Genomic DNA, 72,089 nt, shown 5'->3' with positions numbered 1-72,089 from the left:
TTGAGCAGGGTTTCTATGTAAATGGCGAAAAGAATCGTCAAGCTGGGACAACCTTGTCTGACTCCAACATTACGTTGGATTTTGTTTGAGTTATTACCGTTTATGTGGATAATGGTGCTTGGGTTATGGTGTAGTTTTTTAACAGTCTTAATCTCACTGTCATTTAGGCCATATTTGTCGAGGAATTTCCAGAGGATGGTTCTGTTGACAGTGTCGAAGGCTTTGCTGACATCAATGGACAGGATGGAGAGTTGTGCTTTACGAGCGTTATAGCCAACACCCAAAGTGCCAGTACAAAAAACAGAACCATCCAGAATAATATCACCTTCCTTAAACTCATAGAAGAAATCTATATGATTTTTAAAGAGAGATATTCAATTTTTTTAGCTATTATAATGCTATATATTTTGTAGTCAGCATTCAACAGTGTGATGGGTCTGAAGTCATTGACATTCCTGTCCTGACCCTCCTTTTTACCAATCAATATCATTTTATCTATTGTGAAGAAGGTATCAAAATTGTCAGTGCCATATAGGTTGAGGAGGATGTCAGTTATGAATTCCTCAAAAAATTTATAAAATTCAGCACTTAATATGTCCCATCCAGGAGCTTTTCTAACATGGAGGGCCTGTATTGCATCTTGTATTTCTTTTTTTGTAGTGTTTTTGTTAATTATATTGTCATTTTTATCTTTACTCAGTTTAGGTTTTTTGTGACTGTGTCCCAATAGGACATATCATAACCAGGGTCATTGAAGAGGTTATTGTAGAAGTTTTGGAACTTAAGCATAATTTCTTCTTTTATTATTTCTTTCTTATTGCCAATTATTTTATCAATATCTATGCTGACTTTTGATTTAAGTTTTTTACCAAAACTGGCTTTATCAGCCTCTTGTAATTGATATAATTTTCTTTATTTTTACTTTGTATTTCTTTGCTAATCTCATTTTCAATGTTTCTTATTTGATCAGTATTGTTATTTATTATATTTTTAGTTAAGTCTCTTTATAGTTGTTTGAGTTTGTTAAATCTCTCTTTTTTTTATTTTGTTCCAGCTATCTATTACAAGGTCCTTACACTGTTATTTTGATCCAGTTGTCCCAGTTTATATTTTCTTTTCCTTTCTCTAATATTTCTTTGACCTGACTAACAAACTGGTCATCATCTAAGATTTCTTTCATGATTTTTATTTTATTTTTGTTAATTTTGATATTTATCTCTAACATTTTGTGGTCAGTGATCCTGTTATTTTCTTTTCTTATTTTGTAACTATTAATATTTATGATATTTCCTAGATTTTTAGTTATAGATGCGATCCAGTCGCTCCTCTATACTCCTACCCTCCCAAGTATAACCAGGATGGTGAAGATATATGGTATGGTACGTATCAATTAGATCATAATCTACAATCAAGTTATTGAAAATTTTACTTGAGTTGTCTGGCATTAGAGGACCATTTTTATCTATATTTTCAAGTACATTATTGAAATCCCCCATGATGATCAGTTCACTATTACCCATAATGAAGATATTTAAGTTATTGAGAAACTCTTTTCTCTCAGAAACAGATAGGGGGGCATAAATGTTAACAACAAAGCCTCTCCTGTAGAGATGCCCACTGGTAAACTCTGTTTGCATAATGACACAAAACATAATTTCCAAAATCTCATATAATATCATTAGTTAACAGATCATTAAACACACTGTCTAAAAGGGATTGAAATTTTTCCTCATTTCTTTCTTCCAAAAGCATCCTGATACATTTATACACTTGTATCTTAGTTTCTTGTGTACCTTTTACTTTCTGAAGTTGTTTTCTCCAGTTCCTGTCTACATGCCATATACAAAGTAAATAATTTTGTGGTTCTAGCATTACATGAATCCATGCATTATAAAATGCATGGATTCATGTAATTCTGACATAAATACTTTTGACTCAATAGAACCAACTTTATCACAGATTACCGTGAAAAAGTGGGTGAGAATTGCTGTACCTACTCTGTTAGACAATAGATAAGCAGCAGGAAACCCTCTTCCATGTGCATCTACAACTAGAAGTGTAGTTAATAGGAAATCATAGTTAGTAGTTCCATGTGTGGAATCTAAGACAAACTATATTATTACCAAATTGCTGTAATGATGATGCTTGAAAAGGTGTCATTAACATGAGCATAAAATCATCCTTTTCAAGTAAACCACTACTGCAATCCTTTCCCTTGTAAAATATTATGGGGAATTTTTCTTTCATTTTTGACATGTTATTTACCCAGATCTCTACACTTATAGCATCATTATCGTGCAATCTCAAAGAATAATAAAAAATATTGAAAAACAGTTTCACATGTAAGTCCTGATAATTAAGCAGATGTATGCACTGCAAAGATCCCTGCACATTATCTCTAACATCATCTAGTATCTTATCAAAATGCACTCCCATAGCCAATTTACTTGTTATTTGAGTCTTTTCATCCTTACTGAGATGAATATGTGCAAGGTCAGAATCATGTGTGTGTGGAGCAAACAATGTACAGTACACATAAATTCTTTATAATTATAAACTGTGAAAAACTTCTATTGTAGAAGGACAGCACGATGTCATTTTGCAGGATCCCTGACTTTTAAGTTGTCGTCTTCTCTCATCTTTTATCAAGCTTGGAGTTCTTGATCGATGACATATGTAATAAGTTTTATTTCCCTGTGAAGTTCTAAAGCCCGTCTGTTATCTATATATGCATTTAAATTCCTTCTCTTTTGCTAATTTCCAACTCTGGAATTCTGAAATTGTATAAAAATGAATTGCAATTCTTTATAAAATAACAATTCATTAATCTCAAATATAATCCTAACAAGTGTACTAAGGAATTCTGATATATAAATACCTTCCAAGTTTTTTAATTTTGCTTCTTCTTTATACATTTTCATCTTGTAGGATATGCACATGGTGAGTGATTCAACAAGAGAATATAACACACATAAATGTTCTCGTCACTCGTGTTTATTTACTTTACAGGATTCTTTTACAATTCCAACACTCCTCGTTCTTTCACTATTAACCTTTTTACATATAATTCCTGCAGATACTTGGGTAGAATCGTTAAGAAACCTCGCGACACAGGAATATTCACCGCGTTACAAAAATAAGGAACTAAGACTAAATACTTAAAATTACTTATACAAATAAAAAAACGAGAGAAGAAAAGATAGACAATAGGAAAGTTGGATATATAATGACAGAAAAGAATGGGTACCCACAGTGTCGACGATCTTGAAATGATGGTGGCGAATGCTAGATTATTAACTTTCTGCATTGTTGATTGTGGACGTCTCTCCGATCCTCTCAATTAGCTTCTCGAGGTTCCTATATTGGGATATATTTCAGATTCCTCTCGAATGCTAGCTTAGGCTTATCGTCTCCTTTGTCCTCCAGTCGATGCCAGAACAACCTGGAGGTCTTCACAACACGTCCTATCTCTTCAACGTCCCAGTCAAAAAGTGACCTCTTGTCCTACACTTAGCCCTCAGGCTACCACCTTTTCTTTGTCTTTTAATTAAGTCACCACCATTTGAACAGGGAAGGGTTAGGGAAGACAGAAGTTTCTAGGAAAAGATAGACAAAAGAACTAACAAAGAGGAAGAAAATGGAATAAATACTAAGAGTAATATATACTACAGTATACAAAATAAGGCACATGGCCACAATCTCATGGGACAGACTTAAATGGTCACGTAAATCGTTGTAACTTATGAATTTATTGTCACATAAACCACAATTAATATTACAGGGTGTTAATACATCGACATTTATACTACATTTTCTTTTTAACATTTAATGGAGCACTCCCCCGACCTGTAGCATTAAATTCTACGGGCTTGAGGTACTCCTATTTTAATTAATCCTGCTTCGGATATGCTTTGCAGGACATTTATGCAATGAACAGGGTTCCTACTCAAATTTTTGTTCTGAATTCCCTGACTTTCCCCGACCAACTTTGTCCAAATTCCCTGACCCTCACATTTCTTACGGTGTGGAATATTGACATAATAAAACAGCATTTTATTTACTGCGAACATCGAGTATATCTATCCCTCTTTTTGCCTAGTTGTATGTTTCAAAGACTGCCACATTAAAAAAATACAGTATGCATACATCCTGTAGAAAAATGTATGATAGAATCCACAACTTCAATGTAATGAAAAAATAAGCAATTTACAAATTGAAACATGAGCTTTTTATTTTATCATCATTTATCAATATTATTTGTATGTGAATCTAGTAAATACAAGATAGCATAAAATCAACAAACAGTATTCTTTGATATACAAATAGTACTGTACTGTACTTAAAATGAACTCTTGACTTAGAAACACATAATTTTAAAATCTTTCAACAAAAAGAGTAACTTTTTTAAACAGCAACATAATTTTAACAAAAAGTTAAATTTAAAAATTTTCAAATAAAGCATTTGTTCCCTCATAAAAAAAAAATCGATCATGTAAAAAAAGAAATAGTTTTCTTTTGTCAACCACATTATTTCAAAATGGCATAAAAATAGATTGTATATAAAGAGGGATAGGTGTAAGTTTTTACTATAGCTCTTCTCTAACAAATCCACTAAATCTAGCAAAACATTAGCTGAATTGGCAACTCATTAAAAGAAAAAAAAATGTTTCGTTGCCGCCATTTTGATTTTGGTTTGTGTAAAGGCCAGAATTTTAATAACTATTTTTAATAATTTTTATTTATTATTTAATTTCGCATTAAATTTTGTCTTTGCATAAAATTTTCTTAAGAATGCAGACAAAATTTATCTATTTTAACCCTTAATTACAAATCTTATAATTATTGCAAATCATATCACAAACCATCTTTCTCACTTTTATAGCAAATTTTAATAAATGAACTAATGTTTTCAGCAATCTTAAATAGCCTTCCTCAGGTTTAACATAATTTCAAACATCAATTAGAACATAAGATTTGAAACTTCGCGTTTCGCTTGTGAGATATGACGACTCTTTCCCTTTGGGAAAATAAAGGAGATAAAGCTAATTCTCCCAACGTCAGGAAAGTCGAGGGACTAATAAGTTGTGGAAAGCATGGTACAGATGGACGAAGACACCTCTTTACCATTTAATCCGTTTATTGTAAAAATGCTTACAATATAGCTAAAGTTGTCTTCGTTTCTCGTCTTAAGTTCATAGTGGCAGTAGTGGAATCCTGAGCAATTTTCAGTGAACAATCCGGAAAAGAAAGTTCATTTGATTTCTGTTTGATGTCTAGCACTAACGTATATCACTCGTGTTTTTCCCGAGTTAGAAAAGTCCTCCTTTTGAAAGGCAACTGTTAATTTGTGGAAGGAAAAGGTAGCCCTCGATCGTTCCCTGGATTGGTTTCGGACCATCACCCACGCTTTATGATGGGGATCTAATGGATTCTCCGATTTACTTACGTCAATCGAATAATCCGAGTTCACAGAAGTATTCATTGTCTTTTCAAACAATGGAAAATTCAACTCCAATCCAAATGATCGATCTTGAGAGCTGCACTGTCTTGACTATTTCTCAAGTTTCTATAAAAAAATTTTTACTCATTCCTTTTTTTCATCTAATAATTTAATTTTTTTACGTTTTTCTATTTTAGTGAGACTTGTATTCCTATGACGTCATAGTATTACGAAAATTAGGATTCTTAAAATGTATAGAATTTAAATAAAATAAAATAAATACACTCAAACCTGTTTTTGTGCGGTAGATAGGGACCACATAAAAAAAGTCTCACGTGGAAAATAACTCAAAATCGTACGAAATAACTAGAAATTGCTTTTTTAACTCCTCGGGCCTTTTTCTGCAATCCCTAATGAGGGAAAAATCCTCTAAGAAGTTTACTTTTTATATTAATTATTTCCACTTAAATACGAATCTAACATTAAAAAAATTTGCCGGGAAATAATTCCCGCGAAATAAACACCCTCCCAAAAAGTGGTTTTACAGAAAAACTATATAAAAAGTTAAAAATATTCGTTAAAAAATACTTTTATTTGATAAATATAACTGCAGGAAGTGTTATTCTTTCATTTAACAAGGCGTGAAATTTCACACCTGCAGTCTACATTTAACACAATATTTCTGATTTTTATACTACTAAAATACGAGGGGACCGAAAAAAAGGTAAGAGAAAAAATTTTACTTAATAAAAAATGAAAAAACTTGCTGATGTAGAAAACATCCAATAGAGTTTTTAAAAATTTTACAGAAGTCAATTGTGTTCCAATTTGATTGAAATTTTCATATACCGCACAAAAACAGGTTTGAGTGTACAGAAATAAACATCAAACGAAATTACAATTATATGGTAATAAAATATAGAAGTTCAGTAGAATCGTAACTACAAATCTTTTTCTTTTGCAACATAACTATAAAAATTGTTTCGTTGTTGTTTCGCACAAAAGTTAATCAAATTTATTTTAATTTTTTAGTAATTTAATTAATTTTTTTAAAATTTACCAGCTTTTTAAATTTATAATTAATTATAAGCAAGTTAACATTGGTTAAACTATCGGATTACCTAATTGATTTTCAAAACGATAACTACAGTATATCTATTACAAGTATGATGACTAAATTTGCCAAAATCAGTGGATATTTGTTACCCGACATCATTTCTGTTAAACTAATTATTAAACCATGTGTCGAAGTTGCGGAAATTAACGACAGAGGGGGGGTAAAATATGCTTGCAGTACAGTTCTTTTCAAGGAAAGTTGTAACAACAAATGTAAAAAACTACTAGTCGGCGCCAACATTTTACTGTAAATGTCGGGTAGCTATTTATAATTGTTTATGCTGTACAGTAATGTTTTAAACGTGAAAAACAATTAAATCACGGATTTTTACTGATCTATTTAGCTATTTTGAACTGAACAATCTAATAAATTACGATTTCAAGTTTTAAAAGTTTGTAAACTAATTTTTAATTAATTATTTTTTATTCTAATTAACAAATTCGTCTTTTTATAATCGCTGAATTATTAAAATTAAAAATTAAACACTATTACATAATAGTAGTTTATCCTGTTATTAATCCACAACTGTAAAATTATATGGCTTCAGAACGGTGAAAAGAGCCATTTCAGATTCAAAACGGATTCTGGTATATTTTCTTATTAAGGATTGCAGCATTACTTCTTGCGCCTGCAGATGACTACGCTTAGTCAGCCATATTCAGCAAACGAAATCAACAAGGCAGTTAAGGAGACAAATTCCCTGACTTTCCATGACTTTTTCCGAAACTAATGAAAATCCCTGACTTTCCAGGTGCGTAGGAACCCTGTATGAATATTTCTTTTATGAGTATACAGATTTTTTCTTTTGATAAACTTTCTATCCCATAAATCACAAACGTTAACAACGGTTCCGCCATTGGAAATATGTAACTAGAAACTGTAATTATGGAAACTAAAACGAAGCGTAATCGCATCCACCACCAGAGGTCGCACAGTCGCAGCCAATCACGCTGTAACGACTCGTGGTTTTTTGACCTTTTAACACAACGAACTCCCCAAAATGAGTAAAAACAACAAAGAAAAATATAACGAGCCGAGAAAACAGTTCACGACATTAACGTTAAGCCTAACACGAGTTGGAAATGGTCACAAACTTTCGATGTTAACGTCGAAAGTTTGTGACAATTTCCTCGAATTCCTTTCACTCAAAATTATATTTAAAGTCCGGTGAATTATGGAACTTCTGCAGTTTAGGGGGTACGGCTATTTGAGAGATTTTCTTTTATAAAAATTAATCATTTCTAGACTAACTTGACTCAAAACACGTATAATGTCCAAAACACGTATAGGTAATTGTGCATATTAAGGGAATATGAATTTTTTAAATTATGTTATATTAAAAAGAATGTATATTTAATAGTCGTTCGGAAAACGCATAACGTTTTTCCGTCCGACCCGTATATAAAGAGCTATAAACAAAAAATCATAGGACTACTTACCGATTGTGCCCCGTTCGAGACGCCATTACTTAAGCTTGCCGTCGTCGTGGAGGTGCACACTGGACGGCGGATGCACGCGAAGCGTATCACGTGACCCAATTTCAACGTCACTCAGTCACGTGACTAGGTCTCTGACGCGTTTCCGGCAGCTTTTCTTCTCGCGGAATAATCCGTTCTCTTTGCACTAACACGTCATAGAGCAAACCACGTCTTATTATTAACACGTGATTAACTCTTGTCACTTAGAACAGCTCGCGGGCTACAGTTTGACAGCTTTGCCTAGTTACGCTTTTCTAACATCGTAACGTTCTATATCCAAATCCCAGTTAATATTTGACATCGACGATTTATTTTTCGATGTTAACTCCGTAAAAACAGAACAAATGAAATAATAAATAATCGAATTACTTTAAAATTCAGATTAAATGCTATAAAACTATAAATTTAATATCTACATTTACAAACATATATGTCTTATATAACTAATCTCTCTAATTTTAAAATCTAAAGTTATATGACAGTAATATATAAATTACTGTATGTAAGATGTGTGACAACACTACATAGAGACTTAAAATATTTTATTTTATTTCCAAACAATGTCTAGTCGTGTATTATTTAATAATGGACTTGGTTGAGAAAAACTGTTTTTAGATTAACTTAAATAAAGCAGATATATTTTATTGTGTTGACATTAGTTATAATCGACATTCTTGAATTGATACGAAGATTTAAATTTTTTCAAATCTGAACTGATGAAAAGGTTATCCACAAAAATTATCAAAAAGAAGTAATATGTTATTTATAAATTAACTTCATTTTTTTCGATTTAGAATTATCAAGGTTCAATCATTAAACTGTTTCAAAATAATTGCAGACGTTTCCTCTTGATGCAAAGGAGAAAAATCAGAAGGCGGAAAGGAGTAATAGTTATAATAGTAGTCTACTGTATATGGCTAAGGAAAGTTGCTTAACGTAACCCGATCTGTCGATATCCTTGTAGATAATAGGCAGACACAGAATCATAATGGCGCAAATTATTCAATAATATTTATACTGTTTGTTTCTTGTAATTAGGAGCGCATTCCCAAATAACTATTCCGAATGTAATCTTCGGGTCTATACAGACCTTATAATTTATTGTTTTGCTATATTTTTAAGATAATTACACAATTTCTTAGATGCACCAATAAATCTGGTCATATCGGAAGTGTTTGTGAACATTCTAGTTTAAATTTATCATCCAGCGTCATTATTTATTGTCAGTTACTTCTTTGATATTATTATTGATTCTAAATTCTCCGTTACAGCTATGTGCTGTATTATCTCTATTCTTAAACAGTATATACCACATATTTCATTTTATCTTCATTATTAATTTATTGTTTATGATGCTTAATATGACGTTAATGATATATATATATATGGATATATGTATGAAAATGGCAATAAAAGTTTTTAGATTTAAGGATGACAAATAACCAGCCAAAAGCAATATGATGGTTTTTCAGCTGTTTATTTATTTATTGACTCGCTGTTGTATTAATTTACTGTATTTACTAAATAAATTTTATTAAAACAATTTTTATAAATCTTCGAATAACTTTTATTAGTTATTTAAGGAACTTAAGAGATTCAAACTTAATACTATTCCGGTAAAAAGATATATTAATTGGCTTCAAAAAATAATTAATGCAGAAGATTTGTCATCTAAACTAATGTACTTATTATACAATAGATCTAGAAATATAAACATTCAACGGAATTGGATAACTCAATTATCGAAGATTTTTAATGCTTACGGATTTTCGATAGAACTAGTATTTGAGTATCTCAAAAATAATGACCAACGAATCAGTCAATTACTATATAAAGCCATGGAATATTCAATAAGCCAGGATAATGAAGATATAAGAAAAAGAAGAAATAACTCACACTATAATATAATCCTTAACTACCCTTATATCAACAACTATATGCTTTCAAATCTCCCATTTAATGTTAAAAAGTTTTTCATTCAGTTAAGACTTAATCAAAAAGGTCTAGTTACTATAAATAAATACATAGAATATAATCAATGTACCTGCTCCAAGTGTGGAAAAAAATTATCAAAACTACACTTAATCTACGGATGTAACGAGAAGGAAGAACAAGATTTAAATATTATCAAGGATCAAAGTCATAACCAAAAGACGGAAATTGATATGTATAGAAAACTAGATAAAGTCAATAGTAATGACATTTATGGGCTGTATAATATTGTCAATAGGTTATTAAGGCAATGTGTTAATAGTTAATTAAGCCTTATGGCTAATTAATAAATTGAAAAGGTATACAATGTTAAAGGATACCTAAAATTGTAGATTATGTTATCCTAAAAAATGTATTTTTAACCCCCCTTGTAACAGGCTAATGCCTACTACGCTAATAAACTTGATTGATTGATTGATATTAGTTATTTAATTAATAAGACTATACATTCGATTTATTATAAAAATCGAATGAATCGTTTTATTAAATAATTAATGTATATGTTGTTTTTATGTATAAGCTTTTAATTTAAAACTGATCGTTTACATTTCTTCATAACCACAATTGGATAAATATTTCTTCATTAAAAATATGGAGTTTTATTCAGCAAAAGATAAAAGAATTCTCAGTGGATAATACGACTACTTTCGAATAGCGACTGTAATTAGATAATTAGACTTGTAAAATCATTAGTTTATATATTAGCAATTATTCTGAATTATGCCACTGCAAACAATGAGCTCGAATTCGAGTCGTCCTCAGACGGGATACGTCCCGCTATGCTAACCCCCTCCGGAAAAACCGAACAGTTCAAGCGAAAGACAAAATTTCTTTGTCTTTGCCAACTGTTAGGCCTACACATTAGCGATCGCAGTGTAGCATTATTTTCGGAAGTTCCCTAAAATATATCAAAAATTGCTAAATTCCTTTTCCGCTACCTTCCCAATTAAGCGAAAAGTTGTCCCAATTAAATTATGTATTAGTTTATTAGTTTGCTTTTCGTAATTTGAGATTTGGCCCAAAAACGCGGCTGTCAAAATTATACTTTTTATTCTAGAAATTAGCTCTCTTTTTAAAGAGTAACTTTTTAGAAAAGTATTGAGGCTGCGATACCAGCAAGTAAATAGTTAATAATTAACTGTTTTTAGGACTTATTTGAACGTGTTTAGCGATGATCCATCTTTCATTCCAAGTTTATATCACGACTGAAACAGTCGGGCAAAATATAATGGGAAGTTTGAAGATAAAGAATGCATTTCTAAAAAATATAAAACAAAACTTTGTAGATCTCCAGCACAAAATTTTTACTAAGTAAACGTTTTTGTTAAATTTAAACATTAAGAATCTGAGTAGATATCTAAAAAGGTTGTTATTCACTCTTTAAATACATTTCACAGGAAACTGTTGAAGTGTCTTTTAATAAATATTAATCAAATTTAGTTAATAATTACGCTAAAAGTATACAAACACCATATTAAATTTGTAATATTCACTAAAACTATTAATCAGGGTTAATAGCAATCAAATGTCATACTATTTTATATTAATTTAACATAAAAAAAGCAAATTTTTAGTAGTGAAAGGGTCGTGGAGGAAGATAACGATATTAAATTTAGAATAAATTCTAGAATTTTCGACAATGGGAGAAGACTTAAATGTAAATATTCAAAATATTATAACAGAATTTAAACGTTTATGTGGTAATGTCTGGTCTACAGAAGAGATTTATATGCCTTTTATTTTGGACATTGATAAACAGGAGCTAAAATGCTTTTAATGCATTTAGTGATATTTTAAGTAATTATGTAAGTAGAGATGACGAAGAATTTTGTCGGATGGAAGACAATAATTTGATTAAAGTTATTTCCGACGAAAAAAACACTTGTCTGCTTAAAGAAAAAAAAGTCGATAACGCAAACACCGACTGTGAATCAGGATATTCAAATAATTATGAAAAAGCTGATAAGAATATAATTAAGTTTACAGCTAGTGATTCCTGGGATGCTAAATTTAAAAAAGAATACAGATCAGTATCTCGTAAAACTACAAAACTTGTAAATAAAATAGAGTAAACGAAAAGGATATTTTAATAAAAGCGGCGCAAATTTCAAACCACAGTAAACAATTTATTGCCATCTTATTCGCGTAACCTTATATTCAATACAGATCAGTGTGGTTTTTTCATACGAAATGATTTCACCAAGAACACTTTCGTATAAAGGAGATAAAATACTATTTGATTTGCACATTCTCCAAGTAATAAAATTACGCATTCCTACACTGTTTAATATTTAATTAATGCTAACGGACGAGTTGTAGGTAATGTATTTATTTGCTTAAAGAGGATCACGGAACCTTCGGACCTAGAATTCAAAGATCGCTGCTGTTTAATGCCCCAAACGTTACTGTTACAGCTACTATAGTAATTATTACAAACTATGTAAAAGATATATTAGCTTCAAATATAACAGAAAACTCATTATTAATGATTGACTCGTGGAGTGGGCAAACAAATATTAATATTTATAACACAGTATTTCAAACATCTATAAATCAAAATTCATGCGAAGTATTCCACCAAAGTGTACGTCCATCTTTAGATATTGGATTTCATAGACAAGTAAAACTGTTAGCTAAAGAAATTTTAAACGATATACAATTATTTTGTAATGCTTCTTCGATGAAAAAGGGCATAATAAAATCACATTCGCTTTTCATCAATTATCTGCACCAATATTTAATAATTTGATTAAATATGGATGGTTTTGCTTCTAGACTCATACGTAAAAAACGTAAAACATATTTTTAGACACTAACAGTTTAAATTGTGTTAAGATAATTGCCAAACTCTTTGATTTGTTAAATGTGCACCATGTCAACAAGTTCTTTATTTATTTATTTTGTTTTGTTGAAAAATATTACGTAAATAGTTGCCCATCTAATAATTTGTGAATGTAATTACTTTCCAGTTAAATACATCCAATAAAATGTAATTACTTATTACGTTTCGATTATTTTTTTATATTTATTCTATTATTACTTTTATATTATATTTTATTGTTAAAAGTAGTGTATATATATATATATAATCTTTCATATAACATTTATTTGAGTTTATTCCTTATTCTTCTCTGTAAATGTAATATCGTTGTCTTCCTCCACGACCCTTTCACTACTAAAAATTTGTTTTTTGTGTTAAACTAATATAAAATAGTATGACATTTGATTGCTATTAATCCTGATTAACAGTTTTAGTAAATATTACAAATTTAATATAGTTTGTATACTTTTAGCGTAATTATTAACTACATTTTATTAATATTAAAAGACACTCCAACAGTTCACTTTCGGTTGACAATTTTTTGTTGATGGCGTTACTTCCAATTTCTTTTAATGCTGAATTATTTTTGTATGCTACTTACTTGTTAGTGTTAAAAGCTACAGGTTTTTTGTAATTTAAACCCTTAGTGTCACCGTTGGTAAACCCTTAGGTATACCAACGATCGAAATCTGCTGACAAACGCATCTTTTAAAGACGATTAAGATCATATTTTGTTGTACAAACTTTTCTTTATTCTAATGAATGCACTACTGTGCCTTTTGTTTTACCTATATTTCTCATTAATTTAACATTATAACCGAATTACTTTAAAATTTAGATTAAATGCTTATAGTTATAAATGTATTATCTAAATTTACAAACATGCATGTTTTATTTCTAATTTTAAAATGCAAAGTTATTTAACAATAATATATAAGTTACTGTATGTAAAATATGCGATCAATACTAATTATTGTCATATAACTTTAGATTTTAAAATTAGAGAGATTAGTTATATAAGACATATATGTTTGTAAATGTAGATATTGAATTTATAGTTTTATAGCATTTAATCTGAATTTTAAAGTAATTCGATTATTTATTATTTCATTTGTTCTGTTTTTACGGAGTTAACATCGAAAAATAAATCGTCGATGTCAAATATTAACTGGGATTTGGATATAGAACGTTACGATGTTAGAAAAGCGTAACTAGGCAAAGCTGTCAAACTGTAGCCCGCGAGCTGTTCTAAGTGACAAGAGTTAATCACGTGTTAATAATAAGACGTGGTTTGCTCTATGACGTGTTAGTGCAAAGAGAACGGATTATTCCGCGAGAAGAAAAGCTGCCGGAAACGCGTCAGAGACCTAGTCACGTGACTGGGTGACGTTGAAATTGGGTCATGATACGTGATACGCTTCGCGTGCATCCGCCGTCCAGTGTGCACCTCCACGACGACGGCAAGCTTAAGTAATGGCGTCTCGAACGGGGCACAATCGGTAAGTAGTCCTATGATTCTTTGTTTATAGCTCTTTATATACGGGTCGGACGGAAAAACGTTATGCGTTTTCCGAACGACTATTAAATATACATTCTTTTTAATATAACATAATTAAAAAAATTCATATTCCCTTAATATGCACAATTACCCACGTATAATTTGTTGGAAATTAGCGATATAAAATATGCTACAAACAAAGTATTATCGGAATACTTACCGAGTGTACCCGTTAGAAGACGCCACTGCTTAAGCTTGTTTTCGTCGCGGAGCGGCACATGGGAAAAGCGGACGCGTACGAAGAGTTTCACGTGACTTGTGTCGGTGCTGTTCGGTCACGTGACTACTCATCTCTGACGTGTTTCCTAATAACTTCTTTGCGGAAGAATTTGTTGAACTTTGGAGACATTGTTAACAGAAATATTAAAACATCATTTCATTTTAAATATGGATTAAAATCAACATATAACAACGTATGATAATTCGATAAATAACTAATAATTCTATTCTGCTTTTAAATGGCCTAATCTCTTTCATATCTTAAGCAAAATTTATATTTATTTACAAGACATTAAACATCTTATGTTGCATCTGACTAATATTTATCATCATAATATATACTGTACTGTACATCACGATAGAATTGTCGTCGTTAGCCAGCGGTTTTACTTTTGTTGTTTCATATAGTCAATAATAATAATAAATCGTTTCTAATTACAATAAAAATACTATAGTATATTATGATCTATCACGTGATGTCTCCAAAGTTCAGCGAATTCTTCGCAAAAAGAGAAAGTTATCAGGAAACGTCAGAGATGAGTAGTCACTAGTAATGTAACGAATATTCGGTTACTACTCGGTATTCGGCCTATTCGGCCTATTTTTCACTCACTATTCGGCCGAATACCGAATACCCAAAAACAGGAGTAAGAAATAACAAAAACACAGTAAATTAATCATTTTGGTAACTTTTATTAATGTTGAACATTAAACTATAATTATTAAAGTTAATAAGAAATAGCATCTAACTGTAGTATTAAATTATTTCGTAATTAAATAATATTATAGCCTTTATCTAGCCTCTTTATCTTATGGCATTGATGGCGTGTAGGTTAGAATGTATCGGGCATTAATGTTATTGTTTAGTTAATTATGTTATATTCGTATTCGCGTATATTTTTATATTCTTTACGATATTTCAAAATGATTTACGAAACGTTTTATTGAAACTTATCGTATTTAATGAAAGAATTATTTATCTATTCCTAGAAGATGAGTAACTAATATAGTATACAGTCAAATCTGTTTTTGTGCGGTCTTTTTCTGTGCGATTTTTATTTGTGCGATTTGTTTTGTGCGGTATATGAAAATTTCAATCAAATTGGAACATAATTGACTCCTGTAAAATTTTTAAAAACTCTATTTGTTGTTTTCTATGACATCAGCAGGTTTTTTCATTTTTTATTCAGTAAAATTTTTTTCTCATACGTTTATTTCGGTCCCCTCTTATTTTAATAGCATAAAAACCATAAATATTATGTTATATTTGAACAGATGCGGTAAGTTAGCTCCCCTCCAGCTTTAGACTGCAGGTGTGAAATTTCACGCCTTGTTAAATGAAATAACACTTCCTGCAGCTATATTTATCAAATAAAATCATTATTTAACGATTATTTTTAACTTTTTAACGTTAGATTCGTATTTAAGTGAAAATAAGTATAAAAATTAAAATTCTTAGAGGATTTTTTCCCCATTAGGTGTTGCAGAAAAAGGCCCAAGGAGTTAAAAAAGCAATTCCTAGTTATTTCGTACGGTTTCGAGTTATTTTCTACGTGAGACTTTTTTTATGCGGTCCCTATTCACCGCATAAAAAAATACATTTTTAATTGTGTTGCGGAAACTATTTTTTATAGCCACTCGTGAAGTTTCGCGGGATTTTTTTAATGCATTCTCTTTTATGCGGTCCCTATCCCCCGCATAAAAACAGGTTTGACTGTAATTTATTTTATATATGTGAAGATCGGGATCTTTATATTGTAAACTTTAACACCTTTATATAATATTAATTAAAATATTTAACTATATTTTATACAAAAACGGAACGAAGTAGACCAAAAAGGGTTAGTTAATGGGAAATCAACTGATAAAACTTTCTGATAAGATCGGTTTAAACTCGATTCCCACGAGTTGAGTTCCTTATTAAGATGAGTAAAATTTCTGTGTTACGACTATGTCACTCATCACTCTATTGGTCCATGAAGATCATCTCCTCTGACGAAATCAAGGAAGGGCCTGCAAAACACCTCTCCATATAAAAAGGGTGTACAGTACAATGAGTAAGACAGCAGAAGTTGTCACTTGACTGTGTGTGTGTCCCCGTTCGGATTTATCTATTGCCGTCAAGCTCCTCCTCCTCTGTTCATCCTCGTCGGACTAGCGTACAATTGGATTGAAATCTAGGACAATTGGATTAATCTACACTTACAATATCTTCGATTCTAGATTTCAGTGTATCATCTATCAGACGTTCGCCGATACGATCAGCATATATTCAAAGGTATTTATCCTACCCGCGAATATCTGTAAGCTCCCTCTCTCTAATCTGTGTAGAATTTACGCTCGCGATCGTGAGTCATGTATCTTATCAATCTCTCTGTAAAGTAACCGTTTTGTATCTAATTGGATATATGGGAAAATAAACGGATATATTTTATATATAAATATATATATATATATATATCTCCGAGTGCGTTCCTTCGTCATCCTCTCCACTTGCTTCATTCCGGGTCTAACCCATACGTAACCGCTCGCCCGATTTTACAATTCTCTGTATCAATCTAAGAGCCGCCGCAAACTACAGGAAGCGAGAGCTAGCGTACTCTCGGTCGCGCTACTAAGCCCCGCCTTTTTTCCCATGATGCTATGGGCCATTTTTGCTAGGTAAGCTACTCGAGCACGAAGCAGCCGCAAACTACACAACGTTTGCTCGCGTAACTAGTCCACATGACGTGGAATCCAGATGTGGATTGGCTATAGAACAAAGATTTTATTATAACCTATACTTGTCAGGTTCCGTTATAATAACTGACGGAACGAAAACTATCTGTCAGTTTTCGTTCCGAACTTTGAAACAGAATGGGAAAAATATGCCTATTAGTTAAGCTTAACTAGGCTTAAGCCTATTTATAAATAACTATTTTAATATACAACGTTTATACCATTTTCTTTTCAATACTGAATGTATTAATCATGTAATTTACGTACATCGATAAAATTCTATTATTTCTTTTTCGACGTGTAGCATGTTTATGTAGTCATCCATTTTCCGCTGCTCTCTCTTGCTAGCGTAATGCTCTCGTTGTTGAATTCTGTGAACAGCGAGAGTACTCTCGTATCGGTACTCTAGCAAAGGAAAAACCACGTGAGCAAGAAGAGAGGGGCGGAGCCTTTGACGTCATCGGTTGTGCTAGGGCACGTTTGCTAGCATTTTGCTCTCGCAAAGTGCTAGTTTGCGGCGGCTCTAAGGATACAGTGGTGTCATCCTGACGCGGTATCAAAGAGATACCGGCCCTACGGTCACATATACAGGGTGGGCCAGCGAAAACGAAACGGCAGAGTGTTCGTGTTCGTCCAAGCAAAGCGCTCGGACAGGTCGATTTTACTCTCGAGGGGACATCTTTTGCCATAAAGTTTTTGCGATTCTGAATATTAACTAAACAAACATTTTTTTCGAAATAAATGCTTGTTTAGTTAATACAAAATAAATGAGTTTTTAAAATTTTTTGTTGTCTGTTGTATTCAGAATCGCAAAAACTTTATTGCAAAAGATGTCCCCTCGAGAGTCAAATCGACCTGTCCGAGCGCTTTGCTTGGACGAACACGAACACTCTGCCGTTTCGTTTTCGCTGGCCCACCCTGTATAAAGCAAAGAATGAGCATTTCTCATTATATGCAAAAGATAACATTTGAAATCATGTTAATTTTAAAAATATTGACAAAAACAATAGCAACAAAATATCACAAAACTTCACAAATAGAAACCCCCAATAATATATTTGAACTGTTCCACAACTGGGGAGAAACTAGACCATATGTCCCCACTAAAGCATATTCAGTCTACAAATACGTAGTAAAAACAAAATTTTAAAGAGTTAAAAAGATCGATTGCAAATAAAATAACTTATAAGTTATAACTTACATCTAAATACCAACAACTGCCGAATCATATCGGGCTATTTACGGCTATTACATAAATTATAAACCAATTTGGCACTAGAGGTAGACGTTAGGCGCCTTATCATATTAACTTTAATAATTATAATTTAATTAATTAATTTAAATAATTTTAGACCTAGTGGAAGAAAAAATCGCAGTGACAGCGGGCCAACAGAGAGCAGGGTGCGCGATCTTTGCCATAATGCGGTTTACGCGCCAATTTTCGTACGTGCGTTAATCAAGCCAAATAGTTTGTCCGAATATACTACTCGTTACATCACTAGTAGTCACGTGACCGAACAGCACCGACACGTCACGTGAAACTCTTCGTACGCGTCCGCTCTTCCGATGTGCCGCTCCGCGACGAAAACAAGCTTAAGCAATGGCTTCTTCGAACGGGTACACTCGGTAAGTATTCCGAGAATATTTTGTTTGTAGCATATTTTATATCGCTAATTTCCAACAAATTATACGTGTTTCGGACATGATTGAGTCAAATTAGTCTAGAAATGATTAATTTTTATAAAAGAAAACCTCTCAAATAGCCGTATCCCCTAAACTGCACAAGTGCCTGAATTATTTACAATATTGCTAGGTCAAAAGTAAATTAGAAGTAAGAAAATTTCCCTGAATATAATACAAAATCGATAAGTACATACCAACGTGCGGAAAGGACGCCATCATGGAAGACTATGCGCGCCGTCTATGATTCGCATCCTTCGATAATTTTAAGAATTAAAGAATTTTAATTTTAATCTCTAATTTTTTTTTAATTTCAAATTTATTTATTTAGAATTGTTAAAACGATTTTCGGTACTAAATTGTCACCTTAGGAATTTATCTATTTCTTGTATCCGGGTTAATATGGAGGTTATTGCGTGGTCGCTTGTTCTTCGAAGAGCCGGCCGAAGCTTTCTGCTCGACCGTACGGAATTACTCGCGGAGAGCCAGGGGAAATGCCTTCTGGAAGTTCTTCAGAGATAACTGGCTCATGTTTACGCGTTAATGCCGCTGAGAAAATCCAGAAAACTCCTCGTGGCCAGCCCGTCCTGGCTGTGCTCGAACCTACGATCGAACTATCAGTATTCGGGGAACGGAACCGCTTAGCCAAGCTTAGCAATCTGTAGTAGAGCACTACTTTTAATGCAAGACTTACTTTTAGAATAAACCATAATAAACCGTTGGCAAATGATCGCCCGATCCATTTAAACCGAATTTTTATTTTTCATTTCGCCCCCTTTTTCTCTTTCGCGTCCTTCTCCTTTCCATTTTCCTAAATTAGCATCATTTATCGTCTTTCTCAAACTTTTTGCATAAAATTATAAATGAAACTCGTAAAGTTTGAATCCAGTATAGACAGTTAAACGATTTCTAACCGATTTTCCCATCCATTTAACTTTAGGAAATTTAAATTACGCTCTTTATTGACCGACAAATTTTGACTGTAAACAGTTTTGAATTTAAATTCGAAAATTGATCCGTCCCGAAATTTTAAATTTCCTGCTGTAATTGCTTAGGAAGAAAATCAGTTGACTAATGGTGGTTTTAAAAACTGTATAAGTAAGCGGTTTCCTTCGGATGTCAAATTTTTAACGATATTCTGTGACTTCTTTAAATCTAAAAATATACACACTTAAAATATTAGATTTATAAAACGTGTTGGCCCAAATATTACGCGAACAAAATAACGTTCATTTGTCAGAGCATTTCCTTTACCCGGATGGCAACTCGGAATCCACACAATTAAGTAGTATTTTAAACAGAAGAAAACATCAGTGGCGTGCCGTGACATTTGATGATAGGAAAGCTGTTTCTGTAAGAAGCCGACTTTCAGGGGCAATCAGTTAATTGCGCGTCAGTAATGGTCTAGGGTCCATTCGTACATGCGTGGTGGCGGAAGAGAAAGACGACAAGTATCTGACAAAAACCGTTTATTTTAACATAAAATAAACATACACTATGTACAAAATAGTTTGCTTTAGGACAATCAACCGTTCGGACGTCCCGGGCGTCGATGTAGTTCTTCGATGGTCGATCGAAGGTGGCCTCGGGACATTAGCGTTGACAGGTCTGTATAAGAAGGTCAGGACACGCTCCCGTGATTCTATGCGGCAGCAGCCATGTTGGGGCATATCGATAGAGATCACCACACGTGGTTCCTGCACGAGTCGACTATTATTACGTATATACATACTTAAAACGTTAAACAATGAATTATTCTGTGGCACCTAATTGTAAAAGTAAGTCTACCGACCTTCGATTGTTTATATTTCCTGCATATAAACAGAGGAAAGCGAAATAGGTGCAGAACTGCAGACGGGATAAGTAGCAGCCAACTGAACATTCTAAACTATGTGAGGATAGTGTATATTATGTATTTTTCTATAGGTACTGTCTTTGAGATGTATACGTGAGCTCACATTAAATTATTTGTTGTTTAGCTTTATTTCGAAGAATCTCAGTTTGAACTGTTAATCTCAACTTTTCTGTCAGTGAGATTACATATTTTTGCCAGAGATACGAACAGTACTTTGAATGTAAAAAAACTGTATGGAAGCAAAAGCTCATTTATGCGTACTTCTGCTGACTTCCGAAAATGGTGTTTTATTATATTTGTATCTTGTGTGTTTACAGAGAAAGAAGTTATATCTCAGATAAGCTCTGTTAAAAATATCATCAAATTGTGTTTAATATTATCCTTTTTGATTAGATTTTATGTAATTAGGAAAATATGACGTTTAAGCCTTTGTAAAGTAAAAAATGTTCATTAATTAAACGTTAGTCCAGTATTTATTTTTTAATGCATTAATATTGTATTGGTAAATGCTTTAAAATAAAATTTTGGATAACTTATGTTGTTGCATTACTTTACGAAGTGCTTATATATGTAACTGCATCAGTTTTAGCACCTATTTAATTAGTTTCCTTCACGACAGCAAATGATGTGGATGATTGTTTCTTTTAAACTATTTGATCGAAAAGTTGCGTAAAATTGGGGTTTAATAATCATCCGAAATTATTATTATAATTTTGACTGAAAATCACTGGAGCAATTTTAGTTTAATTAATGTCGTGTAAAACTGACTGCTCGTACAAGTTTGCTTAAAACATGCGACTCAAAATATCCCAAAATGGCGGCTCAAGAAGTAGGTCACGCATGTCCTGACCTTCTTGTACAGACCATGGTCTGTAAGGCACGGGGAAAGTTCGTCCGTTGGCTTCGGGGACACGGTCTAAGTCCGAAGTGGCACGGGTTACAAGTTGCCACAATAGACGAGAAACTGTTTTTTTTTTCTGCGCGTTGGCACACGGCGTTTTAGTTATTCGGAAGGTTAACCAAGTGCCAGGTGTCCTCGATTGTCGGAGATTATATCAATCGCAGTTTTTTCTTTCGTCCATTTTGATTGGTCGTTCTCTCTCAATCACGCTTCCCGAATGGTTGGTCCCTCGTTATTAAGCGTAACCTGGAGCGCGAGAAAAGTCAAAATCGAAGATGAATTCGATCTTCCACCGATCATAGGACGACTTCCTTCCGCGATTTATAGTTTCTGCTTGGCAGTTTGATATAAACAATGGGTGTCCGACTACAAACTACTTTTACCTGTTGTTTTAAACAAATACTGGAAATGACAAAAATAAACAATTTATGTATTTTAGTTCTAAAATACAAATAATACATACATAATACAAATTGACATGATACAAACAATAATAGAAAAACTTGTTTTTTTTTATTTTTATAAACTAACTCTATTCGGCGATTTTTTTCGGCAAATTCGTTAATTACTTTATCATAAAAGTCGCTGGTCGTTCACTCCATCGACGTATTTAAAAGCTTTTTCTATCGAAAGCAACGCTAGCGACGAACAATTTTTCCTCCGACCGAGTGTTCTTGGCCAATGTATGAATTTGCTTCATGGTCGAAAGACTACACTCAGCAGACCACCAGTAGATGGGACCGTAAAATTAATGATATTAAATCATAATTCTTTTAGTACGTTTTTGTTCGGATCGTCATTAATTATAATACTTTTTATGTCTAAGAGTTACTTGTGGATACAGTCTGGGCACGAATGTAAATATTGCGATTCGCTACGTAATTTAGATAAATCAAAAAATTTCCTATAAAATTACTTAATTTAAAGAATTAAAACACGCTTGGAAAAATTGTTTTTCATAATATTAAAATTATTAACATCTAAATTTGATAAAAATTCTAAAGCTTTTATGTCTGAAAATCTGTCAATATAATTGTAATTAAATATAACTTTGCAAAGAAACGTACTGTACAAAAAAATAACGTTGAATAATGAACGTACATAACATGAACATTGAAATGTACATAAAAATGACACTTACTATTTAAATCTTAAACAATTCACTTAGTCAAATAGCTCCCTACCAGTGGCTAAGGGATAGAAACGTTGGAAGCGTGATACGTGTGTAGCTTCCACCGGCTAAACCGGGTGAGGTTGGTGCTCTGGAAAGCGCCTGCGCCAATGCCTATAATCTGGCTGCTTGGAAGCTGGCCCGATTTCGACAATATAGCGCTTCCATTCCGCCACTGATATTCGGATATACAATAGCAATCTTATCGTTTTTTTTCGCATGTAGTATAGAAATTTGTAATAAGATACAAAATGTGGTTATAATAAAATATTAATTTTAATTAATTCAAAGTACTTTCAAATGTGAATTTATATTTTAGAAAATACAGGGGAAGCGGCGCTTCCACCGCTTCCAATGACGGCACACCACTGGAAAACATATAATTCAGATATAAAGTTTCGTATAGGCTTAAGTACACGTGTTGCTGGAGAAAAGTTTTGAATTTGGCTGCTAACGGTGAATGAATCATCGCTTCAATAGCGCGTAACTCTGGGCAAAAACGGCAATCGCCTGTAACGGGCCCCCCACCAACAGGAGTCCCAAACCAATTTTTTCTAAGAAAGTATTTCCACAAAACACCCCCTCAAAGAAAAAGTGCCTGAAATCAACACTGTACATGGGGTCCCCTAATTCAAATTTGCTTAGTCCCTCATTAAACTATAATACGCCACCGGAACGCTTATTGGTTAAGCTGTAACTCTTAACTTGATCCTTGATAATAAACCGACAGATCTATCGATAGCCATTCCCTAAGACAGTGTTTTTTAATCTTTTTCATTGAGTGGCATCCCTGGTTAAAAAAAATAAAAAATCGCGGCACCCTTGACCGGCGGCGGATCTAGAATCTGAAAAAGGGGGGCTTTAATGGGGAGACAAATGAATCTTTCGCGAAAACGAATATTATGCGCAATGCTGGGATGGGGTCCGGGGAGGGGGACTCCCTCCCGGGAAGAAAAATTTTAAAAATTGACTGTTTTAAGTAGCATTTTAATGCAAAAATAATGTTTCTACGTGTTCAAAATCAAAATTTAAGTCCATTGAATTTTGTCGAAATACTGACAATGAATTATCTTGAACTACACTTTAGGCATTTTCATGGAAATTACTTAAGATGTTAAACTTTGCGACACCCCAATCGTGGCGCCGTGGCAACCTAAGGTGACGCGGCAGCCTGGTTGAAAAACACTGCCCTAAGGTCTTGCCTAATTTCGTCAGTTGGAGAGAGAGTTTGCAATGAATTCGCATGACTAAGGTTACCTCTTAAAATGTCGATTAGGCTCAATCTTTTTGATAAGAGTTCGGGTCTTTTAATTGTTGGCTTGATTGGAAAGATAATTCTCGTAATCGTTTCCTTATAATCTATATAGTCCTTATAAATTGTCCTGTAGCTGTTTCTTAACGTCGGTTCAGTCGGATAATAAATCCAAATATAGGTCTAAATAAATTCCTTTGGAAATCTTCGAAGGCGAGCACTTAGATTTGGGAAACGAAAAAGTGATGACCTCTGTACCCTTGGGAGGAGAACCTCTTCTTTCTTGAGCGAACTCCTTCCATAATCTCTAGTTATCTTATCGTTGAAGAACGCCGTCCGCGACGAAATTTGATAATGTTATCTATCCTTCTAACAAACAATTCAGTCTAAAGTTTTAATTATGGATGAGTCATGATCTCACTTCCCTGGATGAGTCATGATCTCAGGAAGACGTGTCACAATTGACAGAACGTTAGAATTTGATTTAAAAAAATTTTTTATCTTTCCTGTTGAAGTTTTGCTCTTTTAGGCTTATTAAATCTTTGACAATTGATAGACTTAACGGTTACAAAATACTAAAAAGGTTTACAAAAAGTATTGCTTAGAAAAGGGAAATTAGGAAGGGCAGCCGGTTGACAGTAAAAATTTGTGTGTTTAATTTTTTCAAATTGCAACCCAATCACGAATGAAATCTTCATTTAGTTCGAGTATACTCGGGACACACGATCCCCCTCTATCTCCCCACCTCCTCAACCTTCAACCACGAAAATTTAATAGTATTAATCCCCTTAATATACAAACTTTCCTGCAAAATTTCAGAAATTTTCGACAAAAGGCATAGGGGTTATTAAATTTTAAAGTGGTTGAAAAAAATCGTGCCCCCTCCACACATACAGAAAACGCCCCGTATTTCTGACATTTCGCGACGTTCCGAAATCCCATGAGTTCAGAAATGGGGGAGAGGTCAGTTTTTGACCAATCGCACGGCTTAGGGCTGTTTCACACTATGACCGACTGAACCAACCAGTCCGACTTCAAGTCGTGTTGCCGTGGCAACAGCAGTCTGCCGACCGACTGGTCGTTCCAAGTCGGACAGATTTAAAAAGTTAAATACAGTAGAGCGTCGATAAGTGGAACGTCGGTAAGTGGAATGGCCGGAAAGTGGAACGATTTTCAGTCGGACTGTGTCGTGCTGAATCGAATGTTTTTGATACTAAATTTACTTCTAAAGTATAATTTTCATGTTTTTTATATTCTTTAATATATTTATTTTGTTTGTACAAAATGCAGAAATAATTTTTAACGATACGATAGCCTCGATGATTATTATAAAAATTTTCGTTAGGCTTAAAATCGACGAAAATTCAACACAAAGCGACACGCAACGGAAAAAAATTCAACAGGAAGCGATACGCAACGGAGAAAAATTTGAACATCGGACAGGTTAATGTATTTTTTCGTACAAAGTCGGAAACTGGAACAAATCATTAACTAGAAGGACCCCAGTCCCCAATTGGTTCCACTTATCGACGCTCTACTGTATTTGTAGTCGGGTCGGAGCAGTCGGTGAGCTACAACCAATGAGAGCTTTGAAACTATAACCAATCAGACTTTGGAATATGAAAACTATCGAATCAATCAAACGTAACTTTACATTAGCCTATACATATTTCTAATTAATTTAAATTTTCCCTCGTATCTTATTTCTTTCATAACTGCTTAAATTTTATATGGGAACACATATGATTTTAATATATATATTAAAAAAACATTATCGACGTAATGAGAAAAGATGGTATTATTTAGACTTTTCGTAAGAATTTATAAACGAAGTAAGATCATATCCGCAAAGTTTAACAGATAGATTACAAAAATATTTTGAAAATTAGAAAAACATAAAACAATTTCTAACACCCGTTCCGATTGGTCCTTACGAGTCATGCTTTTACTACTAGTCGGTCCGATTATAGGATCGATCGGATCGGACCGGTCGGTCGAGTCGGTCGTAGTGTGAAACAGCTCTTACTCTGTTCAGTGGCGTAGCTAGCATGGGTGATACCCAGTGCGGATATCGTGGTGTCACTTTCTTAAACTCTTTTATAAAACACTGTTGAATTGTAATATCTTCGCACTCGAGCGAACGCTACATTGAATATGCGATGTCGCGACGTATGAGTTTAGAATCATAGTAAGATTTTCAGCTGGTGCTAGTCGTTGACTTGTTTTTTTTAGGCACAGGCCTACCGGGTGTCACCCCTACGCGGGTGACACCCGGGGCGGGCCGCCCCCCCACTCCCCTAGCTACGCCTCTGACTCTGTTATAACCTGCATAACTGTTGGAAAGGTAAAAATAGTTTTAAATACAACGAAGATACCTCTCTGTATATCTGTATCTAATAAATTAATTTATATTTTTAATTATATTCGTAGTTAAATCCTAACATTGTTAACATTTTGTCGATCTATTTTGTCTGAGTTTTTTTCCCTCGAAGCCGTCTATTAATTAGTTAAGGGGAGGGAAGTCACAAAAAGTACAGTACATCCTCGTACGCGATGAGGAGGAAGGGAAGCATTGTCTAAATGGACTTTGTTCTTATAGCCTAAGCGTTACATACTAGTCATATAAATAAACTATCAGTTAAAAGTTTAGCAAATACTTTCTAAATCGTTCCTTCTATATGAGAGGGGTCCATGATAACGTATACGTAATTAAAGGGAAGTGGAATTTGGCTGTACTCAACAAGGAGGAACGGGGTTAAAAGTGGCACAAGAAGTGTACAGTAATTAATGGATGTCTCTATTATAACGAGTCTGAACCCCTCTCTAAATGCGTTAAAAATGTATTTTATTATAGATGAATGTGCTGTGTGAGACTTGTGCCCAGGTGTTCGAATTTTATCAATGTGAGACCGGAGAATTTAAAAACCCGAATTTCAAGGACAAAGTCGGATTTACTTCTCCAAACGTCACAGATTTTCTTTTTTCCCTTATTCTTTCCCCCTTCGGCAACCTCATGTTACTGATCATCGATTGTAAGTGTACAAAATTATCAATACATATCAGGCGCGAGTAGAAGCGTCGATCTTTCAATATGGCGGACGACATCGGTACGTGCGTTTTCTAAACACGGCGTGATATAAAGAATCGAAAATTCAATATTATACAAAATAAATTTATTTAATGTTACAGTAAAAAATATTCAAGAAAATAAATTTCGTTTGGTGAAGTCATTTAGTCACTTTTATATTAAAATATTTATTTTATACTTTGAAACTGTATTAAGATGGTCGAACCTCCGAATAATGGCCACTACGGTAACATGAAAAATTTTCATGATTTGTAGGTTATTTGGTAGGAATTTTTGTTAAAACAAGCCCCTGAAAACAACGGTGGGCGTTTAGAAGTGCCGTTGTAGGATGACCGTTATTATAGGTTCGACCATATAATTATTAATTATACAAAAGTATTTTACGGTTTACACAGGCTTTAGTTTTTCTATATATATATGGAACATAAAATTAGAAAACAAAAAACTTACAATTTTATCTGAATTATTTTATTACAGAATATTTTTTAAAAGTAATTTTTAGTAAAAGACAACAAAGAGAAAACACTTATTTCCGTGTTAATTAGCGTTGATTTCGGTAGTAAAACATCATATTTCAGCAATTTATAGATGAAATATTTTAATTTAAGACAAATTATAAGTTAAAATAATATTTTTTATTTCTTCCGAAGCTTAATATACTCATTAATGTCTCGAGTATTGTTGAATTTGATATCATTACATGCGTCATGAGTCGTACAATTAACTAAATGGTAAATTACACAGTTCGTTGCACACGATAACAATCTCGACAATATTGGCAATAGACACGAGAATAATGAGATTATTAAACACCAGAAAAAATATTTTAATGTTGTTTAAACAACTTTTATTATTTTCTTAATTAATAAACAATAAAAGTGCTGAAAATGCATCAAATATTTAGTTAGTTATAATGTATGGTTGCTTTTTATCACGAATTATTTATGCTCATCGTGCCCGGGCGCAAAGTAATAACAACAAATATTAAAACATCGATCTCCACCAAAATTTTCGTAGTTACTCTCTACAACCTCGCCGTAAGTATAGCTTACCATAACACTTGGGCATTGCACCTCACACTGTGATAATTTAAGTTTACTGCATTTTATATAAGCAATCTTTGCCTAATTAAGGACAAACCAATGTTATGTTCATTACGAAGTGTCAAGCGGATGAAACCAGGGGAGGAGTTGGGTATCCAACCTATAATGTACTCAGGAACCTAAAGAGTAAGTATGAAAAATTTGGTGCAGATAGGTCAAAGTGTTTAAGCGTGTAGCCTATAGAAAATAGATAGTAGGAGTTCTATTATTCAGTATATAGGGTAGGGCTATATATAAATTAAATCTTACACTTCCATTGTTACTTAGTAAAATATGATAATTAAATAATGGTAAACGAAGAATTAATTATTTCAAAATGTAATTTTATAAAATATCCCTATTAAATTTTCATATATTTATCAATAATTGTACTTTTTTAGGGTTAGTTTTATATAGATGTGTCGATAAAATTGATCTATCTGTCTTCTAAAGATGTTAATGTTTCTTCAGGTAAATGAATTTCTTCTACCAGCGAATACTTTTTATGATTATTAACAGTATTTTTGCTAAAATTCTTTTTCCAATATATGAATAAAGAGTCACCGATACTGAGAATAACCGGCAACAAAATTAACCCATGAAAACACGAAAAAATCATCACTAATAAAATGATTTTAAAAAATATAACAAAAGAATAAGAGGGCGCAAAATATAAAACAGCTACGCCCAGTACAGTGGAGCAACACCCCTGCAAAATCGGATAACCGGCTGCATAGAGGGAACCTTTTAGTTTATCATTCGGTTCTGTGGATTCGGAGCACATGTAAGAGTATGATATATGAGCCGAATAATCGACGCAGAAACCTGTACACAGGACTAAAACTATCATGGATACTATATCGATATTAACGCTCCATAAAGAAATATAACCAATTACACCTACTTGTATAGATATAACAGTTAAAGTAACGCATGCCACGCAGACTAAATTAGGGATGAATACCAGAAATAGTACGGTTATCATTAAAGCTGCCACGCATATCGTTTGAATACACGTCGATAAGAGATCCAAGTATTGGTCGAATATGATAAACCAGAAGTTGTAAACAGTTACCGGATATTTGCTGCTGTCGGCAATTCTTCGTACGTTTAGCAGGAGAAGTCTTTCTGCGGTCGCATTTCTGACATTGTGACTCTGTATTAGGAATCTCGATGCCACAATTTGGGTGCCGTCTTCGTTGAACACAACGTCCTTCCTAAATCTGTGAGCGCTTCTGAATTTCAGGAATACGTTCTTGAATCCCTCCAGAAAATCTTCAGAATCGCTTAAATTGTAACCGGACAATGAAAATTTTGATATCGGTTCTTTGATAAAAGCGATATATTCTCTCAGCCAGCATTCGGTAGTTGACGAATCTGCCATAAATGGCGCCGTTTCGAAGTTATGGAGGATATTTTCCACATCGTTTTGCACATTTGGATCGGAGTAATCTAAAGGCTTGTTTATGATCAGGTGTATTTTTGGGGGTAATCGGTGAAATATTCATAGTGAGCTACCATGTACTTAAGTAGGTACGACGATGTTGGCAGGATGTTGACGTAATCGAATCCTTCCTTTATCCATTTTGTGCAATATATTCCCAGGCTTAGATACAGAACAAATACCACGATGACCAAAAACTTGATGAAATTATGTTGAAGAAAAGTGCCGAGAATATCGCGAAAAATTTTCATCATAAACGTATCGTCCGTTCTTGTGTTCTCTGATAATTCGGCTGCCTTCACTATAATTATTAGAAATTATTAACAGAATACAAAATTGTGAATTTTATTATGGAAGGACAGTTCTTACCTGATTTGACACGTAGACACAGAACAGAATGTAATTGCTTTTCTTCTCTGAAACCTTCTAGTGCCATGAAACTCCCGAAGAAGAATATTTGAAAGAAGAAATCAAATAATACGGATACTGCGCTGTACAGGCTGAATATTTGAATAACCCTGTACGGAGTAGTAAGTCCGATACAAAACGACAAGAAGTTGGTCAAAGAAGTGACTGTTATGGACACAGCAGCTTCGGAATACGCTTCACTCATTCTATGCTTCACATCATCTTTTCTACTCGTGCGCCTCCAGGAAGCTAACAGCACAAAAGAATCATCGATGCCAACACCTAAAAGGAAAGTTTTGTAGATTAGCATGCCTGTCACTCAATTATTCTACGCTTTAAATGCGAAGATCGTTACCTAACATTAGAAACAGAATGCCCAAGTTTAAATCTACATATTCCGCATTGCAATGGAGTAGAAGACCAAATGCAGCTACTGTCGAGACGACTGGCGATAGACATCCCATAATGCCTAACCATGGTTTACTGGTGACAACATCGAAAGTTAGGCAGGATACAGCAGCGAATATTAGTATGAGCGGGGCTGCGATAAAGAGAAGAGGTAAAACCATTTTGCTTATTGTATTCACTTCGTAATCGAAACTTTTGCCAATGAATTTATAAATTTCTATGGTTTCGAATTGGACATTTGATAAGCTTTCCAGAAAAGTTTCTTCCCACTTCGATGCCATTTTGTTCTTTACTTTTGTACTATAGTCCAACATGTAGAGCAATCGGACTGCTTTAAAGTCTATTATGTTGTTTGCCTCGTTTACAAGAACGCCTCCCAATATCATGGCTGATGTTATTGGATCGCCATTATTTTTATCAAATGGATATCTGTAAATGAAAATAAATACTGTTTAGATTTCACATCATGAACATTATTAATTTCAAGTAAACCGTCTATCGTTCACCAATGTCGGAGTGGTTTCCGCCTTTACCAACCGGCTGGCCATGTGAAGATTTCCGCGTTTTCTTCACGTGTCTAACATATGATCGGAAACCAGTTTTCCATAGAAAATCTCCCCGAAAGGCAGGTAGCCCACGTGTTGCGTTGGCTTATTCAGTGGATTGGTTGATTGAGTAACATCAACAAACTAACTCAATTGTTTATCATTGAGTAAATACGTATTTAATTATTATACAAGAGAATCTCGTAACAATAAATTTAAGCGTGTCTACATAATAGGTTTCATGTACATAACCTGCCAATATTTTGAATACGAAATGTTTTATAGAGCAAGGAAAATAAATTTTCCTTGACAATATATAGCATGTTATATAAATATGACAATGTAGACAGTTAATTATAAATTCATTATTATATTTTTTAATATGTATTTACGTATGTAATATTTCAAATAATTGATCATTACATGTGGGCCTAAATCACATGTAAATTCATAAGCGATTCAAAATTCGACGAATTGCTACATCGAATCCAAAGTAGTGAATGACACCAAACCGTAAGAAACGAATAAATCACTACAATTATTACTTACTGCTAAAGAATGTCAACGTAATGGTGCGAATTTAATGAATCCCACAGCAAAAAGAGAAGTATTTATTCTGATCTTCAGATCTAAATAAAAAATATCTTTTTATTTATCCAAAAATCAAAAATATTTTAAAAGGAAAACAATTTAACTCAAAAAACCCATATAAAATGAATCGTGGCCGAGTAGATAAAACCATTGGTCGGTCGCGAGTTCGTATTCGACCAACGAGCTAGCCATGCAAGGTTTCCACGTTTTTTTCACGCATCAAACTCCTAAATAGGGACCAATTTCCCGTAGAAAATCTCTCGGGAAGCATCCCTCCTTAGCTGATCGCCCACGTGTTGTGTTGCTGTGTCCCAGGAAACCAAAACAAAACGAATGGAAAGAAATTTTTCGATTCTGAATGAAAGTGGTTTTCTAAATGTTTCACGAATTGGGGGAAAAATTCGATAACAAATCGAAGGTTGAACTGGATTATTTTGAAAAAGCTGCATTAATTCAGCGGCGCGTTATCCTATGAGAAAAAGGCAATTGTCTAACTCTCCCACTAACAGAGAGTCCAAAACCAATCTTTTATAAACTCTTTACCGTAGTAAGAATATTAAAATTTAAAGTTGGCGTTATATTTAGGGACCCTAGATTTCCGGTGTGGCACAGGCAGCACAAAACGGAGAACGCGCTATAAAAACGAATGAGGATACCGAGATATTCCCCCGAAGAAAAACTTTTGAAGTCAGCACCGTACATCTGGCCCCAAATTCAAATTTGCCCGGGTCCAATGAAGTTATAAAGCGCCTTTGAATGAATTGCATTATATCGTAACGCGTCATTATCTGATTCGCTCCAGGAACCACTTTGAACACGCTTTGCATTTGTGATTAATTTAAATAATAACAATGATATCAGATCTTACCGAATGGCAAACTTTCCTGCTTTAATTTCTTCGGTTTTTCCTTTGAAGGACAATACGAAATTTTCATAGCATTCATTTTTTATGGTTTTACAACACAATTCTTTGTACGTGAATGAGCTATTGTTCCAAAATATACTTATATTTTGTATCATGTGATCTAATCGTATTAAATCGCCGATGATCAATTCATTTAACATAGAAGAATCTTTCTTAGGTACGACTATAACAGAACCCAATCTTCCCGCTTTGGATATCCTGAAGAAATCAAAATCTTGGGATATATTGGGAGGGAAGAGAGTTTCTAGTGTATGCCTTTCCGTTCTCCCTCTGGCATTGATGGGACTGTACAGATACTCGATATCGTTGACTAATGTAATTTTATAGAACCCTGTTGCTAAAAGGGTCGTTATCAAAAATGGTACAAACAGGTACCAAAGAGGGTGGCACCCAATATGGTATCCTATACGTGAAAATACGAATGAAAGCAGTCGTTTGACATAATCGTGTTTCATTTTATTTCTGTAAAATAAAAAAAAATACATTAAAATACTAAATTTAAAATGTTAACAGCGTTTTAAATGTAATTGCAAATTACTTCAGTTAAGATATTACACTTAATTAATTTGATACGATTTTATAGACGTTAATCTTAAAGTAAAACTTAATAAGACTATATAGATTGTGTACGAAGATTGAATTATTATCATTATTATTGTTCGTATAGCCCGTAAGAAAGAAATATATTATTAAAACCCATTCGATAAAAATATTAAAATTAGATGCGTTAAACTGGTTTGTAGATAACGTTTAGGGAATAGGTTAATACTTTGAAAATTCGAAGGTAGTAACAATTATATTTCCTGGACTCTTTTTGTCTTGTGGACAGTAAGAAGCCCGTAGCTGCCCTGTAGGCCTCTTAGTATTAAACCCATTTCAGTGTCAAACCCTAAGCTGTCCATTGTGATTCTAGCCAAATCCACCGTGGTCATAAAAGAAAGCCTACCGTGGGTTTGTCTAGGTTCGCAATAGGGACCGTCGTATTGGCACAGACACTCCCAAAAGATTCCTGGAGTTTATCGACCGCTGGGATTCAATTCCGGGATCTCCTTGAGATGCCTTAACTACTATGCCTTAGCCATATTGTATATTAATACAGAGTAGTATGAATAAATATATATGATATGTAGAAGAATGATGGAAGATTACTCTAGATCAGTGTTTCCAAAGTTTAGATATACCCTTGTCCAAAAAATATTTACTTTCGAACCACCCGAATGCAGCACTTATCACAACTCGAGTAGGAGAATTCATACAAAATATATAATTTACTATAAAATATACACGTGCAATTCGTTATTACAGTATTTATTTTTTCTTAACAATAATGCTGTGTTACGCGTACTCTCGGGCGTGTCGTACCACATCCTGAGAAATAGCTTACCATCCGAAATATAAAGTTGGAATATTTTAAAAAATTAAAAATTATTAAAATTATATTCTATAAAATAACTAGAGAAACTTATTAAAACAGGCAGATAAGATTTAAGTACATCGCGGTCTTGCGCTACAACATATAAGAGGCCCTACCTCCTTCACATAATAATGAGTCTTGTTCAGGCCTCGTTGGGGCCTCGTTCACTTTAAATAAAGGCCTATATATATATATATATATATATATAATATATAAACTATCATTAAGAATAGAACGAGGCCCTAAGCCGTAATTCGATTAAATCAGGCTGAGAAAACAGACCTAAACAGAATCTCCCGAAATAATTTTACGATAATTTAAATTTTAAAAGGAATAAATAATTTAATGTTTAAGCAAATAAAATGATTATAAAAGTAGTTTTCTTACCTGAAAAATTTCAATTTAATAAACTCTATAAGCAGCGAATGCGAAGTAGACAAGAGGAAAGTTTAAATGACCCTCATTTATAATTATGCATATTTATGAAAGAATAAAATTTAAAAAAAAGCGTAGTTGTAAGAACGTCAGCCAATAAATTTGAGTGACAACGTTTTTGAATTAAGCTACCTTGGTCCTTATCACATGATACAGTCACGTGACAATTGCTAATTCACTTCACATACATCTTCGTCTGAACTGACATTATAAATACCTTTGTATACATAGGAGATTTTATTTGTTTTTCACTTAATTGAAGTAATTATACGTCGATTTTTACAGCATTAAGCTTCGTATTTAAGTATTTATTAAGTTATCACTGAAGCCATTTAGCGCCTTATTTAGTAAATTATTACAATTTATAAACTTTTACATAAAAAAATGAGATTTTCGTAAGAAAATAAAGTGGGGAAGCACGTTTCATGCTTCGTTTTCATCCGATTTATGTGTTTATTTTGGAAATTTAAAACTTTCTACGGTTTGTAAATTCTGCTCCCGGTTGGCAGATCAATATAAAAAATATACAGGTATCGATATTAACGAGGGAGGACCCGTAAGATTACGATTAAGTGTACACTTATACGATTAGTATAAGTGTACTTAGATCAATTTAAAATATTGATCTAAGTACTCTTTACAGTGTTCGTTTAACAACGGAAATACCTTGAAATATAACAAAAATTCTATAAAATATTTGTAATATTTGTACAGATGTTTTAGAAATGAGTTCTCTACTCTTCCACACGCAGAAATTTTGATTTTTATACGTAATTATGTAAAGACTCAACGAGGAAATATGAATGACGATATGATTAACGAGGCAAACGTTAAAAATTTCAATTACATATATTTATATACATATAATTATAAAAAAGAATTTCGAACCTACGTCACATTTATATTTGCATTCAGTGATGTAGAAGTTGGTTGTTTGTATGACGCAAAAGTTCCTTTATCGAACGAGTTGTCATGGATGACAGTAATTGCTCTGTCCACTTTCTAACACGTCTTTCACCTGTCATAAAGTTTTATTCACAATACATTTGTTTGATTATTCTTCGAATTGTAAAATCACTTCTAAGTATTTCAATTTGGATAACTTATAATAAATGCCGTCAAGTCATATCGACAATGGATATCGTTAATTGGCAAATAAGTATTTTATAATAACAGAAATTAGCTAAATAATTCTCAAATTCCGTGTTCAAGTTCTCATTTCTGACAACGTATCATTTCATACGTATTTATGAAATCTTGATGTATTTTAAAACAGATTTCTATAATTTTCTGTTTAGTTTAATTGGCATTATAAGGAAGAATCTTAAATAATTAATTACGTTTCAAGGATATGCTTTGTTCTATATTTGTTTAGTCGATAATACATGACAAGGTTTCGTGTGTAACTTTAAATTCATTAAATAAGACTTAGCTCTTTATTATTATATTGTATATAATACTAGCTGACCCGGCCACGCGTTGTTGTGGCTCAAAATGTATCTATTATAAATGTATAACACTTCCCCCGTGGGGGGAATTTTAAAAAATCCCTTCTTAGTGTACATTCTCTTTAGAGTTTTAGTTTAGCTTTCTTAATTTACCACTTAAGTGCCTCAACGTCCTCCAATGTGTCTTCAGTATGTTCATAAGTGTTTTAGTGTGCTTCGTATGCATTAGTGTGCCTAATAGGCTTAGTGCTTAGTGTGTTTCAATGTTTAAATCAATTCAATGTGCTTGAGTGTGTCTCAACATATCATTGTGGTGTTTTCAATGGGTCAAGTGTGCTTCGAATAAGTTTCGGCAAGCTCCTAAATCTGTGCAATGGGTTTTCTCTGTGTGCCTTCGATATCTTAGTGTTCAGCGTGTTTCAAGTAATCAACGTGCCCTGATGTATTCGACGTGTTTTTAACTGTAGTACGAAATTTCAGTTTTTTTGTGGAAACCAATGTGTTTATGTTTGCTTCAGTTGTGCATTGAGAGGTGCTGCTTTTAGGTCGTCCCTTAGTGCGTGAACTCTACATCGTCTGAAAGTTGCGCCTTGTTAAAGGCAAAGTGTCTTAAACTATAGACATACTGGATCACCTGTAGACCACTCATCAGGCATTCTCCATTTTGGATCTCTGCTTTTCCTACAGGCAAACATTTTGACATTTTAATTGCTGAATAAAACTATGACTACCACGGATGTGCCTACAGTTTTCAGCAACTATAATTACCTATAATAACTATAATCTTTTTTTTTTTTTTGTTTTGTTTTTTGTTCATTTAATTTATTCATTTAAACACTATGAATTATTATTACAAATACTATATTGTTCTTACATATACTTATGTACTTATTCTATTTATTCTTTACTTACTTTAATTGTACTAATGTATATATATATTTACTCAATGTTACTCTATTTAATATTTTACAAACCTCTCGGTAATGCATACGCGGGGCCGAGAAATGTACTTTTGTACCTAAATAAAGAATGTATGTATGTATGTACATTCTCTTGACGTACCCACTAAAAACGCATCTAAAATAGTATAATAGAAGCCAAGTTCTTCACGGTAAGCCTTAATCCCGTCCATCTGCCCCCAGTAGGGGGAATTTCGACATGTATTTATATAAAAACACGTGCGTATTCGAATGCGACGTTGTGTCAAAATTTCGAAGGAATCGGTAGGAACAAACGAACGTTATATTTTATTTATATAGATAGATAGAAAATGAACTGCTTTAGTCCATTCTCACAGAAAAGTATAATGCCTCACAGTAAAGCAAACTTACGTCGTCGGAGTTAGCGCCATCTGTTGGACATAAAAGCCTTAATCCGTATATAAATATATTTTTGAAAGGGGGGAAATGGTGGTCTTCACATATGCCAGAAACCTTCGCGGGAGTGTATTAAACAACTTTCCGAAGTTTCATAGCAATCGGATAAATAGTGTAGTAATGCATGAAGGACAAACACACAGGCAGACAGCAAACATACATTCGTTTTTATATATATAGATATTCTTTTCTGTTACAGCATGATACTGGCCCAGTAGACAAACAAACACTTGCAGTTGGTTGCGGGTTCGTGCTCGACCAACGTGCGACGTAGAGTTTTCTAGGTTTTCTTCATGTATGTACACTTAAATAGAGGCCTTCTACTGCCTTACCATCGATTTTTTGGTGTTTTCTCCACCGTCTAACATTTAGATAAAGGCTAGTTTCTCATAGAACAGAGTACACTAAGGCAAAATCGATTTCCAATTCGTTTCGTATGAATTACAGCTACCTTTTATACGTGATTTTGAAGCTGATTTGATGTAGATTAGTCTTCTTGAATCTATTTTACTGTTTAATTTTATTTAAAATAATTTTAGAAGCGATAACATGCCCATTTACGCTCTTCCCATAGCCATTGCCATTAAGATTCCAGAAATCGGTAGACTGTGGTAAAAATTAGTGGATACCCAACATTAAGTGGGCTTTAGCTAATCAGGAGAACAAGTAAACACTTCTAGTTAATTTACTTTTATTAAATTACCAGTCATTTGTTTAACCAATAGTTTGGTTTATTTGATAACTGACACATGGGCGATCTACCGAGGTTTTTCATGATAATCTGGTCCCTATTTAGGTGTTACAAACATGAAGAAACCCGGAAAACTCCACGATGCTGGCCCTTTGGAGAGACCCTAAACCAGTGTTTTTCAACCTTTTTCATTGAGTGGCATTCCTGATTGAAAATAAAAAATCGTGACACCCTTGACTAGCGACGGATCTAGAATCTAAATAAAAGAGGCTAATGGGCCAGATGAACCTTTTGCGAAAACAAATATTACGTGCAACGCTGGGGTGGGGTCCGGTAATTTTAAAAATTGACAGTTTGAATAGCATTTTAATGCAAAAATGCGTTTCTACGTGTTCAGAATCAAAATTTAAGTCCATTGAATTTTGTCGAATTACCTACATGTAAAATAGCAGTCTCGCTATTGTTTTTTAAATCTACTTTTATTATCGGCCCTAAACTTTGCGACACCCCAATCGTGGTCCCGTGGCATCCTAAGGTGCCGCGGCACCCCGGTTGAAAAACACTGCCCTAAACCACGACCAGTGTTTAGTGGTTTTATCCACTCGGCCAGTGGTGGGCCTTAGAAAATCCGGCTATCCTCATTGTTTACCATAATGGGCATGATTAAAACTAAAGGTTTTCTTAGTTTCCACAAGGCGGGACATGTTACATAAATAAATAAATAAATAAATAAATAGAATTGTGGTAAGTAGGCATTTTCTACATTAAGGCTATTTATATGATTGATCATTTATACCTCACGTAAGTTAATTGGATTCGAAAAATAACAGTTAAATAAATTTTCATGCCCATAAGTAAGGAGATTTAAAGGTAATTTAAAATATAAAATATTTTGAATTTTATCAATTAAAACTGAAAAACGGTGCAGAAAAATCGATACATTTTATTTTATACACATTCTCTACAACTGTATTTTTGTACAAGTTCTGTAGTCTTGAATTCTTCTTTTCCTAATAAACTCGAAACAATTGCAGTATGGAGAGAAAAGAATAATTACATGTAAATAATTTTAATATTAGTCCAAATATACGTTAAATAACATGCGAACAAACATACAGGATGGTCCAAGATTTAGTTAATCGAAGGACTGATTGCAGAACCTTTTACAGTACATTCACATATCAGAAAAATGTGTAGCAATATGTAGGGCTCAACGATGTTCAACAAAGAAACTAAGTTACCATGTTCTTGCTCGTTGTATTAACTAGGCCAGTGACTGGCCTATGGCCATTGGCCCACATGTCTTCAATTATTTTATGCACCTAATTTCTACGCTTCCAGTAAGAACGTAATGATTCCTCAATGCTAAGGATAATGGGTATTAATATCAAACCGTGATAAAACGAAAAAATCACAACTAGAAACACCACTTTAAAGAACACCACAAATGTATAAGAAGGTCCAAAATATAATATCGAAACGCCAATAATCGTCGACAGAAACCCTTGAATGATGGCGTATCCAACACTATGCAATGTAGCTTTAATATTATCATTGGGGTTTAACTTTTTGGCCTTTTTGTAAGCGTACATTACGTGAGCTGTGTAGTCGATGCATATTCCAATACTCATAGCTAGAATAATAATTGATATAACATCGAAACTGACATTCCAAAAGCTCATAAACCCTATTGTGGTTATTTGTATGCTAATTAGTGTTATTGCAGCAATACAGGTGCAAATTAAATCCGATATAAATATGAAAAATATAAATGTAACGGTTAGAGCAGTGATGCCTACGTTTTTCACGCAGAAGATCGGCATGCCCAAATATTGCTCATAGAACGGGAACCACATATTGTGTGCGAATACAGAATACGGTGCCTTACTCTCAATTTCTCTTAAGCCTTCTAACATGGACTTCTCTGCGTTAGAGTTTCTTACGTTTTGGCTTATCAGGAAACACCGGGAGGCAACTATTTTATGGCTTTTATCATTAAATATAATGTCATTCTTAAATACCCGATACGATTTAATTTTCAAGAACACGTCGTTCAACCCGTTTATGTAATCCACGGAATTGTTTATGTTGTAGTTTTCGATTAGGTAACTCAGTGAAGACGTTCTGACGAACCGATGATATTCCCTGAACCAGCATATTGTATTCGAAGAGTCCGATATGTACCGGGAAGATTCGAAATCTGAGAGAATTTTCTCAATATTTTCTTGTACTGTTCGATTAGAGTAGTCCAAAGTTTGATTAAACACGACTTGTATGGCGTGTGGATAATCACTAAAATATTTGTAATGGACTCTCAAGTAAGAAAAAGATTTGGAAGATTTCGGGAAAACATTTTGCAGTTGTAAAGATTCCTTAATTTGGCTCATAAAATACATAGAAACTGCAGCGTAAATGATGAATATAGTGATAAAAATTGCTTTAACAGGCCACTTTCCAAGATATGTTCCGAAGATGTCCCCGAAAAGTTTCATGACCGTATCACTTCTTGCATTCTCATCTTCGTGCCCATCGATATTTTCATTTCCTGAAAAATAAAAACACGAAAGTGTCAAAATTAGTGTTATATCTTGTATATTTAAGTTGATCAAGCTGTTATAAATTATTGTTTATAGGCTACGCCACTTTCATTTATCATATTCTTTTTTACATGGCTCTTCCTCAAAATGCTGAAATTACAACAGACAGAACACCCGAAGACAAATTACTCTTCCTGCTCTGTGGGCATGGAGATGGCCCTTTTTAAAAACAGGATCGGTCAGTTCTGCAACAGGACTGCCGGGTGGTGAGGGGGGTGGTCCGTTCAGATATATCTGGACTGACCACCCCGAAAAATTTCCGAAGTTTTTCGATCCATCCGGATTCGATCGCGGGTGCCCCAGAGCGGTAGGCTGCCAGTCCAACCGCACGGCACGGCCATCCGACCGTCAAATCATTGGGCCTGTTCAACTATGTTTAACGATGCTGGTTGTATTTACAGAAGATTCGAGTATACTTTCACTAGATTAATTACGAAGGGAAAGATAAATGACAAGAGAGGGGACCAGAAACTTTCCTTGGTTAAACCCTAATGCCACTAATGATAAATGTCTGAATACGAAGCCGAGTTGATCCTGGGTAGAAGTTTAACAAACGGGATGTTCGCGATAATCCTGGGTATACTTTATTGTCTTACACCTATAGAAAAGTTCTGCTAGGAGGTCCACCCTCTTGGCGGCGCGTTGCCCCTCGGCCGAACTAAATATTTAAAAAGTAATCGAAACTTTTTTAATACAGTTTCATTTTCATTTTCAAATATTTCTTACAGAATATCCTAAAATTTATTTTAATTAATTAATTTGCTTATTTATAATTGTTATATTTAACAACGGATGGCGGTTTTTTTTATTTAGTGAAACTTTAGCTAGACAAAATGTCGACAAACCTGATATTTTCGGTTTAACGGGTATTAAAAACAAACAATGCAAATTGTATTTTTCTCTGTATCCATCCAAAGCTAGAAATCCTCCGAATAAAAATATTTGATATATATAATCGAATAACATGCACACCGAACTATACAAACAGAATATTTGAATTATCCTATATGAAGTAGTGATTCCAATTCCAAATGATAATATATTAGTTAACGAAGTGATAGTGATTGAAACTGCAGCTTCCGAATATGTTTCTGCCATTCTTTTTTCCACGGGATCCTTCACGTTTGTTTTCTTCCAAGAAGCGATCAAGACGAAGCAATCGTCTAATCCTATACCTTTAAAAGTTTAATTTATTAATGAAATTTAACTTAAAAAAGGATTTATATATGTAAAATATTTTAAAATGTACAGTACCTAATACTATAAATACAACGCATAGATTTATGTCGACGTATTCCACTTTGCACCACAGGAGCAAACCAAAAGCTGATCCTGCTGCAAGTGCTGCGCTCAAACATCCTGCTAAACCTGCCAATGGTTTACTTGATACGGCATCCGATGAAATACATGACAATGTTATAAACAATATAATCGAGGGGCAGTAAATATAAAGAAGAGAGAAACTTAATCTAGAATTATCGTTGGCATCGTCGTTGATGACTTGCGAAGTAACCAAGTGAATGTTAATGTTTTCTGAATTGACTTTCGATATAATTTTTTTACAGTAATCTTCAAATTTTATTGCCAATTTCTCCTTTTCCTTTGTTCTGCTGTTAAGCAAATAGAGTACACGGATCGCGCTGAAATCCTCCAAATAACCGGACTCGTTTACCTTGACACCTCCGAGATTTATTGCAAACGCCATGAAATTGAATTGTATTATATCCATGGGGTACCTTTAGAAAAATAATTTTAAAATTGTAAATAACTTAAAATTTTTAACCCTAATTTTACAAAAACCAGTTTATTTTTTAAAATTTTAATGCCTTTCTGACAATTTTTCTGAAAATACTGTATACAATTTAAACTAATTAATACATATACACGCTTGAAGTGTATAAAAAAAAAAACTAGTAGTTAAGGTATCAGCCAACGGGTCGAAAAAACCCCAGGAACTTTTGGGGGTACGTCAGGCCTCGAATGTGGGCCTGGCAGAAAATACAAAATGGCTTTTTTTTGTAAAAACACGAAGCCATGGTCTTTCTGAAAACAAAGAAAGATCCTTTCAGTGTCCGCGGGGATGAAAGAGTTCCAAAAGAAGTAGGAGTACAGCAATAGAAAATTACTGAGTTGGGGTACCACTCAATTGTTCGATAACAACTGAAATGCACCTAGTTAATTGCTTTTTTTAATTTTATGACTCCTTTTGTAATGATAGATTAATAATGTAATTATATTTTAATAACTTACTTGAAGGAGACCGTTCGTTGTTTAATTCCTTTGACATTTCTCTTCAAAAATAGAAGAATGTTACGTGTGTATTTATCAGTGGCTTCAGGAAAAAGATCTTTATATCCGACGAAGGTATTGTTCCAAAAGAAAGTGATGTTACGCATGATGCTGTCTACTTTTAACACGTCGTCGATGGCTCGTTCGTCCAACATGCTGATGTTTCCCTTAGGTAATGCCATAAATGCACAATATTTACCCAATTGCGCGAGCTTCATGTATTCGTCACCTGTGGTTATTTCGTTCGGGAACACGCGCTCTATGAAATCCCTTTCCGTTTTGCTTTTAGAAACGGAAGTAGAAAACAGATATTCTAGATCTTTTACCAAAGAAATGTTCATAAATCCAATTCCTAGAATAAATGTTATGAGGAACATCACTTCAATGTACACTTGAGGACGATAGCCGATGCTGTATCCGATTTTGTAGAACATAGCTGATAATGCATTACCTGCGTAACTGTGCTTCATGACGAAGCTGCAAAGATTAAAATTTCGAATATACTTGGTGATGATGGGAGTTGTTTTAACTAAAATAATACATTAAAGCGTAATAAATTAATTAATAAAAGTTCTTTTTTATTGGTTGCAAATTTACAGCTGTTGCCTATGTAGGATCCTAGAGTAACTATGAAAAATTTGGGGGAGGTCGGTGTTTAGAAATGTGTAAGAAGCATACAAACAGACAGCAGATATTTCATATTATGTATAGATTAAAATATTAGGAATTGAAATATATATATATAAGAAAAGGACTCTGACCATATATATATATATGGTCAGAATCCTTTTCTTTCAGTCCATAAGTGGCTACGAAATCATTTATGTTAGTTTAGGACATAGGCTTACTGCTGTTCCGAAATTTAGGAACCTCTTATAAGCCTATGTATTAAAGCTAAACTGAAACTCTTGGTTATAATCACCTAAATTTAGTTGTATTAATAAAATTATTATAGCTAAAAATACACATACATATAACGACTGAAACTCACGTATAAAACAACTAAAAGTACACGTGTATACCGATTTAAATTACACGTATGTAACAACTGAAAATACGCGTATATAACGACTAAAATGAAAAATCAGAAAAGTAACTAAGACAACTGTATTCACTGTATGTTTAAAATACTGTAGGCATACTTAGTAAGTAGGAACATAAAAATCACTCCTTACAAACACCAGGTTGCTAGTAAGTACAGTAAATATTTAAATCGTAAATAATGTTTCAATGACTTGATAAACACCGCAAAATTAATAATTTTCCGGTAAACTATGTACAAATTTAAAAGTTTTATTACACTCACCAGATGGTGCCAGTGTCGTAGCGTGAACACACGATAGTATTTAATAGGTAAGCAAAATACAAACGTTACAAGGTCAAAGTACTTGTACGTTACGATGAGCCTATTGTTTGTAGAAATTTATTTCTCTAGTTAGTTTCGTGTCTATTAATTAGCTTTGGATGTTAACTAATTGCATTTCTGTCGTATTTATCAATATTTAACAGTTGTCAAGTTAAATGAACGAGTTATAAAATATACAGTTTAACACAATACAATACTAAAAAAACTACAATACTCTTGAGTCTTGACTGTGATTTAGTTAAAGTAAGCCTTCTCCTGTTATCTTACTTATAAAAAACTGGATTTAAGTTCTTGAGTGCAGCAAAATGTCGCCGATTAATGTCATTCGGAGTATAAAAATGTAAGTGACAGCATTTTCGTAAGTGACGTCGACGTTTTTCTGTGCGTAAAACGATCGAAGGCTCACATAATTTCAATGTAAGAGCGAATCAGATTTGTGGTTGCAAGATTATCGAGGAGAGATTTAAACTAAAAGTTGGTTTCCCGTAGCATTTCCGTCGTTTTCTGTTTGAATACACGAGAATAAAAATTAGTTGGTGTGCTCAACTTTGAATATTTAAACGTTTGCGTCATTACTTGAAGGCAATTAGGTGGGGTTAAAAGAACCATAAGTAAGAACTATTAGTAGGTGACATCAACAGATATTAGTCTGGTAATAGGTTGCATGAACTATAATTAACGAAAATCGTAAAGTATGACGTCACTTATCACGTAACAATTTAACAGAGATTTGTATAACGCAACGCAACTCGTAGGCATAATGATACCTGTATACTGTATTAGTACATTTGAAAGGAGGAAAACACGTCACTTTCTAACAATAGAAGCTGTCATTATAATATTAACGAGAAGTCGTGATTACGAAGCTGGTTTAAACCCTTTAATTAACGTTTTAACGCTTGCAAACAATTATTATTATTATTATTTTAATACAATAAGCTTTCACGAGAATTTATTAGTGTTGTTTTTACTTTTACTTTGGAGCTTGTTCCAGAACCCTTGGCCTCCGTCTGGGTTCGTCACTGCTCACAGATATTAAATTTTAGTATACTTCGTTATCTCCAAATTGCCAGATGTAGGATTTCTTTTATTTTAAAGGACATTGTTTTGTAAAAAATACAATTAATTTTATATATACAGGATGGGTGGGAAATAAGTAGTCATAGAGAAATTGCTGTAATTTCTTTAGTTCTAAAGCAAGAGTGGTGAAAGTTATTTGAAATGTACCATATTAAATGCAAATATACTAGCATGTCTTAGAATTCAATGTAGGTACTGATGCCATACACCAGCGACACGTTTTTCTCAGATCGTGATGTCGATGAACGGCCGCTTTTCTGGACGTTCATAACCAAACCTGTTGCCATTGTAGCTTCGAATGACAATTCTCGATTGCTTCCGGACGGATTTTGGCATGGCGTCTCTTCACCGTACGCCATCATCTCTTCGCAGCAACCACTGATACCCGCATCTCATAGTGTGCAGCAATCTGCGCTCGTTTCCTAACAGACAAGCGGTGAGCCGTCTTTTTATCTACTGCGCCTGCGGTCCCTTTCGTTCAGTGCCTTACAGCATCCACGAAACAATTATAAAAGTCCATTGATACACATATATGAAAACATAACGTTTGTTATGATTATATTATTACAAAAAATTATGGCGATTTCTCAATGCCTAGTTACTTCCCACCCATTCTGTATAATATTATATATATATACATGTGTATGTGTAGTGGTACCTCAATAGTTGACTGCTAAACAATCAGCCGAACAAACACGACCTACTAGAACAAATTTCTCATTAATAACAAGTATTTTAATTTTATCTTCTATAGATTTGTATGATAAAAATGAGTAACTTATTTAAAAATAAAATGAAACCGTAAAGATTCCTATCTTCTTCAAAGTTATTGCTAAAAATTAATAGGTGTTTTTTCCATTCTGTATTGTGTATGGGCATTCCTAGCAGAAACAAAAATCACTCATTTAAACAATAAAATTTCTCTTTCCCTTCCACTTCGTCACCACGCTGTTTCATTCTAATGGTAGGTAATGTGAGTGATAGATTCCAAGAAGTCTCAGTAATAAAATTCAAAGTAAAAAAAAATTATTAAAGAATAAATGCAGTAAAACGTCTCCGAAGCGGAACCTTAATAAAACGGACACCTGTCTAAACGGGAAAAATTATTAGAAATGCAGCGATTTTCTGTATTAAAGAAAAACCTGTTCGAAACGAAAACTTGCGAAACTGGAAAAACGTTCGGTATTTTACGAGTCCGCTTTATACAGGTTTGGCTATACACGATTTGAAATCGAATCGTAAAGCTTTGTGGAGAAGAAAAACGATGAGTAGTAAGCCCTAAAAACGAAAGTGGGTATGATTAAGCCTAGGGGCCTGGAAGGGAGGGGCTTCAGAGGACAAAAAGAAAATATTGATTTAACTGATAGTATATGTTATTAAACGTAACTTAACACCACTTTATTCTGTAAAACAGAGAATGGAACGGGGCGTAGTAGGGGAGCCTTTCTAAAAAGCCGCCTAGAGGCCCAGGTGGTTGTTAACCCGATACTGTAGGCTACATCGATAATAATCAGCAGACACGCGAGTGCAATAAATTTTTTCAGATAAGTCGATTGACCCTTTGGAGGTCGCTAGCAAACAGGTTGCAAACTCCAAGTTTAAATCAACCCAAATCAGAAAATTAATTGTAAAAATTAATAATTATTCGATCCAAAGAATAGACCTTTAAGATGCAACACTTTCAAATTAAGAGGAAAATCAAGTTACAAAAAATATTTTATATCATTTTAATGGGTACACTATCGAATAAGATTAAATGTGTTTTCATGATTTAACAATTATAAAAGTCAGTTGTCGGGGAATTATGTTACGAAAATTGTTACAACAATAGCCTTCCAGGATAAAATAACGCCATAATCAATTTAATTCATTTTGAACAAGTAGAAAGTTTTACCTTTATATTTTTCTTTATCAGTTATATCAATTTATACTTTTATTTACTCATTATATACTTTTTGAACTCATGGGACCATGGAGAAATGCAAAAAATTACTGTTGTTTTCTATAGTATGGATGTTACCGTGTGTGTGGAGGCACGAATATTTCATCCAGTTTGAAACTTAATAACTCCTGTGCCTTTTGTCCAAAATTTCTGAAGTTTTGCAAGGAGATTCTGGTGTTATGGGGAAATGTAACTAGAAATTTTCAGAAAAATTGGACCTTTCGTTTGAGAGATATGGACCCCACCTCCTTACCACCCCTCCTTTTAATATATCCAGAACCGATCCGAGGACTCGTAAGCAATTGTTAGAGATGAAAACAAAAATAAAGAATGCCGGGAATGTCCAGCAACAACGTTGCCATCACTGAACGTTTTTGTGTGTGATTTCTATATATAGGCCTAATTTATATACGTGTGTTTTATTGTTTTGCTCGAAGTTGGACGGACTTTGTACTCCTGTTTCCCTCATGCATTAAATATACGACCGACTTTTAAAATTGTTGGATCGACTGTTTTGCACGTGTGAAAACCTAACGACCGGGGTTCAATCTGGAACTGATCAGGTTACACTTAGGTGTGGGCGCGAGATTCGGGAACGTCTTTTGTTCGGGTCAGTGAGACAAGCAGGACGTGACCGGTGTCCAGTCCGACCGTTATAACCTAAACTTTGTTAAATATAAAACAGCGATTTACGATTAGGGATCTTATACCTAAGAACCTAACAAAAATGTATAAACATTAAACCGTCACTTATATTAAAATTTAAGCCGTTAACATTGTATTAAATAATTTCTCTACTTTTATAAAATTAATTTGGAAAGAAGTAGTGTGTACGTTTGTACAGGTCAAAGTGTGTATAAAACGAGATCTCACAACAGTAAGAAAACAGCGAAGACGCTTAACACCTGAAGTTACAGATGAGGTTTCTAAAGTGATAATTATGGGATACTAGAAATTTGAATTTTTTTCCTCCTCTTCCCCACAAGCCTATGCTATGGGGCTATGATGTGGCTAATACCTCTCTGCCTAGTCGCCAGTGCCCATATGCACGTAAATTAGGCTGTTGTTACGTCATTTATGCTTGGACTGTATCTTACAGGCCCAGGGTCTTCGAGAGGGAGGGGATGTAATTTATTTAATTTAAAATATATGTTCTCCACCTAAAATTAGCAGTCTTCATCATACTTTTCCTGCTAGCAACGGAGTTTGCTGGTCATCCAACTCGTTATAAGGGAAAATGTTTGAATTGAAATAATGTGACTTCCAATGAAATATAGTTAATCGGCCCTCCTTCCCCTAAGCTTTCCATATGTGTCTATCTAACTGTATTCTCTATATTAGGGAAGGACGGACGGACAGACGGACGAGAGTAGGAATTTATAGGTCTACAATTTTTACAAATTGTAGTCCAATAATCCAAGACCAGAGTTTTCAATCCATTATAAATTCAAATTCATGTAGAAAATCTTATCAAAACCTCTCGAAACAAGAAATATTTCTAACGTACTGAAGATATGCAGTGACAGGACTTTACAACGGCCATTGCAGGGGCGTAAAAAATCCGTTAGGTACAAAATATCCCCCAAAAATTCGTTGTTTGGAGATTGTTTTGTATGCATTTGCTGTTTCACTTTACAGAACCTGTGTACGTGTAAATTTGACTGGGTTAAGGTCGCCATCTTAGTTTTAGTGAAGCGAAAAGTAGACGATGTCTCTTTTGCGTGCTCCGATCACCTGCTTTTCACGCTACGACTGCGCGATACGTCGTCCAGGTGGTTTCTGCGTTGTTAAGAAATAAGAATAGCGATTATAAACGAATTTCAAATAATTTTATGTTATCACAAGTAATAAAAAATCAGCAAAACTTTTCCTGCAAAAACACTTAAAATCGAGTGTACGATATTTTATTATTAAAAACTTGTTATATTATTAATTATTATAAAATGGCGAAAAGCTTAATTTTGATGGTAGGGATGGGTTTTATTAAAAAAAACCCATCCCTACCATAACGCTAATAACTAGTAAAATGTAAATGCTAATAACGAGTAAAATCGTGATGAAGTTCGACCATACTAGTGATACATACGACTTCCATTATCTCCTCATTCTCTCGACCTTTAATCCCCAAATTCCTTATTTAACCGGATGTAAAAAAACCGCATCACCCTTATACATGTGTATACCTTTCGAGTTGGATAAAAGATCTAATGATAATGATCTGTATTGTTTCGGTGGAGAACACATGATCGGTTCGGGGCACTGGAACAGGACTATTTGGAGATGCGATTTACGAGACGGGACGTGGAGGGAGGTAGGAAACGTGGAAAACCCTCGTAGACACTGGCCCGTTGCTGTTTTAGTCAAAAGAGTATATGTGATGGGAGGATACGGAAAATATCGTAAGAGACTGACGACAGTAGAATGCTACGACACCAGAACGGGAAGTTGGCAGACCAAAGCAGACCTCCCCGCTCCCGTTCATTCTTCTCCTGCCGTGGCTTTCGACGGTTGCATCTACGTATTTTCCGTGCCCATTTATTGCTACATGCCGGCCACGAACGAATGGAAAGAAGCGTCCCTTTGGACGGAAAGCGGTTTCTCCACCGCCTTCGTCTTTAAAAACAGACCTTACGCCGTAACCCGAGAGGATCGAGCGGCTCTACTGCGTTTGACTTTACCCGACTCAGAATGGCACAAGGAATTTGTTTTTCCCACTCGAGTGGACTGCGGATGTCTTTGTCACAACTACTACTATGGTTTGAACGAGAATCTGGTGGCCGTCTACGATGTGACCAGAAGGACGTGCCAGACCAAGCAGATTAATGGCCGACTTTATTCTGAAATGTGTTCTTCTATACCAAATTTTATAAATTAGACATTTTATAATTTTGTAGTCGATTTTTTTAACCACCAAAATTTAATAACATCAATCCCCGTAATGGACAAACCTCCCTGTAGAATTTCAGAAATATTTGACAAAAAACACAGGAGTTATTAAGCGTCAAAGTGCGTAAACACTTTTAAGCTTGCTCCCAAACACAAACATTCATACATACAGAAAACCCCCAAATACTTTTGTATTTCCAGACGTTTTAAGGTCCCCCGAGTCTAAAAATGTAATTCTTGGAGGGTCTAAAAATGTAAATCTTTTGACAGATGACCATACTGTCCCTTCGTTATAGGCCTATACAATACATAACAGATGGAGAAATAAAATTCCCTTGCATAATTTGCATTTTTAAATAATTTACATCAATATCCTTATACAGTATCTACAATGTAGTAGCAATAAATAAAATTAATAATCACTATAGATAGAATACAGAAATGCATACCTGAAGTGTTATATTCTCAACAAGGTTAATTGCTTCTTACAAGTCAATTTCTGGCATAAAAAATATTCATTCGAATCGTCTTACAATTATATTATAAAGAGGATCCAACGGCTTGCATCCAATAATGCAGCCAGACTCTACGTCAGATTCACGTCAAACGGGTATAAGGAAAACAAGCTGCCCGCTATTAAGTTAACCATTATTTTTAAGTAATTGTTCTTGTGAAAAATTCGTAGTATTTTCTGGAATTTCCGTTTTTATTTTCATAAAAAGGAAAAATATAACATTTTCTAAATACTCCAGTTTTCTTACGCACTATCGACATGGGCGTAGCCAGGAAGGGGCATGGGTGGACACGGCCTCCCCCCAGTTAATCTGGTGCCCCTCCCCAGAAAATTACAGCCGAAAAAGTGTTGAGCCGATTTGCAAAAAGAAATAGAAAGCTGAAGCTAATTTAATTGGGTGTAGTGTACCCACTGAAAGTCTAGATCAGGCATGGTCAACATACGGTCCGCTTAACGAATTTATGCAGCCCGCGATTAATCTCTCAATATTAGCTACTTAACTTCTAATAATTGAAATTCCGACGCCTAAAAAAAAGGACAACGGCTACCGTGTGTTAAAATTAACGACCGGAGGAAAAACTGTCGGCCATCCACTGGTCTAGATCCAGATTAAAGACGGTGAACTATACTGTAGAATGGTAAATAAAATAATTGAAATAATTTAATCTTGTGTCAGGCTGGCCTCTACTAGACCCCCATAACAAAACCCTGGCTACGCCAATGACTATCGACTGTAATTCTTTACCTTATACACAGTCGAACCTCGATATAATGCTTTCCTAGTACAATCAATGAATGCTCGTGAACGGATGTTCCTCATAAATTACTATTATTACCAAATGCAGGATCATGCAGTACAGTACATTGTTTATAGTTCTCATATCTCTTATTTGTATGTGGATTCCATTAATTCAACTAATTTTTATTCTTTGAGATTATTCGATATAGCGCCGGATTCGATTTTGGGTTAATTTCGGAGGCGCTACATAGAGGTTTGACTGTGTATTCAAAATTAAGAGAAAAATTGCTATGGTTGTTTGTTTCGAATAAAATTAGTTTGGTCCCAGTATTTCATGTACCTCGAATAATCGAATTGCATCCAGAAATCGAGAGGCATTCCAGGACTTTCTCTTTTCATCCCTGGCTTTACAAACAAATTGGTTGTATATGAACCCGGGAGGCATTAAAATTTGCAAGTTGGACTTGTATACATTACATCACTAACTTCAGCAGAAGATCGATCTGACATAACTGAGGAGGAAGATGGTGCTTTGTGCAGTACTACATCAGCTCTTCTTTCCACTGTATGAGTGTCGGAGCACACCTTATTTCCTACGCGGCCAACGGGTTGGCCACGTGGACTTTTCCGGTTTTTATCACGTGTCTAACAACCCAATGTTTCATAGAATTCCTCCGGGAGGCACTTCATTGACATATTACCCATGTGTTGGAGGAACTGCTTGCGAAGACACTACAGAAAACACTGAAATCTTTATTAAACATTATTTATAGCACACGAAATAGTCATTTTAAATATAATTTTCAAACAAATGAAACCAGTTCTTTTTTAAATTTTAATGGACAATTGTTACACAATTATTGATATAACGATTGACGTCAAATATATAAATTTCGATTTTTTATTTTAGGTGTGATTAACGTAAGCCGCCATCATTAAATTTAATATATTTTGCATTATCAATTGTTATTACATCACACGGAAATACAGACCAGCGTCAACTCGGCAAGAAATCATGTGTTACTTTTCTATTGTTAGTTCGATTGTATATTATTATTGCAATCTCTTATCAAGAAACAAGAGGAACTTCTACTTATCGTATAAAATGAATATTTGGTAATAAGAAAGCATCCTTAACTAATACAGTAATTGCTTAGTTTGACGGTATACAAGAAGAGGAAGATCCTCCGAGGGGAGGAATTTTATGGAAAATTGGCTCCTATTTAGGTGTTAGACACGTGTAAAAACCCGGAAAACTCCACGTCATTGATTTCCAAATGAGACCTTCAGATAGATAGAAGATACTTCTTTCTGGAAGGCAAGGGGATATAGAACACAGCTTCACGTTGATGTGGAGCGAACCCGTGACCAGCTACCTATGTTCGGTGGTTTTATTCGATACATCATTGGTGAAAGGTCACCTACACCATTGTAGACCTATACCTACACGTTTTGGAACTATCAAGTATGGATTCCCGTCTTATTCGGATTATGGACACTTTATAACAATTAACTAATAATTTACATCAACAATTAGTGGGAATTTCGTTTATTATTGCGAGAACAGATAAAATGGATCCGTACATAGAACAATAATTCACACTGGCATTATTTCAAAGATAATTTTAGTTTTAATGTTCATTTATTTTATACAGGGTGGCCCATGAGTCGCTTTATTATTTAAAAATTGAATTCATATTTATTTGTAAATTACTTTTATTTTTTATATAATAATGTATAGAAGATGGAAACTTTTTAACCACGTGTGGAGAGGTGACGTAAGTGGCCTTAATTTTCCGCTTCGAAAGCACAGTTTTTATGGCTTTTTCCTCAACAGTTTTTAATATTTCTGGTTCCAACACTTGAATTCTTTCCAAAATTTTATCTTTAAGCTGCCTTCAAGGAAGTACGAAGAAAAAAATGTGCTGTCAAATCGAGCGAGCCCACGCGTGTCGACGTTAGAACAATGGAGGTTTAATTAATAATATATTATTAAATCTTCAATAAGGATTTAATAATATAGAAAATGGTAACGTTATGCAAATTAAAACTTATAACGCTATTTTCCGAAGTTATAAATTGAAAATAAAATTTCGAGCCACTTAGTAGAGGGAGACATCTCAATAGCTCGGAGATCCTATCGAGATGTTTTCCTCTATTAAGTGGCTTTAAATTTCATTTTTAATGGAAAATACTTAAGGATTAGCTTGTAAAATTGTAGGAAAACACGATTCGACGAAAGAAAAATTACAATTTAATGTTTTTTTCTCCTTGAATAACATGGATAAGTTAATTTGGCATTGACACAGTTAGTGCATTTAGGTTGTCAGAGTTCACGTGTTTTGATGACGTTACCGTGACGTGGGGTTGATGGTTAGCATTTATATTTATTAAGTCATTTCATTAGGTTTGTTTCTTTCTATACGGAAACGCGACACATAGTCGATCTGTCTTAGGGAGATGCCTTTCCGGAGGATTTTTATGGGTAACTAGCCCGGTATTTAAGTACTAAGTAGAGCTTTAATGTAACAGGGTGAAGAGGGACGTCTTAGCTTCACGGTAGTGTCTTCTGTCTTCTCCCTACGCGGGTTTCGAGGTAAGGTGGTAAAGAGGGACGTCTTCTCTAGAGCATTACTTTTTTTATATCACCGAAGAATGTCTAACTGAGGAGAGATGAAAGGAGCCTGAAATGCATTTCGAATTTATATGAATTGTATTAATGTATGTTATTGATGTAATAAACTCCTCGTAGAAACTTGTGTCAAAGTAATAAGCCCTACAGAACCATGTGAGCACAAATATTGCAATATTGAGTTAATGTGCAAGAAGTATTAATAACTTGATATCAACGTACTTATTTATTATGACATTTAAACTAATACGTGACTACAACCGAACAGATTTTACGTATAATCTGATATTAGGGTAATTTACGGATGTCGAGTACTTTCTTAAGTAATTTTATCTTATATTTTACAAAGCTCAAACAGGAATTTGTATTACACACACAAAACACAACACACATACTAACGAGAAATTATTTATTGTGACATCGTCACCTTCACGGGCTGCAATTTTTAATCGTATTGTTAATTTATTCAATTTAAAATTTATTTTCTCCATTTCAAATTTGTAGTGTCTTGCTCCCGTACATTATACTTTCCTGGTAACGGCAAAGTCGAGCCGGTCATCTATGCGAGTTTGAATTCTGGGGAAAATGTTTTTGTATTGAATTCACGTGACTTCTGGTCTAGAACGGAAGTTCGTATATAGTGAATGGAGACCGTGTTTCTACGCTTTCCATATATGGTCCCGAATTTCATCTATCTAACACCGTTCTCGAGATTAAAGAACAGACAGGCAACAGACGGACGGACGACAGTGGGAATTTGTCTACAATTTTTCGATATTGCAGCACAAACACAATACAAAGCATTAAACACATACTAAACACGACGAGGATAGGCTAGTGTAACGGGTTTCATTTTAATTAATATTACCGGGAGGAAAGAGACTGGAGATTCTTCCTCGGGTTCGAAGAAATTTTAGGGGTTCCTACATCTATAAATTAATTCGTTTTTTAAGGAAAATAAAAACTTTAGGACCGCTTTTTAATAGTAAAGAAGCATTCTATGTGTTTCATTTATTCAAAAGAAAAAGGAGAAAAAATAAAAATAATAATAATAATGGCAAAAGGAGGCCCTTGACTCATTATTGCGTTAGGTTAGGTTAGGTTAGGTTAGTATCAGTTGTCAGACAACACAGGCATAAGCAGGGTTGAAGACGTTTAAGATCAGGAAGAATTTAGGAACTGAGCAGGGCGCATATGCACCCCCCCTTTTCTGAGAGTTTTTCTTGAGTAAAGTTAGGTTAAAAAATTTTACAATTTGACTTTCCATCCCTTATTGAAAAAAGGAAAGAATAAAATATATTAATAGGGCCCTTTATCAGCGTTCGAACAGGAAGGGGTGATGATTATGTGGCGCCATCTGTTTGAGACTTACTTCAACAATAATTTAAAAAAAATAATATTAACTATTATAACAGATAAAATCCTCGAGGTAGGAGTGAGTTTGTAAAAAGTTGGAAATGCTAATAACGAGTAGAATTTTTGTTAATTCTCACCTGACTCTCTCCCCTCTTCTTGACTCAATTTACGGAATTTAATAGCATTAACGTCCTCCTACATAGAAGATTACTGCCAAATTTCAAAATTTTTAGTCCAAGAGGTCCTGCGATAAAGCGAAACACAGGCCAGCACACGTGCGTACACAGAATTTTGTTTCCGTATTATAAATGGTACAGTATGTCCCGAGATTTTCAGACATTTTCAGTGGGCTTAAAAATGTCAACAAGAACAGGCTTAGTGGATATCAACTGTGTGAATCTATAAAAGTTCTGAGTCCAGATTAAAAAGGGCAATACGACTATTTGATCTCTTCCGGCTGCCTCTGTTAAAAACGACTAATAGGATTTATATTTTTACACTCTACGTAAGTAAAACAGTGCATATATAATACTCTTTTGTGCTAACAATGTCTTGATGAAAAGTAATCCCGACTCGAAAAATTATTTAATTCTTTTAACTAGTGATGAGCAATGTGTTTAGGTATACACTACTGTCACTTCGATATCATATTGGAAAGAGTAAAGACGTATTATTATAACTCAAACGATCTCAATATATCTATTTACCTGCATTAGTAAAACTCAAATTATATTTAATTAAGAAGAATATTCAGTTTTATGATCATAAATACGGAAATATAGCAGTAGCGCTCTTTGTCGAATGCGGTGTTTCGCCTTTCAAACATGGCGTCGATGTGACGGTACAATGTATCTGTGTGTAATAAAATACGTATATATACTGCAAAAAGGAATAAGCATTAAAAAAAAATGTTTTTAAAATTGCAGAAGTTTCCTGGATGGTGTTATTGCTGTTAAAAGGCTACGGGAAAAGCCGTTGAGAGGGAGAAAGCTGAAATTTTTTCGCAGGCTTACAGCAAATTTACGGTTTAAGATTATTTGGTTACCACATAAACGTCCTCCCGGTAGGACTTTTTACTGGAAACTGGCTCCTATTTTGGTGTTACAAACGTCAAGAAAACCCGGAAAACTTCACCTTTTGCTTCAGACACACTCGCGAGGGTGTATCTGAAGCAAGAGAGGTGTGTCTGGACAAGATAGTGTGGAGAAAGTTGCCGAACGGATGATTTGTAGGATTGTAGCCTCTTTCTCCTTTTGCCTTCTGTTCACTCTTTGTGGATTAGAAGCTTGGACACGCATATATGTTTGTAGGGTTTATATATCTTGGTAACAGTGTTGCAATTATTAAGAAGAAATGATAACCCGAGTAATTTTTACTAATAGTAGGTCTACTAAAAGCGTACCTCGCTTTAAGTGTCTTTCAATTATACTCGTGCTTATTATTTTCTTGTGTTGGATTATAATTTTACTTACTATTTTTATTTTTTAATTTTTTTTTTAGGTCCAGCGTGATTGCATACTTAATAAATAATGCTGTAAGCATGTTTTTAAGAGAATTAAGTATCTAACTTTGGTATAAATCGCTTTAAATTTTGTCTGTGTTAATTCCTTTGCTTCAATCGTGATAATGAATTTCAATTGACCCTAGTTAGGTTAGGTTACTCGGATACACAAGAGTCTAGCTCTCTGGTAAACGTTAGTTCTAAATTCTGCCGCTACGGCAAACAGCGCCAATCGCGGCAACTGGATTTGTCTTTGTTTCAGTGTTTCGTTGAAAACGGAATGTAGTATATGCAATTTAAAGTACAAGCATAAGCAAAGTTTAAGCAGGCATATGAAAGAGAGGCATAAAAAGAAGGAGGATAACAGGAATGATGAAGTTATAAAATTATTTAAACGTAGTTTGAGTTCGGGTGAATTTCAGCCCACCAATGGCCGAGCGGTCTTCGTCCCCCATTTGAATGGACTAGACCCTTAACACTGAGAGTTCGGTCGTGGGTTCACTCTTCGCTCGGACAGGCTGGCAGCATGGAGTTTTCCGGGTTTTCTGCATATCGATGACGCCTGAATAGGGGCCAGTTTCCCATAAAAGTCCTCACGGAAGGCATTCTTTCCCCGCGCGCGATTAGGCCATTCTATAAGGCCGTCTCTTCGGTCGCATAACGATCACCCACAAAGTCGCACGGAGTAAAGGTGAACAGCCATAAACTCCATATGAACCGCCATCTACCGACAAATCAACGAAGGGTGAATTTCATAAAACAGAAGTATTGTTACACTTCAGAGAGCTACACAACATTACTATATCTAATTATAATCAGACATTTAATTCATTTGATGGTTTTAAGGAATGGAAACAGAAATATGAAGTGGAAAATACCATTAAGTGCATGGGTAATCCAAAAGTAAGGTTTCCTATTGTTTAGAAATACAAAGAAACGTTTATTTTCAATAATGTTTGCACTGTATCATTTTAAAGCTGGGAGCTATACCCTTGTCTCGGATGCCAGGCTAACGACAAATAACTGTTTAATTACACAGAAAAAGAGTACACGATACAAACAAATTAACTTATCTATATCGTATGTGGTTGCGAGAGTTTACACGTGATTGGCGTGGAGTTAATTGCCTGTAGGTTGAAGGATCCGTTTGTAGACCCGATGCAGGAGAAAATTCGGTCTGTCCCTTAGGAAGGTTGACTAAACGAGGAGGTTGGCACGTTAGAAGAGTTCTGGATAATGTTCCGGGTCAGAGTTGGTCGTATATTTGTTTCGGAGGCACAGAGTTAATTGGCGACGACTTCCGTTATAGGACCGGGTGGCGGCTTATTGATTCGGGGAGGAATGGGCAGAGACTGCTTCATTGGGCCGTCAGTTCCGATTTTAACAGACGCAAGGTATAGCCATCGGTCAAAAAATGATCCAACATTTTTAGCCTACATTTTACGGCTCGCCACCTTGAAACGTCGAGAAACACAAAACCACTGGCATTCTTTCTGTATGTATGGATGTTAGTGTGTGTAAAGGGCACGACTTTGTTCACACACTCCTGTGTCTTTTGTCAAAAATTTCTGAAATTTTGCAGGAAGGTTTGTGTATTAAGACATTCTGGTAGCATTACCTTGCCTGCAAAGGGCCACAATCATTACAAATTCCCCTTCGGATTTTCAAAAATACAGATAACATTACTTTAGAAGAAATGAATAATTTGACATTTTTATAATTTTATTTATTAGAAAAAAGGAATTATTTCCACGTAAAAAAGTTAATATAAATGTGTTTCTAATGAATGTTATTTTAAGGATTATTTAATAAAATAATTCTTTCTGAAATATTCAAAGCGATTAATGTTTTTACGTAACACGTAACGTAAAAATATGTTGGAATCGTAATACGTCACGCGTTTTTAACAATACATAATAACGATACGTAACAAATTGTTAGAATGTATTGTTCGCTTTGTCTGTTGTAGGTGGCCATTGTTAAGCCTAAATTTATTCAATAATTACGCATTTTTCTTTCCTTTCTTTGGGATTTTCCGGAAAAATTGTAATTAAGTAAACTTCAGTAACGTACGGGAGGCAAAAAAAAAACTCTCCGTGTCCCGCTTTATTAAATCCCGCGCAGGGCGAGTATTTTTTTCTCTTTGTTTTTTGTTAATTATTTTCGGTATGAGTTTGAAGTAAAATTTATGGCCTTAACGTGCGTTTTACGACTCGGTATATTTATAGGTTTTTGTCCTCCTTTATTATTATTAGTTGTTGTAATATTGCATCCCTTAGTTTAGATGTAATACGGTGAGTTTCGTATAATTGAATTTGAAGTATTCAGAGGTAATTATAAATATTTTCATTATGTGAGTTAGGACGAATCAAACTCAACAAGTGATGTAGGTCACTTGGAGTGTTGTATTCTTTCCAACTCTTGGTGGAAGTCTGAAGTAGCCACCTCCACGTAGTTAGTTCTGGGTTGTCGTTCGTCTGGAAATGACGAACGGCAGGCGAAGAGCTGCTTGTTCCTTTGAACTGAATAATAAGGAATATAAACATGCCAGTAAAAGCAGAAATTACAAAAGTAATTAAAGTTAAATATTAATATGAAATAGGCAATTGAAAAAGGGATATTTTTACGGCAATAATCTAAAACCTAAGATATGGAGATATGTAATAGCGGATCCGAAAATCTTTGATGCAGGTTCAAAAAGGAAACAATATGCCTTACAAAATTTTTAATACCCAAGATATCTGGCTGTAATCGGGTGCCGCTACGTTCTGCCACCTGCTAAATGTATTCCTGGAGATATCCCTACTGATCATGATGAGTCATGACAAATTGCGACGTATGGCGTCATCTATTTTTTTTTAATTGTTACCATTAACAAATCAGAAACGTAATTATTATGTTTACTTACATTAATTTAAAAAAAAGAGTGATATAAAGCAGCAATTCTTTGAAAGATCAATCATTTATCTCGATCGAGTAATTACTGATGTTCTTATTTCTAGGGGTGCTGTATTAATATTGATAGCTACTAATCACTTTAATCCTTATAGTTTGATTTTTTCACAGCAAATAGTCCTGGTTAAATGACGAGATTTTATTGTGGCATATTTAAAACACAACAAATGTATTTCGGTAGATGAGGGTCTGGATAAAACCACAATGGAGGTTCTTTCTAGTGCAAACGGGCGGAAAAAGTTAAATACTAAAAAAACAGAACACACGAAAATCCTAGTAATATTTTTATTGCTCCGATTGACGAGGCTTTTATATCTATATATAGTCTATATATATATATATATATATATACATGATCGACTTACTAAAATTGTATACGTTTGTATACAATACATAAGAAAAAAATAATTTTTTTAAAACTCTCTACCATGTAGGTACAATAAATATTACATCGCGTGTTCCTCCAGGACGCAATGGAAAATAATATACATATGATGTCCATAGGCCACCTGAAAATTACTGAAGATTCCAACCCGAATCCATTAGAAACGTAGGCATTAGCGCCTCAACTACCTACCTACAAATTTGATGATCGATTAGGACCCTAGTCTCGGCTACTATAGTTATTATCTGATTTTTCGATATCCAAGAGCAAAGTCATATCACGTAGTATATTTGAAGTCATACCATACGTGAATGAATTGAACACTGATATCTTAAATGCTTACGTAGGGTATGATAATCGAATATGCGACGTGAGCCCCTTGCTAGTTGACACCGAAACTTCATTATTAGCAAAATCATTTAACACTAGTCCCCTCGGAACTCGAATCCAGGTCCTGCAGTGCTTTCCTTCAACCTTTTCTTCACCCCTTTTTCTTCCTAGTGAGCTAAGTTTATAAAAGCAGGCAGCTCCTCCTTCCTTATTAGAGTATTAGAGTACTCTTATGCCTTAGTCGCCTGGATATAGATAGACGGATGGTAAATTAGTTATGCTATTTGTAATTAGGTAATAATCATTAAGAGTCAATCAAAATTATATGGGGTTTTCGTCACTTATTCGAAGCATTTTCTTCCATGGCAAAGTAAAGCACTGAGCGATACTGAAAGCAACGGGTATTAATATCAAAGTGTGGTAAAGCGCAAAGATCATCATCACTAATAAAATTTTAAAGCAAGTCGGATACATATAACTAGGATTGAAGTAAAATATAGAAACTTTAAGAACGATTAAAAAAAATCCCTGAACAACTGCATAACCAACGTGATGCAATGTAGTTTTAATCTTCTCATCCGCATCCTTTTTCAATAAACTTTTGTAATAATAAATTACGTGAGCTAAAAATTCCACACTGAAACTAATGCCTATGAATACAATAATAACTGATACAATATTAATACTAACACCCCACATAGTTACGAAGCCCACAGTGGCCACTTGTATGGATATTACGGTTAACATTACGAGTAATACGCACTTTACGTCTTGTAGAAACACGAAGAACACCACGGCGATGACTACTGCAGCGATACTGATGCTTGTTGTTGCGTATGTGGACACGTTTAAGTTTCGTTCGTAAATGGGGAAGTACATATTATACGCAAAAACAGAATATTTGGAGTTGTCGGCTATTTTACGCACACTTTCCAACAGTAATTTCTCATCAGCGTAAGATTTTATGTTCTGACTAACGAGGAAGCACCTAGATGCAACGATCTCATCCCCCTTCTCGTTGAATGAAATATCGTTATTAAACGAAAGGAATGGTTTAAACTGTAAGAAGACAACCTTTAGTCCTGCCAGATAATCCTTAGGATCAGTCAAGTTGTACTTTTCGAACAGGAAACCGGTGCGATTGCTCGTACTAAATTTGTGGTACTCGTTGAACCAGCACATGGAAAAATTAAATATGAGCGGCGAGGATTGGAAGTTGGATATGATGTCTTTGATATTTCTTCGCGTGATGGAATTAGAGTAATCCAGAGTCTGATTTAAAACTAATTGAATTGTATATGGGTATTCGGAAAAGTATTTACGTTGAGCTGAAAAGTATTTGTAAGTGTTCGAACTGCGCGAGAAGACGTTGAGGAAATTGAAATTTTCTTTGGTTTTCGCAATGAAATATACGGCACACGACATGTAAAGAAGAAATGTAAGAATGGAAAAGAATTTCATGCACCAATTACCGAACAATCTTCCTATGACATTTTCGATTACGGATGCGCCTTTTTGATATTCTTTACTTTCTTCAAAACGTTTGTCACCTGAAAAATGAAAACCTTTATAAATTTACTGGTTACTAAAATACATTCGTGTTCAAACAGTAGTCAAACCTCGATATAACGCCCTCCTACATAATGCCACCCTCATTCGGCGCCAATCGACGTTAGCCAACGGATCTCCCTCATAACTATTAAAGTCTACCAGTGGTCAAGCGGTTCCGTTCCCTTTTTTTTTTTTTTTTTTTTTAACTCTTTCCGCCCTGTGGGCACTAAGAGGGCCTCTTTTAGTAGGCCCATTATGGGTTCGGCCAGGCCCACAATGGGGCGACCGGGTGGTGAGGGACGGGGCCCGACATATCCGAACGGACCACCCCCCGAAAAATTCCTGGGGATTATTCGACCCGTTCGGATTCGATCCCGGGTCCCCCAGAGCGGCAGGCTGCCACCTTTACCGCTCGGCCATCCGGCCGTCCGGTTCCGTTCCCTGAACACCGGGAGTTCGATCGTGGGTTCGCGCCTCGCCCGGACAGCGGGTTTTCTCCACGTCTGTAATGCCTGATTAGGGGCCAGTTACCGTTAAAGAGACCTCCTGGAAGGCATCCCCCTAGGCAGATCGCCCAAGTGTTGCGTTGCCTTAATCGAGTAAGACCAAATTGCCCCTTTTAGTGCGGATATTTCTTATTTTGTATTGCGTTTGTTTCAATATGAATTTTCCAATAACCCTACTACCCTTTGCTCTTTACTGCCACCTCCTCAATGGCGCGATAGTGCCCATTTTGGGAATCACCACTCAAAATTAATTATGCGGGGCTATATCGAGGTTTGATCGGTGTTAGAAACAGCGATTTTTCCAACCTGATAGTTTAGTTTTAACGGGCGTTAACAAGATGCAGTGGAGATTGTGCTTTTCTCTGTATCCATCCAGAGCCATGCACCCACCAAAGAAGAATATTTGATATACGTAATTGAATACAATCGATACAACGCTGTACAAGCTGAATATCTTGATCATTCCATAAGACGACGTAAATCCAATTGAAAATAGTAATATGTTGACCAAAGAAGTTAACGTAATTGGTATTCCAACTTCAGAAAACGTATCGGCCACACGCTTCCTCACGTGATCATTTCTGTCCGTCCTTCTCCATTTTGCCAGCAGCACAAAATAATCATTAATGCCAATTCCTTCAAAATGATTAAAATAATTAGAATTAGATGAAACATCGCAATTAATTAAAATAAATAATTTAAAAAATTACCTAAGATCAGGAAGAAGATGCTGAAATTAAGTCGAACGAAACCTTTCTCGAGCCACACCAATAATCCAAATGCTGTGGTGGTGGCAAATATGGGGCTTAAATATCCTGCTAAACCCATAAGAGGCTTACTGGTTACAACATCGGATGATAAAGAAGAAAGTATAACGTATAATGACGTCAAGAGGGTGAAAATACACAACACCAGAACGCTGTAAGGGGGACTGGTTATGTCGTCACCTAGACTACGTGATGTCAGAGTGTAAAACTCGATGTTTTTTAAACGTACTTTCGACAATACATGGGCGAAGTGTTCTTCCCATGTAGAAGCCAAATCATTTTCTTTCTCTGTCTTGCATTTCATTGTGTAATACAAACGGAATGATTTAAAATCGTCAATTTTTTCTTCTTTTGTGTGTACTCCTCCGATGTTTATTGCGTATACGGTAAAGCTGTTATCTCTTCTGTTGGTAGGATACCTTTTAAGGAATAAAAGTATAATAAAACTAATTGTTAAAATAACTTTAAAAGTTTACAGTGCTTTCGATAATATAAATTTTATTTATTTGTATTTTACTCGGAATTATTTCTGTTCTTTGTATGTAAACATAGTGACGATCCAAACATATTTCCGGGATTTTATTTAATAATGGACAACGTAAAATATCATCATTGTGATATCATTATTAATATTTTGACGGAGCATACCATAAATTACAAATACCACCGTACTCTTATAGAAAACAACTTATACCCTATACCCCACCGTACCCTTATAGAAGAATGCGGAGAAGCATTCCTACAGCACCCAATGTTGTACCTAAACCTACAACAACTGATCAGTTGATGCGTATCTTTGACCCTAACACCGATACGATGAATTCGGACATTGAATTTCATCGTTTTTACCTGCATATCAGTGTTATTCATTACCAAAGAGCATATAAAATGGCAAAATCCTTAATTTTCAAGGTAGGGATGAGTTTTATAAAAAAAAATTGTAAATGCTAATAACAAGTAAAATCGTCATGAATGTACTGTCCGACCGTACTGGTGATACGACTCCCTTTATCGCTTCACTCCCTCGACCTTTAACCACCAAAATTTAATAGTTTGCATCCTCCTAATATACAAACCTTCCTGCAAAATTTCAGAAAATTTCGACAAAAAGTACAGGAGTTATTAAGCTTCAAAAAGGGTGAAGAAAGTCGTGCCCCACAAACACATACACTAACATCCATACATATACAAATTACCCCCGATTTCTTTTTCTTCATTTCTAGACGTTTAAAGGTGTCCTAAGTCCAAAAATGTAAAAATCTTGGGGAGGGGTCAATTTTTGACCGATGGCCATACTTTCCTTCTGTTATATATAACAGAGGGAAAGTATGGTAGCAGTTTTCTTCTGAAACTCTGAATTTATCAAATGTAAGAATTTGCATTGAAAAGTATACTCGAACTTCAAACTGGAATGTCGTTACTTCAAATAATTTATATTGTTTGAGATTATTTGGTTTTGCGCCAGATTCGATTTGGTGCCAGTATCGAAGGCAAACAAACTGTGGCGCTATATCGAGGTTTGGCTGTAATACAATGTTTAAGATACTATATTTTGTACTATATTCAATACTTGCCTAGTACTTAAGCTAGATAGGATATTAAGAAGCAATTACCAGTAGTAATGTGCGTAGCAATTACCAGTAGTAGGCCCTAAAAGATTACTTTCACGAGTAAAATAGTACGTTTTCTTTGCTCTTGTGAGAAATCGTACCATCACCGAAAATGATATTTTGCAAATATGTAGAACTCTGCAAGGCCGGTGTGGTGACGAATTTTGAAATTCGATCTATGGGCTCAGTTATTCGAGGTAAAATTTCCCACTGTAAATTCTACGGGTCGATTGCTGCTGTGACTTTAGAGCTTCATAATTAACATATAATCAATTACCGCCTGGCCCAATTGGTCTAACTGGCTTCCGATGTCCTGTGATTTTGCCATATGAGAAGTTCTCCCCCCCCTTTGAATTTGTATACGAAGAACATTACAAAACATTACAAGTGAATTGATTATTGGCTTATTATGATATCGTATAATAATAATAATTCTATCGAAAAACAGTAATAAAATAAAAATATAAATGGAATTAGAACAATGTTTTATAGGATAAACTTGACTCAAAATAATAGAAGTATCTCTGTTTCAGAAGGTATATGGAGTGACGAGAAGAAATTCAACATACATAGACCAGGTGGATGGAGAAGCTATTGGTACTGTTAGAAAACATGAATTAATTCATTCAAGTCAGCAGCAAAATGGTGGACGTTTTACGGTGTGCACGTGGACGAGGTGGTAATACAAGTCTAGCTTTTATCTCTGGTCGTATCAATGCTGTAGGAGAGCAGCAAGTACCACGTGTGCCATTTGCAGAAAAAAATTGGAGGAAAATTTTTCCAATTTCGATAAGATAATGTATGCATTCCTAATGCAAAATCAACTTGTTTGTGGTATTTGTCAAATGGTGTGCATGTTATAGTCTGGCCGCTATCTTCTCTTGATCTTAATTTTATAAAAAAAAACATTGCCAGACAGCGTATACGAAGTAACTAATTAACAAGGTAGAGATATGTAGACTTATTAATAATAATTAAAACAATTTATTATGTACTTTGAACTAGCTCTATTATTTTGGGACAAGTATATCCTATACGGCATTGGTAAGATTCATTTACTTTTTTGTTATTTATGAATTATTATTGTTATTTGTTATTTGTTATTATTATTGTTTTTGATGAAATTATTATTGTAAGACATCGTAATTAAGCAATAATCTATTGTTTTGTAATGCGCTTATTATTTCTATATTAATGTTACTTTTTAACAATCTCTTTCTGTCCCGTGGACACTAAGAGGGACTCTTTTAGCAAGCCCATTATGGGTTCGGCCAGGGACACAATGAAGCTACCGGGTGGTGAAGGATGGGGACCCGACTGGAGCTTTTTCGACCCGTTCGGACTCGGCCGAGTCGGGCGGGTCAAAAAAAAACCTCAGAATTTTTTCGGGGGGTGGTCCGTCCGGATAGGTCGGCTCCCGTCCCTAAACACCCGGCCGCCCATTGTGGACTGGCCGAACCCATAATGGAATTGCTAAAAAAAGGCCTTCTTAATGCCCACAAGGCGGAAACAGTTAAAAAAAAAACCTCATAAAACTCGGAATGTCCAATGTCGTGACAAAGCCAGAATTTTGTAATTCGACTTATGGAACGAGATATTCGAGGTCAAAATTCGCTACGTAAACTCTAAGGACCGATTTCCGTTTGTAATCTGGTCACGCGCTAAGTGTCGATGAAGTTTAGGATTGCCTTCAATTTATATTAATCACTATGACAATTTTTTTTTTTAATTTTGATCCTCACAACGAGCATTTAACACGTATGATGTCGTGAAGAAATCAATTTTTCACAAAAATCATTTGTGTATAATCTCTGAAGTGGAAATACTCTTCCTCTCCAAGGTTTTAAACTGCTTTAATTCAAAGCAGTTTAAAACCTAGCAGTTTAAAACAGAACACTAGAGGCGTGTCATCACATTTGTGTTTTCGTGTCGAGCCCAAACACGAAAGCCCAACCGCGCAGTTTAGTTTTGTTTTCCTAGAAAAATTGGAGGTCAAAGGGGACAAGGATGAGGAGATAGAGATGAGTGACGTGTCATATCTCGACTAGAATCGGACTTAATGAAGATTTTACTTGTTGTTAGCACATACATTTCTCCCCTTTTAACAAAACCCATTCCTACCCTCAAAATTAAGCCTTTTGCCATTTTATAATAACTAATAATATAAAATTGTTTTAAAATAAAATATCTAACAGATGGATCCATCAGAATTTTAGATTTTTTTTGTCGGAAAGATTAAGCAAGTCGTTGTTAGACGTCTTTTTATGAATGGAAACGCTTGACAAAATTGATAACCCTTAATTGTGGTATAGATATCATTTATCATAAACTAGCTGACCCGGCCACGCGTTGTTGTGGCTCAAAATGTATCTATTATATATGTATAACACTTCCCCCGTGGGAGAATTTCAAAAAATCCCTTCTTAGTGTACATTCTCTTGACGTACTCTATTAAAACGCAATCAAAAACGCATCTAAAATAGTATAATAGAAGCCAAGTTCTTCACGGTAAGCCTTAATCCCGTCCATCTGCCCCCAGTAGGGGGAATTTCGACATGTATTTATATAAAAACACGTGCGTATTCGAATGCGACGTTGTGTCAAAATTTCAAAGGAATCGGTAGGAACAAACGAACGTTATATTTTATTTATATAGATAGATAGAAAATGAACTGCTTTAGTCCATTCTCACAGAAAAGTATAATGCCTCACAGAAAAGCAAGCTTACGTCGTCGGAGTTAGCGCCATCTGTTGGACATAAAAGCCTTAATCTGTATATAAATATATTTTTGAAAGGGGGAAAATGGTGGTTTTCACATATGCCAGAAACCTTCGCGGGAGTGTATTAAACAACTTCCCGAAGTTTCATGGCAATCGGATAAATAGTGTAGTAATGCATGAAGGACAGACAAACATACATTCGTTTTTATATATATAGATAAGAGAGTTCTATAAAGGGAAAACTTATCATTATATTTTTTTTGTTTATCGTTATTATAACTGATATAAAATTATCATAAAGAAAGTATGTATAATCGATTTTGCGTCTTTATCGATAGCATTTTGTTGCAGACTTTTTAAAAACAAATACAGTAAAACCTGTCCAAAGCGGAAATTTGCCAAACTGGTACCGTGCGATTTCGGTTTGCACAGGTTTTACTGTGAATTTAAGTTACTTTTAACAAAAAAAAAAGAAAAAAAATATGATAAAAATATACAATTCTGTTCTATTTTATCATTATAATGAAATCATAATTAAATCTAATACAGTAAAACCTCCCAAGAACGGCCACTGACGGCAACACACAAATGGACGTTATTGCGAGGTTATATTGCATGCATTTCTAAAGAAACTTTCCCGAAATGGCCATCGTTTAGAAATAGCCATTCTTAGAGGTTCTCTTGATTTTTCATAATTTTATCTTTTTCTTAAAACCTAAATAGAGACCAGTTTTTCAAACCAAATTCTCTTGCGAATCTCTTACTAAATCGCCCATTAATCTTACAACCTTATACATTTTTTTTAATGCTTTTCCCGGATATGTAGGGCCGTCTCCCTCGCCTCCCGTTATCTCCATTGTGGGCCCGGTTTGGTTTTATTCGTATAAGACAATGTAACACACGGGCGATGCCTCCCAGGAGGTCTTTTTAGGGGAAGCTGGCCCCTGTTGAGGTGTTACAAACGTGGAAAAATAGGAAAACACGTGGCCAGGCGGAAACCCAAGACATGGTCAGTGGTTTTTATCCATTCTGTGGGCTTAATCGCATTATAAACTATTATAATCGAAAATAAATTTCTTACCTAATAGTTACTTTTCCTTCTTTAATTTTCTTGGCATTTTTCTTGAAATACAAGATCATGTTTCGCGTGAAGGTGTCAGACTCCTTAGGAAAAAGATCGTTGTATCCCACAAACTTGTTATTCATGTAAAATGTAATGTTTCTGACGGTGTCGTCTAACGTCAGCACATCTTTCATGGCCGCTTCATCCAACATACTCGACTTGTTCTTCGATTCAATTATAATAGAACCGAATTTCCCATATCTTGTACGCTTAGACATTTCGTAAGCAGTCGGGATCTTTCCTGGGAACATGGTTTCCACCCATTTCCTTTCCACTACGCTCCTCGAATTGACCGGTGTAAACAGATATTCGATGTCCCTTGTCATGGAAATTTTATGAATTCCAACCCCTAAGGTTAACGATGCTATAAGTGTCATTACAACGTAGATATGAGGGCAATATCCGACGTGATAACCAATTTTATAGAAGAAGGATGACAGGCTCCTAACGATATAATTATGCTTCATTATTCTGTCGGAAAAGAAGATTTTATACTGTAAAATGTGTATAATAACACCAATAATAACATAAACAAGTTTAGAAATTCATACGTTGTAGACACCCGCTTATACGACTCAACTCGTTCCCGTCGTTAAGCGAGCCGTCGTAAAACGAAGTCTAATTTTTCTGTGTTGTATATTGTGATTTTAATTATACGTTGCAGTAAAATACTTTCTATTTGGCGTTACTCCAGCTATTATTAAGCAATAATAAGAAAAAGTAAAAATAGTTGCTATTGATGTATAAAATGATAAATAAAACAAGGGTGTTTATTAGATAAAAAAGTGTATTTTTGATTGAAAAATGTAAAGATGAAACGTATAGACAATAAAGGTTAAAAATTCTGCCATAAGTTACATCGTTACTCTATGTAAATTGCCCTTATGCATAATTTATAGTAATTAATGCTGTCATTATTGTAAATTAAACTACAGCTATTAACAATAAAGATGTATAATAATTAGTTGTATGCGCGAAGGAGAACAATTGACAAAATGTTAATTGTTGGTGTCCTTACATCACAGGCGGGGGATTATTTTTAATTAGAAGATCGCATACGGTGTCAGCGAGGTCTCTTAACACACATATTGTAAATTAAGTAACTGCATATATTCAGCGCACGAATAAGGAAAAATAGAAAATCTCGTATTGTAGGCAATAAGAAAACGTGACATACCCGTGATATGCCGAGGAGAGTACCTCTCGGGAGGACTTTCTACGTGAAATTGGCCACTGTTCAGGTGTTCTTTTATGAGCAAACTGGCACCTATTCGAGTGTCTTTATGAAAAACCCTATTTAAGTATTAGACACGTGAAGAACCCGGAAAACTCCACGAACCCGCGACTAAATTCGAAAGTTCTGTGGTTTTATTTACTCTACCACAAGTGGGAGTAAGTAAAAATCTAAAGTAAGGAAATTAAATATACGTTGTTTTACATTATACTGTGCGTCACTAGAAGACAAAAGATCGCACGTTACCACTTCTGATTTGAAATATTAACAGACGATGTGCGACAAATAGGAATCTTCGATATTAAAAATAACAATACTTATAAACGTAGAAGACTGAATGGGTGAGAAAGTACCGTCTCTGCTTCATTACGCAAGGAAAGATATGTCACAAAAGTAGACAAGTTAAATAGGCTTACTTTACAGCGAAAAGAGAAAATAGATGAAAATGTCTACATTAAATTTTCCTTAATAACTTGTGTGATGCAAATATCTTATGCAAAAGTCATAAAATTTCAAAAATATAATTAAAAAATTCAGCACCAGTTGCGTAACTTTCCCGGTAAAAGTTAAAACTTTGCGTGGCACTATCTATTATGATATTTCATTGAATATACTTTTTACGAGTACTTAATCAATTATTATAAAATGGTAAAAAGATTAATTTTGAGAGAAGAGATGAGTTTTATAAAAAATTGCAAATGATAATAACGAGTAAAATCTTCATCAAGTCCTACCCTACTCGAGATACGACACGTGTCTTCTTCAATCTCCCCAACCCTTCGACCTTTAACCACCAAAATTTAACGGCATCAACCAATTGATTTTGCAATTAACGATGTGAAAACGCGCTGAGCAATCTTACTTTTATAATCAGCTGTTAGAGATTGTTAGAAAATTCCCGAGGAAAATTTGAGGAATCGCTCATACTCTAAAAATATAATTTTTTCAATATAAATTATTTAAAAAATCACCGAAGAAATGCCAAAGAAAGATTAAATTACTTTCGCAAGAAACCAAAGCCAAGGAATGCACGTTAGACTGCATATTAAAAAGGTGACACAGTCGAACCTGCGTATAACCGACACCGACGGGAACATAACACGTGGCCGTTATTACAGGTTGGGTCGTCTTAACGTAAAATTTGTATAAAGAAATTGTAAATACAGTAAATATTAGTTATTATTATTATTTTTTTTTGTTAGGCTTTTGAAGGGGTTGGACCTCCAGGAGGAGTTTGGTAAGCTTGAGGAGGGGTTGGAGTGGACTTTATAAGACGGGGTAGACTTTAGGATTATTTGGGAGAGGGGGACCCCACAGTATTTTTTCCAGGGTGTCGAAAGATATTAATGCCAACGGTATACAACCCTTTATCTAACATACATAGGCCTATATATTTTGACTTCTGTATATAGGTATAGCCTATAGATAATTTAAAATTAATTTTTATTTAACTAATAAAACAATTAGTTAATAAAAATTATTAAATAATTTTAAAGAAAATATTTTAAAATAATCCTAAGAATATAATTTATTATAATTATCCGTAGTATAATTTTGCAATAGATCGAGCTTACCCACGAGTGAACTGCCGAGATTTCTGCAGACGAATTGTTTCAATGTTAAGTAGTTATTTTTCTGATAGATTACAATTACTTTGAAGTAGCGCTATTACGAACTGGTTTGAAGTCCTTGGAATTGTTCCAGGATTGACAACCGGTTGGCTTTTACATAACGTTAAAAAACAATTTTATTAGGAGTATCAGTCATGTCGGGTTGTAAATGATTACACAAGGTCGAATCTCGATATAGCGACCTCCAAACTTGGCGCTAAATCGAGTAATTAATTCTCTTTGCCACGAGAAATCATGTAAGATGGTCAAGGATGATGCTGATTAATAGCTATGAGGAAGATCCGTTGGCCAGCATTGATAGGCGTTATACTGGGGCG

General features: G+C 34.5%; 3 protein-coding genes across 3 annotated transcripts; all 3 read right to left on the bottom strand.

The window, feature by feature from the left end:
* Positions 1-29,841: 29,841 nt before the first annotated feature.
* Positions 29,842-34,580, bottom strand: LOC136979584 (patched domain-containing protein 3-like). Its single transcript, XM_067275605.1, has 5 exons — positions 34,495-34,580; positions 32,637-33,155; positions 30,580-31,061; positions 30,186-30,506; positions 29,842-30,117 (listed from the first exon to the last, which is right to left on the bottom strand). The coding sequence occupies exons 2-5, from the start codon at positions 33,146-33,148 to the stop codon at positions 29,843-29,845; spliced, it is 1,590 nt and encodes a 529-aa protein (XP_067131706.1). The 5' UTR covers positions 33,149-33,155; positions 34,495-34,580; the 3' UTR covers position 29,842.
* Positions 34,581-39,260: 4,680 nt separating this feature from the next.
* LOC136979548 (patched domain-containing protein 3-like) lies at positions 39,261-50,721 on the bottom strand. Its single transcript, XM_067275551.1, has 5 exons — positions 50,667-50,721; positions 42,905-43,420; positions 41,909-42,390; positions 41,500-41,829; positions 39,261-40,602 (listed from the first exon to the last, which is right to left on the bottom strand). Exons 2-5 carry the CDS (start codon positions 43,411-43,413, stop codon positions 39,380-39,382), a joined length of 2,544 nt encoding a protein of 847 aa, XP_067131652.1. The 5' UTR covers positions 43,414-43,420; positions 50,667-50,721; the 3' UTR covers positions 39,261-39,379.
* Positions 50,722-60,752: 10,031 nt separating this feature from the next.
* LOC136979545 (patched domain-containing protein 3-like) lies at positions 60,753-71,748 on the bottom strand. Its single transcript, XM_067275550.1, has 5 exons — positions 71,716-71,748; positions 68,866-69,378; positions 63,397-63,872; positions 62,993-63,322; positions 60,753-62,179 (listed from the first exon to the last, which is right to left on the bottom strand). Exons 2-5 carry the CDS (start codon positions 69,372-69,374, stop codon positions 60,951-60,953), a joined length of 2,544 nt encoding a protein of 847 aa, XP_067131651.1. The 5' UTR covers positions 69,375-69,378; positions 71,716-71,748; the 3' UTR covers positions 60,753-60,950.
* Positions 71,749-72,089: the final 341 nt, after the last annotated feature.

This window comes from Centruroides vittatus, unplaced genomic scaffold, assembly GCF_030686945.1.
Source record: "Centruroides vittatus isolate TY-2023 unplaced genomic scaffold, ASM3068694v2 contig_628, whole genome shotgun sequence".
Taxonomy (NCBI): Eukaryota; Metazoa; Arthropoda; class Arachnida; order Scorpiones; family Buthidae; genus Centruroides; species Centruroides vittatus.
Note: the sequence above shows the minus strand (reverse complement) of the source record. Positions and strands in the feature narration are given on the sequence as shown.

Excerpts from the sequence above, each read along its gene's own strand:
- LOC136979584 (XM_067275605.1), bottom strand. The coding sequence starts at position 33,148 with ATGAAACACGATTATGTCAAACGACTGCTTTCATTCGTATTTTCACGT. Across the intron at positions 31,062-32,636 it reads GCAGGAAAGTTTGCCATTCG|ATATCCATTTGATAAAAATA; the intron begins GTAAGATCTGAT and ends TTTCATTTACAG. Across the intron at positions 30,118-30,185 it reads GTGTCTACGTGTCAAATCAG|TGAAGGCAGCCGAATTATCA; the intron begins GTAAGAACTGTC and ends TAATAATTATAG.
- LOC136979548 (XM_067275551.1), bottom strand. The coding sequence starts at position 43,413 with ATGAAGCACAGTTACGCAGGTAATGCATTATCAGCTATGTTCTACAAA. Across the intron at positions 42,391-42,904 it reads CAACGAACGGTCTCCTTCAA|GTACCCCATGGATATAATAC; the intron begins GTAAGTTATTAA and ends ATTTTTCTAAAG. Across the intron at positions 40,603-41,499 it reads CGTTAAACCGAAAATATCAG|GAAATGAAAATATCGATGGG; the intron begins GTTTGTCGACAT and ends TTTATTTTTCAG.
- LOC136979545 (XM_067275550.1), bottom strand. The coding sequence starts at position 69,374 with ATGAAGCATAATTATATCGTTAGGAGCCTGTCATCCTTCTTCTATAAA. Across the intron at positions 63,873-68,865 it reads GAAGGAAAAGTAACTATTAG|GTATCCTACCAACAGAAGAG; the intron begins GTAAGAAATTTA and ends ATTCCTTAAAAG. Across the intron at positions 63,323-63,396 it reads CATCTTCTTCCTGATCTTAG|GAATTGGCATTAATGATTAT; the intron begins GTAATTTTTTAA and ends ATCATTTTGAAG.